Source organism: Amblyomma americanum, unplaced genomic scaffold (assembly GCF_052857255.1).
Source record: "Amblyomma americanum isolate KBUSLIRL-KWMA unplaced genomic scaffold, ASM5285725v1 scaffold_22, whole genome shotgun sequence".
NCBI classification, from domain to species: domain Eukaryota; kingdom Metazoa; phylum Arthropoda; class Arachnida; order Ixodida; family Ixodidae; genus Amblyomma; species Amblyomma americanum.
In genome coordinates this window covers 1,242,927-1,315,015 of record NW_027526494.1, presented here as the reverse complement: position 1 = coordinate 1,315,015, position 72,089 = coordinate 1,242,927, and positions in this window count along the sequence as shown.

Genomic DNA, 72,089 nt, shown 5'->3' with positions numbered 1-72,089 from the left:
CGCTATGCTATATTCGCCACTGATCACGCCTCGTGTTAAGCTGCAACGCACTCTCGCGCAGTGCAATTGCGCATCGTTGTTTTCGTCAGCTTCGATCTGTGGCGCGAACAGATCAGATTGGTACCGAAGCCGCGCCTACGGGGACATATCAGCTTCGCTGGTCACTGCACGACAGCGCTATGCTATATTCGCCACTGATCACGCCTCGTGTTAAACTGCAATGCACTCTCGCGCAGTGCAATTGTGTATCTTTGTTTTCGTCAGCTTCCATCTGTGGCGCGAACAGATCACATTGGTACCGAAGCCGCGTCTACGTGGACATATCGGCTTCGCTGGTCACTGCACGAGAGCGCTATGCTATATTCGCCACAGATCACGCCTCGTGTTAAACTGCAATGCTCCCTCGCGCAGTGCAATTGCGCATCGTTGTTTTCGTCAGCTTCCATCTGTGGCGCGAGCAGATCAGATTGGTACCGAAGCCGCGTCTACGTGGACATATCAGCTTCGCTGGTCACTGCACGAGAGCGCTATGCTATATTTGCCACAGATCACGCCTCGTGTTAAACTGCAATGCTCCCTCGCGCAGTGCAATTGCGCATCGTTGCTTTCGTCAGCTTCCATCTGTGGCGCGAACAGATCACATTAGTACCGAAGCCGCGCCTACGGGGACATATCAGCTTCGCTGGTCACTGCACGACAGCGCTATGCTATATTCGCCACGGATCACGCCTCGTGTTAACCTGCAATGCACTCTCGCGCAGTGCAATTGCGCATCTTTGTTTTCGTCAGCTTCCATCTGTGGCGCGAACAGATCACATTGGTACCGAAGCCGCGCCTACGTGGACATATCAGCTTCGCTGGTCACTGCACGACAGCGCTATTCTATATTCGCCACTGATCACGCCTCGTGTTAAACTGCAACGCACTCTCGCGCAGTGCAATTGCGCATCTTTGTTTTCGTCAGCTTCCATCTGTGACGCGAACAGATCACATTGGTACCGAAGCCGCGCCTACATGGACATATCAGCTTCGCTGGTCACTGCACGAGAGCGCTATGCTATATTCGCCACTGATCACGCCTCGTGTTAAACTGCAATGCACTCTCGCGCGGTGCAATTGCACATCGTTGTTTTCGTCAGCTTCCATCTGTGGCGCGAACAGATCAAATTGGTGCCGAAGCCGCGCCTACGTGGACATATCAGCTTCGCTGGTCACTGCACGAGAGCGCTATGCTATATTCGCCACTGATCACGCCTCGTGTTAAACTGCAATGCTCCCTCGCGCAGTGCAATTGCGCATCGTTGTTTTCGTCAGCTTCCATCTGTGGCGCGAACAGATCAGATTGGTACCGAAGCCGCGGCTACGTGGACATATCAGCTTCGCTGGTTACTGCACGAGAGCGCTATGCTATATTCGCCATTGATCACGCCTCGTTTTAAACTACAATGCTCCCTCTTGCAGTGCAATTGCGCATCGTTGTTTTCGTCAGCTTCCATCTGTGTCGCGAAAAGATCAGATTGGTAGCGAAGCCGAGCCTACGTGGACATATCAGCTTCGCTGGTCACTGCACGAGAGCGCTATGCTATTCGCCACTTATCACGCCTCGTGTTAAACTGCAATGCACTCTCGCGCAGTGCAATTGTGCATCGTTGTTTTCGTCAGTTTCCATCTGTGGCGCGAACAGATCAGATTGGTACCGAAGCCTCGGCTACGTGGACATATCAGCTTCGCTGGTCACTGCACGAGAGCGCTATGCTATATTCGCCACTGATCACGCCTCGTTTTAAACTGCAATGCTCCCTCGCGCAGTGCAATTGCGCTTCGTTGTTTTCGTCAGTTTCCATATGTGGCGCGAACAGATCAGATTGGTACCGAAGCCGCGGCTACGTGGACATATCAGCTTCGCTGGTCACTGCACGAGAGCGGTATGCTATATTCGCCACTGATCGCGCCTCGTTTTAAACTGCAATGCTCCCTCGCGCAGTGCAATTGCGCATCGTTGTTTTCGTCAGCTTCCATCTGTGGCGCGAACAGATCAGATTGGTACCGAAGCCGCGCCTACGTGGACATATCAGGTTCGCTGGTCACTGCACGAGAGCGCTATGCTATATTCGCCACTGATCGCGCCTCGTTTTAAACTGCAATGCACCCTCGCGCAGTGCAATTGCGCATCGTTGTTTTCGTCAGCTTCCATCTGTGGCGCGAACAGATCAGATTGGTACCGAAGCCGCGCCTATGTGGACATATCAGCTTCGCTGGTCACTGCACGAGAGCGCTATGCTATATTCGCCACTTATCACGCCTCGTTTTAAACTGCAATGCTCCCTCGCGCAGTGCAATTGCGCATCGTTGTTTTCGTCAGCTTCCATCTGTGGCACGAACAGATCAGATTGGTACCGAAGCCGCGCCTACGTGGACATATCAGCTTCGCTGGTCACTGCACGAGAGCGCTATGCTATATTCGCCACTGATCACGCCTCGTGTTAAAGTGCAATGCTCCCTCGCGCAGTGCAATTGCGCATCGTTGTTTTCGTCAGCTTCCATCTGTGGCGCGAACAGATCAGATTGGTACCGAAGCCGCGGCTACGTGGACATATCAGCTTCGCTGGTCACTGCACGAGAGCGCTATGCTATATTCGCCACTGATCACGCTTCGTGTTAACCTGCAATGCTCCCTCGCGCAGTGCAATTGCGCATCGTTGTTTTCGTCGGCTTCCATCTGTGGTGCGAACAGATCAGATTGGTACCGGAACCACGGCTACGTGGACATATCAGCTTCGCTGGTCACTGCACGAGAGCGCTATGCTATATTCGCCACTGATAACGCCTCGTTTTAAACTGCAATGCTCCCTCGCGCAGTGCAATTGCGCATCGTTGTTTTCGTCAGCTTCCATATGTGGCGCGAACAGATCAGATTGGTAACGAAGCCGCGGCTACGTGGACCTATCAGCTTCGCTGGTCACTGCACGAGAGCGCTATTCTATATTCGCCACTGATCACGCCTCGTATTAAACTGCAATACACTCTCGCGCAGTGCAATTGCGCATCGTTGTTTTCGTCAGCTTCCATCTGTGGCGCGAACAGATCAGATTGGTACCGAAGCCGCGCCTACGTGGACATATCAGCTTCGCTGGTTACTGCACGAGACCGCTATGCTATATTCGCCACTGATCACGCCTCGTTTTAAACTGCAATGCTCCCTCGCGCAGTGCAATTGCGCATCTTTGTTTTCGTCAGCTTCCATCTGTGGCGCGAACAGATTAGATTGGTACCGAAGCCGCGCCTACGGGGACATATCAGCTTCGCTGGTCACTGCACGACAGCGCTATGCTATATTCGCCACTGATCACGCCTCGTGTTAAACTGCAATGCACTCTCGCGCAGTGCAATTGTGTATCTTTGTTTTCGTCAGCTTCCATCTGTGGCGCGAACAGATCACATTGGTACCGAAGCCGCGTCTACGTGGACATATCGGCTTCGCTGGTCACTGCACGAGAGCGCTATGCTATATTCGCCACAGATCACGCCTCGTGTTAAACTGCAATGCTCCCTCGCGCAGTGCAATTGCGCATCGTTGTTTTCGTCAGCTTCCATCTGTGGCGCGAGCAGATCAGATTGGTACCGAAGCCGCGTCTACGTGGACATATCAGCTTCGCTGGTCACTGCACGAGAGCGCTATGCTATATTTGCCACAGATCACGCCTCGTGTTAAACTGCAATGCTCCCTCGCGCAGTGCAATTGCGCATCGTTGCTTTCGTCAGCTTCCATCTGTGGCGCGAACAGATCACATTAGTACCGAAGCCGCGCCTACGGGGACATATCAGCTTCGCTGGTCACTGCACGACAGCGCTATGCTATATTCGCCACGGATCACGCCTCGTGTTAACCTGCAATGCACTCTCGCGCAGTGCAATTGCGCATCTTTGTTTTCGTCAGCTTCCATCTGTGGCGCGAACAGATCACATTGGTACCGAAGCCGCGCCTACGTGGACATATCAGCTTCGCTGGTCACTGCACGACAGCGCTATTCTATATTCGCCACTGATCACGCCTCGTGTTAAACTGCAACGCACTCTCGCGCAGTGCAATTGCGCATCTTGTTTTCGTCAGCTTCCATCTGTGGCGCGAACAGATCACATTGGTACCGAAGCCGCGCCTACATGGACATATCAGCTTCGCTGGACACTGCACGAGAGCGCTATGCTATATTCGCCACTGATCACGCCTCGTGTTAAACTGCAATGCACTCTCGCGCGGTGCAATTGCACATCGTTGTTTTCGTCAGCTTCCATCTGTGGCGCGAACAGATCAAATTGGTGCCGAAGCCGCGCCTACGTGGACATATCAGCTTCGCAGGTCACTGCACGAGAGCGCTATGCTATATTCGCCACTGATCACGCCTCGTGTTAAACTGCAATGCACTCTCGCGCAGTGCAATTGCGCATTGTTGATTTCGTCTGCTTCCATCTGTGGCGCGAACAGATCAGATTGGTACCGAAGCCGCGCCTACGTGGACATATCAGCTTCGCTGGTCACTGCACGAGAGCGCTATGCTATATTCTCCACAGATCACGCCTTGTGTTAAACTGCAATGCTCCCTCGCGCAGTGCAATTGCGCATCGTTGTTTTCGTCAGCTTCCATCTGTGGCGCGAACAGATCAGATTGGTACCGAAGCCGCGTCTACGTGGACATATCAGCTTCGCTGGTCACTGCACGAGAGCGCTATGCTATATTCGCCGCTGATCACGCCTCGTGTTAAACTGCAATGCACTCTCGCGCAGTGCAATTGCGCATCGTTGTTTTCGTCAGCTTCCATCTGTGGCGCGAACAGATCAGATTGGTACCGGAACCACGGTTGCGCGAACACATCAGCTTCGCTGGTCACTGCACGAGAGCGCTATGCTATATTCGCCACTGATCACGCCTCGTTTTAAACTGCAATGCATTCTCGCGCAGTGCAATTGCGCATCGTTGTTTTCGTCAGCTTCCATCTGTGGCGCGAACAGATCAGATTGTTACCGAAGCCGCGCCTACGTGGACATATCAGCTTCGCTGGTCACTGCACGTGAGCGCTATGCTATATTCGCCACTGATCGCGCCTCGTTTTAAACTGCAATGCTCCCTCGCGCAGTGCAATTCCGCATGTTTGTTTTCGTCAGCTTCCATCTGTGGCGCGAACAGATCAGATTGGTACCGAAGCCGCGGCTACGTGGACATATCAGCTTCGCTGGTCACTGCACGAGAGCGCTATGCTATATTCGCCACTGATAACGCCTCGTTTTAAACTGCAATGCTCCCTCGCGCAGTGCAATTGCGCATCTTTGTTTTCGTCAGCTTCCATCTGTGGCGCGAACAGATCAGATTGGTACCGAAGCCGCGGCTACGTGGACATATCAGCTTCGCTGGTCACTGCAAGAGAGCGCTATGCTATATTCGCCACTGATAACGCCTCGTTTTAAACTGCAATGCTCCCTCGCGCAGTGCAATTGCGCATCTTTGTTTTCGTCAGCTTCCATCTGTGGCGCGAACAGATCAGATTGGTACCGAAGCCGCGGCTACATGGACATATCAGCTTCGCTGGTCACTGCACGAGAGCGCTATGCTATATTCGCCACTGATAACGCCTCGTTTTAAACTGCAATGCTCCCTCGCGCAGTGCAATTGCGCATCGTTGTTTTCGTCAGCTTCCATCTGTGGCGCGAACAGATCACATTGGTACCGAAGCCGCGCCTACGTGGACATATCAGCTTCGCTGGTCACTGCACGAGAGCGCTATGCTATATTCGCCACTGATCACGCCTCGTGTTAAACTGCAATGCACTCTCGCGCAGTGCAATTGCGCATCTTTGTTTTCGTCAGCTTCCATCTGTGGCGCGAACAGATCACATTGGTACCGAAGCCGCGTCTACGTGGACATATCGGCTTCGCTGGTCACAGCACGAGAGCGCTATGCTATATTCGCCACAGATCACGCCTCGTGTTAAACTGCAATGCTCCCTCGCGCAGTGCAATTGCGCATCGTTGTTTTCGTCAGCTTCCATCTGTGGCGCGAACAGATCAGATTGGTACCGAAGCCGCGGCTACGTGGACATATCAGCTTCGCTGGTTACTGCACGAGAGCGCTATGCTATATTCGCCATTGATCACGCCTCGTTTTAAACTACAATGCTCCCTCTTGCAGTGCAATTGCGCATCGTTGTTTTCGTCAGCTTCCATCTGTGTCGCGAAAAGATCAGATTGGTAGCGAAGCCGAGCCTACGTGGACATATCAGCTTCGCTGGTCACTGCACGAGAGCGCTATGCTATTCGCCACTTATCACGCCTCGTGTTAAACTGCAATGCACTCTCGCGCAGTGCAATTGTGCATCGTTGTTTTCGTCAGTTTCCATCTGTGGCGCGAACAGATCAGATTGGTACCGAAGCCTCGGCTACGTGGACATATCAGCTTCGCTGGTCACTGCACGAGAGCGCTATGCTATATTCGCCACTGATCACGCCTCGTTTTAAACTGCAATGCTCCCTCGCGCAGTGCAATTGCGCTTCGTTGTTTTCGTCAGTTTCCATATGTGGCGCGAACAGATCAGATTGGTACCGAAGCCGCGGCTACGTGGACATATCAGCTTCGCTGGTCACTGCACGAGAGCGGTATGCTATATTCGCCACTGATCGCGCCTCGTTTTAAACTGCAATGCTCCCTCGCGCAGTGCAATTGCGCATCGTTGTTTTCGTCAGCTTCCATCTGTGGCGCGAACAGATCAGATTGGTACCGAAGCCGCGCCTACGTGGACATATCAGGTTCGCTGGTCACTGCACGAGAGCGCTATGCTATATTCGCCACTGATCGCGCCTCGTTTTAAACTGCAATGCACCCTCGCGCAGTGCAATTGCGCATCGTTGTTTTCGTCAGCTTCCATCTGTGGCGCGAACAGATCAGATTGGTACCGAAGCCGCGCCTATGTGGACATATCAGCTTCGCTGGTCACTGCACGAGAGCGCTATGCTATATTCGCCACTTATCACGCCTCGTTTTAAACTGCAATGCTCCCTCGCGCAGTGCAATTGCGCATCGTTGTTTTCGTCAGCTTCCATCTGTGGCACGAACAGATCAGATTGGTACCGAAGCCGCGCCTACGTGGACATATCAGCTTCGCTGGTCACTGCACGAGAGCGCTATGCTATATTCGCCACTGATCACGCCTCGTGTTAAAGTGCAATGCTCCCTCGCGCAGTGCAATTGCGCATCGTTGTTTTCGTCAGCTTCCATCTGTGGCGCGAACAGATCAGATTGGTACCGAAGCCGCGGCTACGTGGACATATCAGCTTCGCTGGTCACTGCACGAGAGCGCTATGCTATATTCGCCACTGATCACGCTTCGTGTTAACCTGCAATGCTCCCTCGCGCAGTGCAATTGCGCATCGTTGTTTTCGTCGGCTTCCATCTGTGGTGCGAACAGATCAGATTGGTACCGGAACCACGGCTACGTGGACATATCAGCTTCGCTGGTCACTGCACGAGAGCGCTATGCTATATTCGCCACTGATAACGCCTCGTTTTAAACTGCAATGCTCCCTCGCGCAGTGCAATTGCGCATCGTTGTTTTCGTCAGCTTCCATATGTGGCGCGAACAGATCAGATTGGTAACGAAGCCGCGGCTACGTGGACCTATCAGCTTCGCTGGTCACTGCACGAGAGCGCTATTCTATATTCGCCACTGATCACGCCTCGTATTAAACTGCAATACACTCTCGCGCAGTGCAATTGCGCATCGTTGTTTTCGTCAGCTTCCATCTGTGGCGCGAACAGATCAGATTGGTACCGAAGCCGCGCCTACGTGGACATATCAGCTTCGCTGGTTACTGCACGAGACCGCTATGCTATATTCGCCACTGATCACGCCTCGTTTTAAACTGCAATGCTCCCTCGCGCAGTGCAATTGCGCATCTTTGTTTTCGTCAGCTTCCATCTGTGGCGCGAACAGATTAGATTGGTACCGAAGCCGCGCCTACGGGGACATATCAGCTTCGCTGGTCACTGCACGACAGCGCTATGCTATATTCGCCACTGATCACGCCTCGTGTTAAACTGCAATGCACTCTCGCGCAGTGCAATTGTGTATCTTTGTTTTCGTCAGCTTCCATCTGTGGCGCGAACAGATCACATTGGTACCGAAGCCGCGTCTACGTGGACATATCGGCTTCGCTGGTCACTGCACGAGAGCGCTATGCTATATTCGCCACAGATCACGCCTCGTGTTAAACTGCAATGCTCCCTCGCGCAGTGCAATTGCGCATCGTTGTTTTCGTCAGCTTCCATCTGTGGCGCGAGCAGATCAGATTGGTACCGAAGCCGCGTCTACGTGGACATATCAGCTTCGCTGGTCACTGCACGAGAGCGCTATGCTATATTTGCCACAGATCACGCCTCGTGTTAAACTGCAATGCTCCCTCGCGCAGTGCAATTGCGCATCGTTGCTTTCGTCAGCTTCCATCTGTGGCGCGAACAGATCACATTAGTACCGAAGCCGCGCCTACGGGGACATATCAGCTTCGCTGGTCACTGCACGACAGCGCTATGCTATATTCGCCACGGATCACGCCTCGTGTTAACCTGCAATGCACTCTCGCGCAGTGCAATTGCGCATCTTTGTTTTCGTCAGCTTCCATCTGTGGCGCGAACAGATCACATTGGTACCGAAGCCGCGCCTACGTGGACATATCAGCTTCGCTGGTCACTGCACGACAGCGCTATTCTATATTCGCCACTGATCACGCCTCGTGTTAAACTGCAACGCACTCTCGCGCAGTGCAATTGCGCATCTTGTTTTCGTCAGCTTCCATCTGTGGCGCGAACAGATCACATTGGTACCGAAGCCGCGCCTACATGGACATATCAGCTTCGCTGGACACTGCACGAGAGCGCTATGCTATATTCGCCACTGATCACGCCTCGTGTTAAACTGCAATGCACTCTCGCGCGGTGCAATTGCACATCGTTGTTTTCGTCAGCTTCCATCTGTGGCGCGAACAGATCAAATTGGTGCCGAAGCCGCGCCTACGTGGACATATCAGCTTCGCTGGTCACTGCACGAGAGCGCTATGCTATATTCGCCACTGATCACGCCTCGTGTTAAACTGCAATGCACTCTCGCGCAGTGCAATTGCGCATTGTTGATTTCGTCTGCTTCCATCTGTGGCGCGAACAGATCAGATTGGTACCGAAGCCGCGCCTACGTGGACATATCAGCTTCGCTGGTCACTGCACGAGAGCGCTATGCTATATTCTCCACAGATCACGCCTTGTGTTAAACTGCAATGCTCCCTCGCGCAGTGCAATTGCGCATCGTTGTTTTCGTCAGCTTCCATCTGTGGCGCGAACAGATCAGATTGGTACCGAAGCCGCGTCTACGTGGACATATCAGCTTCGCTGGTCACTGCACGAGAGCGCTATGCTATATTCGCCGCTGATCACGCCTCGTGTTAAACTGCAATGCACTCTCGCGCAGTGCAATTGCGCATCGTTGTTTTCGTCAGCTTCCATCTGTGGCGCGAACAGATCAGATTGGTACCGGAACCACGGTTGCGCGAACACATCAGCTTCGCTGGTCACTGCACGAGAGCGCTATGCTATATTCGCCACTGATCACGCCTCGTTTTAAACTGCAATGCATTCTCGCGCAGTGCAATTGCGCATCGTTGTTTTCGTCAGCTTCCATCTGTGGCGCGAACAGATCAGATTGTTACCGAAGCCGCGCCTACGTGGACATATCAGCTTCGCTGGTCACTGCACGAGAGCGCTATGCTATATTCGCCACTGATCGCGCCTCGTTTTAAACTGCAATGCTCCCTCGCGCAGTGCAATTCCGCATGTTTGTTTTCGTCAGCTTCCATCTGTGGCGCGAACAGATCAGATTGGTACCGAAGCCGCGGCTACGTGGACATATCAGCTTCGCTGGTCACTGCACGAGAGCGCTATGCTATATTCGCCACTGATAACGCCTCGTTTTAAACTGCAATGCTCCCTCGCGCAGTGCAATTGCGCATCTTTGTTTTCGTCAGCTTCCATCTGTGGCGCGAACAGATCAGATTGGTACCGAAGCCGCGGCTACGTGGACATATCAGCTTCGCTGGTCACTGCAAGAGAGCGCTATGCTATATTCGCCACTGATAACGCCTCGTTTTAAACTGCAATGCTCCCTCGCGCAGTGCAATTGCGCATCTTTGTTTTTGTCAGCTTCCATCTGTGGCGCGAACAGATCAGATTGGTACCGAAGCCGCGGCTACATGGACATATCAGCTTCGCTGGTCACTGCACGAGAGCGCTATGCTATATTCGCCACTGATAACGCCTCGTTTTAAACTGCAATGCTCCCTCGCGCAGTGCAATTGCGCATCGTTGTTTTCGTCAGCTTCCATCTGTGGCGCGAACAGATCACATTGGTACCGAAGCCGCGCATACGTGGACATATCAGCTTCGCTGGTCACTGCACGAGAGCGCTATGCTATATTCGCCACTGATCACGCCTCGTGTTAAACTGCAATGCACTCTCGCGCAGTGCAATTGCGCATCTTTTTTTTCGTCAGCTTCCATCTGTGGCGCGAACAGATCACATTGGTACCGAAGCCGCGTCTACGTGGACATATCGGCTTCGCTGGTCACAGCACGAGAGCGCTATGCTATATTCGCCACAGATCACGCCTCGTGTTAAACTGCAATGCTCCCTCGCGCAGTGCAATTGCGCATCGTTGTTTTCGTCAGCTTCCATCTGTGGCGCGAACAGATCAGATTGGTACCGAAGCCGCGTCTACGTGGACATATCAGCTTCGCTGGTCACTGCACGAGAGCGCTATGCTATATTCGCCACAGATCACGCCTCGTGTTAAACTGCAATGCTCCCTCGCGCAGTGCAATTGCGCATCGTTGTTTTCGTCAGCTTCCATCTGTGGCGCGAACAGATCAGATTGGTACCGAAGCCGCTATGCTATATTCGCCACTGATCACGCCTCGTGTTAAGCTGCAACGCACTCTCGCGCAGTGCAATTGCGCATCGTTGTTTTCGTCAGCTTCGATCTGTGGCGCGAACAGATCAGATTGGTACCGAAGCCGCGCCTACGGGGACATATCAGCTTCGCTGGTCACTGCACGACAGCGCTATGCTATATTCGCCACTGATCACGCCTCGTGTTAAACTGCAATGCACTCTCGCGCAGTGCAATTGTGTATCTTTGTTTTCGTCAGCTTCCATCTGTGGCGCGAACAGATCACATTGGTACCGAAGCCGCGTCTACGTGGACATATCGGCTTCGCTGGTCACTGCACGAGAGCGCTATGCTATATTCGCCACAGATCACGCCTCGTGTTAAACTGCAATGCTCCCTCGCGCAGTGCAATTGCGCATCGTTGTTTTCGTCAGCTTCCATCTGTGGCGCGAGCAGATCAGATTGGTACCGAAGCCGCGTCTACGTGGACATATCAGCTTCGCTGGTCACTGCACGAGAGCGCTATGCTATATTTGCCACAGATCACGCCTCGTGTTAAACTGCAATGCTCCCTCGCGCAGTGCAATTGCGCATCGTTGCTTTCGTCAGCTTCCATCTGTGGCGCGAACAGATCACATTAGTACCGAAGCCGCGCCTACGGGGACATATCAGCTTCGCTGGTCACTGCACGAGAGCGCTATGCTATATTCTCCACAGATCACGCCTTGTGTTAAACTGCAATGCTCCCTCGCGCAGTGCAATTGCGCATCGTTGTTTTCGTCAGCTTCCATCTGTGGCGCGAACAGATCAGATTGGTACCGAAGCCGCGTCTACGTGGACATATCAGCTTCGCTGGTCACTGCACGAGAGCGCTATGCTATATTCGCCGCTGATCACGCCTCGTGTTAAACTGCAATGCACTCTCGCGCAGTGCAATTGCGCATTGTTGATTTCGTCTGCTTCCATCTGTGGCGCGAACAGATCAGATTGGTACCGAAGCCGCGCCTACGTGGACATATCAGCTTCGCTGGTCACTGCACGAGAGCGCTATCCTATATTCTCCACAGATCACGCCTTGTGTTAAACTGCAATGCTCCCTCGCGCAGTGCAATTGCGCATCGTTGTTTTCGTCAGCTTCCATCTGTGGCGCGAACAGATCAGATTGGTACCGAAGCCGCGTCTACGTGGACATATCAGCTTCGCTGGTCACTGCACGAGAGCGCTATGCTATATTCGCCGCTGATCACGCCTCGTGTTAAACTGCAATGCACTCTCGCGCAGTGCAATTGCGCATCGTTGTTTTCGTCAGCTTCCATCTGTGGCGCGAACAGATCAGATTGGTACCGGAACCACGGCTGCGCGAACACATCAGCTTCGCTGGTCACTGCACGAGAGCGCTATGCTATATTCGCCACTGATCACGCCTCGTTTTAAACTGCAATGCATTCTCGCGCAGTGCAATTGCGCATCGTTGTTTTCGTCAGCTTCCATCTGTGGCGCGAACAGATCAGATTGTTACCGAAGCCGCGCCTACGTGGACATATCAGCTTCGCTGGTCACTGCAGGAGAGCGCTATGCTATATTCGCCACTGATCACGCCTCGTGTTAAACTGCAATGCTCCCTCGCGCAGTGCAATTGCGCATCGTTGTTTTCGTCAGCTTCCATCTGTGGCGCGAACAGATCAGATTGGTACCGAAGCCGCGGCTACGTGGACATGTCAGCTTCGCTCGTCACTGCACGAGAGTGCTATGCTATATTCGCCACTGATCACGCCTCGTTTTAAACTGCAATGCTCCCTCGCGCAGTGCAATTGCGCATCGTTGTTTTCGTCAGCTTCCATCTGTGGCGCGAAAAGATCAGATTGGTAGCGAAGCCGAGCCTACGTGGACATATCAGCTTCGCTGGTCACTGCACGAGAGCGCTATGCTATATTCGCCACAGATCACGCCTCGTGTTAAACTGCAATGCTCCCTCGCGCAGTGCAATTGCGCATCTTTGTTTTCGTCAGCTTCCATCTGTGGCGCGAACAGATCAGATTGGTACCGAAGCCGCGGCTACGTGGACATATCAGCTTCGCTGGTCACTGCACGAGAGCGCTATGCTATATTCGCCACTGATAACGCCTCGTTTTAAACTGCAATGCTCCCTCGCGCAGTGCAATTGCGCATCGTTGTTTTCGTCAGCTTCCATCTGTGGCGCGAACAGATCACATTGGTACCGAAGCCGCGCCTACGTGGACATATCAGCTTCGCTGGTCACTGCACGAGAGCGCTATGCTATATTCGCCACTGATCACGCCTCGTGTTAAACTGCAATGCACTCTCGCGCAGTGCAATTGCGCATCTTTGTTTTCGTCAGCTTCCATCTGTGGCGCGAACAGATCACATTGGTACCGAAGCCGCGTCTACGTGGACATATCGGCTTCGCTGGTCACAGCACGAGAGCGCTATGCTATATTCGCCACAGATCACGCCTCGTGTTAAACTGCAATGCTCCCTCGTGCAGTGCAATTGCGCATCGTTGTTTTCGTCAGCTTCCATCTGTGGCGCGAACAGATCAGATTGGTACCGAAGCCGCGTCTACGTGGACATATCAGCTTCGCTGGTCACTGCACGAGAGCGCTATGCTATATTCGCCACAGATCACGCCTCGTGTTAAACTGCAATGCTCCCTCGCGCAGTGCAATTGCGCATCGTTGTTTTCGTCAGCTTCCATCTGTGGCGCGAACAGATCAGATTGGTACCGAAGCCGCTATGCTATAGTCGCCACTGATCACGCCTCGTGTTAAGCTGCAACGCACTCTCGCGCAGTGCAATTGCGCATCGTTGTTTTCGTCAGCTTCGATCTGTGGCGCGAACAGATCAGATTGGTACCGAAGCCGCGCCTACGGGGACATATCAGCTTCGCTGGTCACTGCACGACAGCGCTATGCTATATTCGCCACTGATCACGCCTCGTGTTAAACTGCAATGCACTCTCGCGCAGTGCAATTGTGTATCTTTGTTTTCGTCAGCTTCCATCTGTGGCGCGAACAGATCACATTGGTACCGAAGCCGCGTCTACGTGGACATATCGGCTTCGCTGGTCACTGCACGAGAGCGCTATGCTATATTCGCCACAGATCACGCCTCGTGTTAAACTGCAATGCTCCCTCGCGCAGTGCAATTGCGCATCGTTGTTTTCGTCAGCTTCCATCTGTGGCGCGAGCAGATCAGATTGGTACCGAAGCCGCGTCTACGTGGACATATCAGCTTCGCTGGTCACTGCACGAGAGCGCTATGCTATATTTGCCACAGATCACGCCTCGTGTTAAACTGCAATGCTCCCTCGCGCAGTGCAATTGCGCATCGTTGCTTTCGTCAGCTTCCATCTGTGGCGCGAACAGATCACATTAGTACCGAAGCCGCGCCTACGGGGACATATCAGCTTCGCTGGTCACTGCACGACAGCGCTATGCTATATTCGCCACGGATCACGCCTCGTGTTAAACTGCAATGCACTCTCGCGCAGTGCAATTGCGCATTGTTGATTTCGTCTGCTTCCATCTGTGGCGCGAACAGATCAGATTGGTACCGAAGCCGCGCCTACGTGGACATATCAGCTTCGCTGGTCACTGCACGAGAGCGCTATCCTATATTCTCCACAGATCACGCCTTGTGTTAAACTGCAATGCTCCCTCGCGCAGTGCAATTGCGCATCGTTGTTTTCGTCAGCTTCCATCTGTGGCGCGAACAGATCAGATTGGTACCGAAGCCGCGTCTACGTGGACATATCAGCTTCGCTGGTCACTGCACGAGAGCGCTATGCTATATTCGCCGCTGATCACGCCTCGTGTTAAACTGCAATGCACTCTCGCGCAGTGCAATTGCGCATCGTTGTTTTCGTCAGCTTCCATCTGTGGCGCGAACAGATCAGATTGGTACCGGAACCACGGCTGCGCGAACACATCAGCTTCGCTGGTCACTGCACGAGAGCGCTATGCTATATTCGCCACTGATCACGCCTCGTTTTAAACTGCAATGCATTCTCGCGCAGTGCAATTGCGCATCGTTGTTTTCGTCAGCTTCCATCTGTGGCGCGAACAGATCAGATTGTTACCGAAGCCGCGCCTACGTGGACATATCAGCTTCGCTGGTCACTGCAGGAGAGCGCTATGCTATATTCGCCACTGATCACGCCTCGTGTTAAACTGCAATGCTCCCTCGCGCAGTGCAATTGCGCATCGTTGTTTTCGTCAGCTTCCATCTGTGGCGCGAACAGATCAGATTGGTACCGAAGCCGCGGCTACGTGGACATGTCAGCTTCGCTCGTCACTGCACGAGAGTGCTATGCTATATTCGCCACTGATCACGCCTCGTTTTAAACTGCAATGCTCCCTCGCGCAGTGCAATTGCGCATCGTTGTTTTCGTCAGCTTCCATCTGTGGCGCGAAAAGATCAGATTGGTAGCGAAGCCGAGCCTACGTGGACATATCAGCTTCGCTGGTCACTGCACGAGAGCGCTATGCTATATTCGCCACAGATCACGCCTCGTGTTAAACTGCAATGCTCCCTCGCGCAGTGCAATTGCGCATCTTTGTTTTCGTCAGCTTCCATCTGTGGCGCGAACAGATCAGATTGGTACCGAAGCCGCGGCTACGTGGACATATCAGCTTCGCTGGTCACTGCACGAGAGCGCTATGCTATATTCGCCACTGATAACGCCTCGTTTTAAACTGCAATGCTCCCTCGCGCAGTGCAATTGCGCATCGTTGTTTTCGTCAGCTTCCATCTGTGGCGCGAACAGATCACATTGGTACCGAAGCCGCGCCTACGTGGACATATCAGCTTCGCTGGTCACTGCACGAGAGCGCTATGCTATATTCGCCACTGATCACGCCTCGTGTTAAACTGCAATGCACTCTCGCGCAGTGCAATTGCGCATCTTTGTTTTCGTCAGCTTCCATCTGTGGCGCGAACAGATCACATTGGTACCGAAGCCGCGTCTACGTGGACATATCGGCTTCGCTGGTCACAGCACGAGAGCGCTATGCTATATTCGCCACAGATCACGCCTCGTGTTAAACTGCAATGCTCCCTCGTGCAGTGCAATTGCGCATCGTTGTTTTCGTCAGCTTCCATCTGTGGCGCGAACAGATCAGATTGGTACCGAAGCCGCGTCTACGTGGACATATCAGCTTCGCTGGTCACTGCACGAGAGCGCTATGCTATATTCGCCACAGATCACGCCTCGTGTTAAACTGCAATGCTCCCTCGCGCAGTGCAATTGCGCATCGTTGTTTTCGTCAGCTTCCATCTGTGGCGCGAACAGATCAGATTGGTACCGAAGCCGCTATGCTATATTCGCCACTGATCACGCCTCGTGTTAAGCTGCAACGCACTCTCGCGCAGTGCAATTGCGCATCGTTGTTTTCGTCAGCTTCGATCTGTGGCGCGAACAGATCAGATTGGTACCGAAGCCGCGCCTACGGGGACATATCAGCTTCGCTGGTCACTGCACGACAGCGCTATGCTATATTCGCCACTGATCACGCCTCGTGTTAAACTGCAATGCACTCTCGCGCAGTGCAATTGTGTATCTTTGTTTTCGTCAGCTTCCATCTGTGGCGCGAACAGATCACATTGGTACCGAAGCCGCGTCTACGTGGACATATCGGCTTCGCTGGTCACTGCACGAGAGCGCTATGCTATATTCGCCACAGATCACGCCTCGTGTTAAACTGCAATGCTCCCTCGCGCAGTGCAATTGCGCATCGTTGTTTTCGTCAGCTTCCATCTGTGGCGCGAGCAGATCAGATTGGTACCGAAGCCGCGTCTACGTGGACATATCAGCTTCGCTGGTCACTGCACGAGAGCGCTATGCTATATTTGCCACAGATCACGCCTCGTGTTAAACTGCAATGCTCCCTCGCGCAGTGCAATTGCGCATCGTTGCTTTCGTCAGCTTCCATCTGTGGCGCGAACAGATCACATTAGTACCGAAGCCGCGCCTACGGGGACATATCAGCTTCGCTGGTCACTGCACGACAGCGCTATGCTATATTCGCCACGGATCACGCCTCGTGTTAACCTGCAATGCACTCTCGCGCAGTGCAATTGCGCATCTTTGTTTTCGTCAGCTTCCATCTGTGGCGCGAACAGATCACATTGGTACCGAAGCCGCGCCTACGTGGACATATCAGCTTCGCTGGTCACTGCACGACAGCGCTATTCTATATTCGCCACTGATCACGCCTCGTGTTAAACTGCAACGCACTCTCGCGCAGTGCAATTGCGCATCTTTGTTTTCGTCAGCTTCCATCTGTGGCGCGAACAGATCACATTGGTACCGAAGCCGCGCCTACATGGACATATCAGCTTCGCTGGTCACTGCACGAGAGCGCTATGCTATATTCGCCACTGATCACGCCTCGTGTTAAACTGCAATGCACTCTCGCGCGGTGCAATTGCACATCGTTGTTTTCGTCAGCTTCCATCTGTGGCGCGAACAGATCAAATTGGTGCCGAAGCCGCGCCTACGTGGACATATCAGCTTCGCTGGTCACTGCACGAGAGCGCTATGCTATATTCGCCACTGATCACGCCTCGTGTTAAACTGCAATGCTCCCTCGCGCAGTGCAATTGCGCATCGTTGTTTTCGTCAGCTTCCATCTGTGGCGCGAATAGATCAGATTGGTACCGAAGCCGCGGCTACGTGGACATATCAGCTTCGCTGTTTACTGCACGAGAGCGCTATGCTATATTCACCATTGATCACGCCTCGTTTTAAACTACAATGCTCCCTCTTGCAGTGCAATTGCGCATCGTTGTTTTCGTCAGCTTCCATCTGTGTCGCGAAAAGATCAGATTGGTAGCGAAGCCGAGCCTACGTGGACATATCAGCTTCGCTGGTCACTGCACGAGAGCGCTATGCTATTCGCCACTTATCACGCCTCGTGTTAAACTGCAATGCACTCTCGCGCAGTGCAATTGTGCATCGTTGTTTTCGTCAGTTTCCATCTGTGGCGCGAACAGATCAGATTGGTACCGAAGCCTCGGCTACGTGGACATATCAGCTTCGCTGGTCACTGCACGAGAGCGCTATGCTATATTCGCCACTGATCACGCCTCGTTTTAAACTGCAATGCTCCCTCGCGCAGTGCAATTGCGCTTCGTTGTTTTCGTCAGCTTCCATATGTGGCGCGAACAGATGAGATTGGTACCGAAGCCGCGGCTACGTGGACATATCAGCTTCGCTGGTCACTGCACGAGAGCGCTATGCTATATTCGCCACTGATCGCGCCTCGTTTTAAACTGCAATGCTCCCTCGCGCAGTGCAATTGCGCATCGTTGTTTTCGTCAGCTTCCATCTGTGGCGCGAACAGATCAGATTGGTACCGAAGCCGCGCCTACGTGGACATATCAGGTTCGCTGGTCACTGCACGAGAGCGCTATGCTATATTCGCCACTGATCGCGCCTCGTTTTAAACTGCAATGCACCCTCGCGCAGTGCAATTGCGCATCGTTGTTTTCGTCAGCTTCCATCTGTGGCGCGAACAGATCAGATTGGTACCGAAGCCGCGCCTATGTGGACATATCAGCTTCGCTGGTCACTGCACGAGAGCGCTATGCTATATTCGCCACTTATCACGCCTCGTTTTAAACTGCAATGCTCCCTCGCGCAGTGCAATTGCGCATCGTTGTTTTCGTCAGCTTCCATCTGTGGCACGAACAGATCAGATTGGTACCGAAGCCGCGCCTACGTGGACATATCAGCTTCGCTGGTCACTGCACGAGAGCGCTATGCTATATTCTCCACTGATCACGCCTCGTGTTAAAGTGCAATGCTCCCTCGCGCAGTGCAATTGCGCATCGTTGTTTTCGTCAGCTTCCATCTGTGGCGCGAACAGATCAGATTGGTACCGAAGCCGCGGCTACGTGGACATATCAGCTTCGCTGGTCACTGCACGAGAGCGCTATGCTATATTCGCCACTGATCACGCTTCGTGTTAAACTGCAATGCTCCCTCGCGCAGTGCAATTGCGCATCGTTGTTTTCGTCGGCTTCCATCTGTGGTGCGAACAGATCAGATTGGTACCGGAACCACGGCTACGTGGACATATCACCTTCGCTGGTCACTGCACGAGAGCGCTATGCTATATTCGCCACTGATAACGCCTCGTTTTAAACTGCAATGCTCCCTCGCGCAGTGCAATTGCGCATCGTTGTTTTCGTCAGCTTCCATATGTGGCGCGAACAGATCAGATTGGTAACGAAGCCGCGGCTACGTGGACCTATCAGCTTCGCTGGTCACTGCACGAGAGCGCTATTCTATATTCGCCACTGATCACGCCTCGTATTAAACTGCAATACACTCTCGCGCAGTGCAATTGCGCATCGTTGTTTTCGTCAGCTTCCATCTGTGGCGCGAACAGATCAGACTGGTACCGAAGCCGCGCCTACGTGGACATATCAGCTTCGCTGGTTACTGCACGAGACCGCTATGCTATATTCGCCACTGATCACGCCTCGTTTTAAACTGCAATGCTCCCTCGCGCAGTGCAATTGCGCATCTTTGTTTTCGTCAGCTTTCATCTGTGGCGCGAACAGATAAGATTGGTACCGAAGCCGCGGCTACGTGGACATATCAGCTTCGCTGGTCACTGCAAGAGAGCGCTATGCTATATTCGCCACTGATAACGCCTCGTTTTAAACTGCAATGCTCCCTCGCGCAGTGCAATTGCGCATCTTTGTTTTCGTCAGCTTCCATCTGTGGCGCGAACAGATCAGATTGGTACCGAAGCCGCGGCTACGTGGACATATCAGCTTCGCTGGTCACTGCACGAGAGCGCTATGCTATATTCGCCACTGATAACGCCTCGTTTTAAACTACAATGCTCCCTCGCGCAGTGCAATTGCGCATCGTTGTTTTCGTCAGCTTCCATCTGTGGCGCGAACAGATCACATTGGTACCGAAGCCGCGCCTACGTGGACATATCAGCTTCGCTGGTCACTGCACGAGAGCGCTATGCTATATTCGCCACTGATCACGCCTCGTGTTAAACTGCAATGCACTCTCGCGCAGTGCAATTGCGCATCTTTGTTTTCGTCAGCTTCCATCTGTGGCGCGAACAGATCACATTGGTACCGAAGCCGCGTCTACGTGGACATATCGGCTTCGCTGGTCACTGCACGAGAGCGCTATGCTATATTCGCCACAGATCACGCCTCGTGTTAAACTGCAATGCTCCCTCGCGCAGTGCAATTGCGCATCGTTGTTTTCGTCAGCTTCCATCTGTGGCGCGAACAGATCACATTGGTACCGAAGCCGCGTCTACGTGGACATATCGGCTTCGCTGGTCACTGCACGAGAGCGCTATGCTATATTCGCCACAGATCACGCCTCGTGTTAAACTGCAATGCTCCCTCGCGCAGTGCAATTGCGCATCGTTGTTTTCGTCAGCTTCCATCTGTGGCGCGAGCAGATCAGATTGGTACCGAAGCCGCGTCTACGTGGACATATCAGCTTCGCTGGTCACTGCACGAGAGCGCTATGCTATATTTGCCACAGATCACGCCTCGTGTTAAACTGCAATGCTCCCTCGCGCAGTGCAATTGCGCATCGTTGCTTTCGTCAGCTTCCATCTGTGGCGCGAACAGATCACATTAGTACCGAAGCCGCGCCTACGGGGACATATCAGCTTCGCTGGTCACTGCACGACAGCGCTATGCTATATTCGCCACGGATCACGCCTCGTGTTAACCTGCAATGCACTCTCGCGCAGTGCAATTGCGCATCTTTGTTTTCGTCAGCTTCCATCTGTGGCGCGAACAGATCACATTGGTACCGAAGCCGCGCCTACGTGGACATATCAGCTTCGCTGGTCACTGCACGACAGCGCTATTCTATATTCGCCACTGATCACGCCTCGTGTTAAACTGCAACGCACTCTCGCGCAGTGCAATTGCGCATCTTTGTTTTCGTCAGCTTCCATCTGTGGCGCGAACAGATCACATTGGTACCGAAGCCGCGCCTACATGGACATATCAGCTTCGCTGGTCACTGCACGAGAGCGCTATGCTATATTCGCCACTGATCACGCCTCGTGTTAAACTGCAATGCACTCTCGCGCGGTGCAATTGCACATCGTTGTTTTCGTCAGCTTCCATCTGTGGCGCGAACAGATCAAATTGGTGCCGAAGCCGCGCCTACGTGGACATATCAGCTTCGCTGGTCACTGCACGAGAGCGCTATGCTATATTCGCCACTGATCACGCCTCGTGTTAAACTGCAATGCTCCCTCGCGCAGTGCAATTGCGCATCGTTGTTTTCGTCAGCTTCCATCTGTGGCGCGAACAGATCAGATTGGTACCGAAGCCGCGGCTACGTGGACATATCAGCTTCGCTGTTTACTGCACGAGAGCGCTATGCTATATTCACCATTGATCACGCCTCGTTTTAAACTACAATGCTCCCTCTTGCAGTGCAATTGCGCATCGTTGTTTTCGTCAGCTTCCATCTGTGTCGCGAAAAGATCAGATTGGTAGCGAAGCCGAGCCTACGTGGACATATCAGCTTCGCTGGTCACTGCACGAGAGCGCTATGCTATTCGCCACTTATCACGCCTCGTGTTAAACTGCAATGCACTCTCGCGCAGTGCAATTGTGCATCGTTGCTTTCGTCAGTTTCCATCTGTGGCGCGAACAGATCAGATTGGTACCGAAGCCTCGGCTACGTGGACATATCAGCTTCGCTGGTCACTGCACGAGAGCGCTATGCTATATTCGCCACTGATCACGCCTCGTTTTAAACTGCAATGCTCCCTCGCGCAGTGCAATTGCGCTTCGTTGTTTTCGTCAGCTTCCATATGTGGCGCGAACAGATCAGATTGGTACCGAAGCCGCGGCTACGTGGACATATCAGCTTCGCTGGTCACTGCACGAGAGCGCTATGCTATATTCGCCACTGATCGCGCCTCGTTTTAAACTGCAATGCTCCCTCGCGCAGTGCAATTGCGCATCGTTGTTTTCGTCAGCTTCCATCTGTGGCGCGAACAGATCAGATTGGTACCGAAGCCGCGCCTACGTGGACATATCAGGTTCGCTGGTCACTGCACGAGAGCGCTATGCTATATTCGCCACTGATCGCGCCTCGTTTTAAACTGCAATGCACCCTCGCGCAGTGCAATTGCGCATCGTTGTTTTCGTCAGCTTCCATCTGTGGCGCGAACAGATCAGATTGGTACCGAAGCCGCGCCTATGTGGACATATCAGCTTCGCTGGTCACTGCACGAGAGCGCTATGCTATATTCGCCACTTATCACGCCTCGTTTTAAACTGCAATGCTCCCTCGCGCAGTGCAATTGCGCATCGTTGTTTTCGTCAGCTTCCATCTGTGGCACGAACAGATCAGATTGGTACCGAAGCCGCGCCTACGTGGACATATCAGCTTCGCTGGTCACTGCACGAGAGCGCTATGCTATATTCGCCACTGATCACGCCTCGTGTTAAAGTGCAATGCTCCCTCGCGCAGTGCAATTGCGCATCGTTGTTTTCGTCAGCTTCCATCTGTGGCGCGAACAGATCAGATTGGTACCGAAGCCGCGGCTACGTGGACATATCAGCTTCGCTGGTCACTGCACGAGAGCGCTATGCTATATTCGCCACTGATCACGCTTCGTGTTAAACTGCAATGCTCCCTCGCGCAGTGCAATTGCGCATCGTTGTTTTCGTCGGCTTCCATCTGTGGTGCGAACAGATCAGATTGGTACCGGAACCACGGCTACGTGGACATATCACCTTCGCTGGTCACTGCACGAGAGCGCTATGCTATATTCGCCACTGATAACGCCTCGTTTTAAACTGCAATGCTCCCTCGCGCAGTGCAATTGCGCATCGTTGTTTTCGTCAGCTTCCATATGTGGCGCGAACAGATCAGATTGGTAACGAAGCCGCGGCTACGTGGACCTATCAGCTTCGCTGGTCACTGCACGAGAGCGCTATTCTATATTCGCCACTGATCACGCCTCGTATTAAACTGCAATACACTCTCGCGCAGTGCAATTGCGCATCTTTGTTTTCGTCAGCTTCCATCTGTGGCGCGAACAGATAAGATTGGTACCGAAGCCGCGGCTACGTGGACATATCAGCTTCGCTGGTCACTGCAAGAGAGCGCTATGCTATATTCGCCACTGATAACGCCTCGTTTTAAACTGCAATGCTCCCTCGCGCAGTGCAATTGCGCATCTTTGTTTTCGTCAGCTTCCATCTGTGGCGCGAACAGATCAGATTGGTACCGAAGCCGCGGCTACGTGGACATATCAGCTTCGCTGGTCACTGCACGAGAGCGCTATGCTATATTCGCCACTGAAAACGCCTCGTTTTAAACTACAATGCTCCCTCGCGCAGTGCAATTGCGCATCGTTGTTTTCGTCAGCTTCCATCTGTGGCGCGAACAGATCACATTGGTACCGAAGCCGCGCCTACGTGGACATATCAGCTTCGCTGGTCACTGCACGAGAGCGCTATGCTATATTCGCCACTGATCACGCCTCGTGTTAAACTGCAATGCACTCTCGCGCAGTGCAATTGCGCATCTTTGTTTTCGTCAGCTTCCATCTGTGGCGCGCACAGATCACATTGGTACCGAAGCCGCGTCTACGTGGACATATCGGCTTCGCTGGTCACTGCACGAGAGCGCTATGCTATATTCGCCACAGATCACGCCTCGTGTTAAACTGCAATGCTCCCTCGCGCAGTGCAATTGCGCATCGTTGTTTTCATCAGCTTCCATCTGTGGCGCGAACAGATCAGATTGGTACCGAAGCCGCGTCTACGTGGACATATCAGCTTCGCTGGTCACTGCACGAGAGCGCTATGCTATATTCGCCACAGATCACGCCTCGTGTTAAACTGCAATGCTCCCTCGCGCAGTGCAATTGCGCATCGTTGTTTTCGTCAGCTTCCATCTGTGGCGCGAACAGATCAGATTGGTACCGAAGCCGCTATGCTATATTCGCCACTGATCACGCCTCGTGTTAAGCTGCAACGCACTCTCGCGCAGTGCAATTGCGCATCGTTGTTTTCGTCAGCTTCGATCTGTGGCGCGAACTGATTAGATTGGTACCGAAGCCGCGCCTACGGGGACATATCAGCTTCGCTGGTCACTGCACGACAGCGCTATGCTATATTCGCCACTGATCACGCCTCGTGTTAAACTGCAATGCACTCTCGCGCAGTGCAATTGTGTATCTTTGTTTTCGTCAGCTTCCATCTGTGGCGCGAACAGATCACATTGGTACCGAAGCCGCGTCTACGTGGACATATCGGCTTCGCTGGTCACTGCACGAGAGCGCTATGCTATATTCGCCACAGATCACGCCTCGTGTTAAACTGCAATGCTACCTCGCGCAGTGCAATTGCGCATCGTTGTTTTCGTCAGCTTCCATCTGTGGCGCGAGCAGATCAGATTGGTACCGAAGCCGCGTCTACGTGGACATATCAGCTTCGCTGGTCACTGCACGAGAGCGCTATGCTATATTTGCCACAGATCACGCCTCGTGTTAAACTGCAATGCTCCCTCGCGCAGTGCAATTGCGCATCGTTGCTTTCGTCAGCTTCCATCTGTGGCGCGAACAGATCACATTAGTACCGAAGCCGCGCCTACGGGGACATATCAGCTTCGCTGGTCACTGCACGACAGCGCTATGCTATATTCGCCACGGATCACGCCTCGTGTTAACCTGCAATGCACTCTCGCGCAGTGCAATTGCGCATCTTTGTTTTCGTCAGCTTCCATCTGTGGCGCGAACAGATCACATTGGTACCGAAGCCGCGCCTACGTGGACATATCAGCTTCGCTGGTCACTGCACGACAGCGCTATTCTATATTCGCCACTGATCACGCCTCGTGTTAAACTGCAACGCACTCTCGCGCAGTGCAATTGCGCATCTTGTTTTCGTCAGCTTCCATCTGTGGCGCGAACAGATCAAATTGGTGCCGAAGCCGCGCCTACGTGGACATATCAGCTTCGCTGGTCACTGCACGAGAGCGCTATGCTATATTCGCCACTGATCACGCCTCGTGTTAAACTGCAATGCACTCTCGCGCAGTGCAATTGCGCATTGTTGATTTCGTCTGCTTCCATCTGTGGCGCGAACAGATCAGATTGGTACCGAAGCCGCGCCTACGTGGACATATCAGCTTCGCTGGTCACTGCGCGAGAGCGCTATGCTATATTCTCCACAGATCACGCCTTGTGTTAAACTGCAATGCTCCCTCGCGCAGTGCAATTGCGCATCGTTGTTTTCGTCAGCTTCCATCTGTGGCGCGAACAGATCAGATTGGTACCGAAGCCGCGTCTACGTGGACATATCAGCTTCGCTGGTCACTGCACGAGAGCGCTATGCTATATTCGCCGCTGATCACGCCTCGTGTTAAACTGCAATGCACTCTCGCGCAGTGCAATTGCGCATCGTTGTTTTCGTCAGCTTCCATCTGTGGCGCGAACAGATCAGATTGGTACCGGAACCACGGCTGCGCGAACACATCAGCTTCGCTGGTCACTGCACGAGAGCGCTATGCTATATTCGCCACTGATTACGCCTCGTTTTAAACTGCAATGCATTCTCGCGCAGTGCAATTGCGCATCGTTGTTTTCGTCAGCTTCCATCTGTGGCGCGAACAGATCAGATTGTTACCGAAGCCGCGCCTACGTGGACATATCAGCTTCGCTGGTCACTGCAGGAGAGCGCTATGCTATATTCGCCACTGATCACGCCTCGTGTTAAACTGCAATGCTCCCTCGCGCAGTGCAATTGCGCATCGTTGTTTTCGTCAGCTTCCATCTGTGGCGCGAACAGATCAGATTGGTACCGAAGCCGCGCCTATGTGGACATATCAGCTTCGCTGGTCACTGCACGAGAGCGCTATGCTATATTCGCCACTTATCACGCCTCGTTTTAAACTGCAATGCTCCCTCGCGCAGTGCAATTGCGCATCGTTGTTTTCGTCAGCTTCCATCTGTGGCGCGAACAGATCAGATTGGTACCGAAGCCGCGGCTACGTGGACATATCAGCTTCGCTGGTCACTGCACGAGAGCGCTATGCTATATTCGCCACTTATCACGCCTCGTGTTAAACTGCAATGCACTCTCGCGCAGTGCAATTGTGCATCGTTGTTTTCGTCAGTTTCCATCTGTGGCGCGAACAGATCAGATTGGTACCGAAGCCTCGGCTACGTGGACATACCAGCTTCACTGGTCACTGCACGAGAGCGCTATGCTATATTCGCAACTGATCACGCCTCGTTTTAAACTGCAATGCTCCCTCGCGCAGTGCAATTGCGCTTCGTTGTTTTCGTCAGCTTCCATATCTGGCGCGAACAGATCAGATTGGTACCGAAGCCGCGGCTACGTGGACATATCAGCTTCGCTGGTCACTGCACGAGAGCGCTATGCTATATTCGCCACTGATCGCGCCTCGTTTTAAACTGCAATGCTCCCTCGCGCAGTGCAATTCCGCATCTTTGTTTTCGTCAGCTTCCATCTGTGGCGCGAACAGATCAGATTGGTACCGAAGCCGCGGCTACGTGGACATATCAGCTTCGCTGGTCACTGCACGAGAGCGCTATGCTATATTCGCCACTGATCACGCCTCGTTTTAAACTGCAATGCTCCCTCGCGCAGTGCAATTGCGCTTCGTTGTTTTCGTCAGCTTCCATATGTGGCGCGAACAGATCAGATTGGTACCGAAGCCGCGGCTACGTGGACATATCAGCTTCGCTGGTCACTGCACGAGAGCGCTATGCTATATTCGCCACTGATCGCGCCTCGTTTTAAACTGCAATGCTCCCTCGCGCAGTGCAATTGCGCATCGTTGTTTTCGTCAGCTTCCATCTGTGGCGCGAACAGATCAGATTGGTACCGAAGCCGCGCCTACGTGGACATATCAGGTTCGCTGGTCACTGCACGAGAGCGCTATGCTATATTCGCCACTGATCGCGCCTCGTTTTAAACTGCAATGCACCCTCGCGCAGTGCAATTGCGCATCGTTGTTTTCGTCAGCTTCCATCTGTGGCGCGAACAGATCAGATTGGTACCGAAGCCGCGCCTATGTGGACATATCAGCTTCGCTGGTCACTGCACGAGAGCGCTATGCTATATTCGCCACTTATCACGCCTCGTTTTAAACTGCAATGCTCCCTCGCGCAGTGCAATTGCGCATCGTTGTTTTCGTCAGCTTCCATCTGTGGCACGAACAGATCAGATTGGTACCGAAGCCGCGCCTACGTGGACATATCAGCTTCGCTGGTCACTGCACGAGAGCGCTATGCTATATTCGCCACTGATCACGCCTCGTGTTAAAGTGCAATGCTCCCTCGCTCAGTGCAATTGCGCATCGTTGTTTTCGTCAGCTTCCATCTGTGGCGCGAACAGATCAGATTGGTACCGAAGCCGCGGCTACGTGGACATATCAGCTTCGCTGGTCACTGCACGAGAGCGCTATGCTATATTCGCCACTGATCACGCTTCGTGTTAAACTGCAATGCTCCCTCGCGCAGTGCAATTGCGCATCGTTGTTTTCGTCGGCTTCCATCTGTGGTGCGAACAGATCAGATTGGTACCGGAACCACGGCTACGTGGACATATCACCTTCGCTGGTCACTGCACGAGAGCGCTATGCTATATTCGCCACTGATAACGCCTCGTTTTAAACTGCAATGCTCCCTCGCGCAGTGCAATTGCGCATCGTTGTTTTCGTCAGCTTCCATATGTGGCGCGAACAGATCAGATTGGTAACGAAGCCGCGGCTACGTGGACCTATCAGCTTCGCTGGTCACTGCACGAGAGCGCTATTCTATATTCGCCACTGATCACGCCTCGTATTAAACTGCAATACACTCTCGCGCAGTGCAATTGCGCATCGTTGTTTTCGTCAGCTTCCATCTGTGGCGCGAACAGATCAGACTGGTACCGAAGCCGCGCCTACGTGGACATATCAGCTTCGCTGGTTACTGCACGAGACCGCTATGCTATATTCGCCACTGATCACGCCTCGTTTTAAACTGCAATGCTCCCTCGCGCAGTGCAATTGCGCATCTTTGTTTTCGTCAGCTTCCATCTGTGGCGCGAACAGATAAGATTGGTACCGAAGCCGCGGCTACGTGGACATATCAGCTTCGCTGGTCACTGCAAGAGAGCGCTATGCTATATTCGCCACTGATAACGCCTCGTTTTAAACTGCAATGCTCCCTCGCGCAGTGCAATTGCGCATCTTAGTTTTCGTCAGCTTCCATCTGTGGCGCGAACAGATCAGATTGGTACCGAAGCCGCGGCTACGTGGACATATCAGCTTCGCTGGTCACTGCACGAGAGCGCTATGCTATATTCGCCACTGATAACGCCTCGTTTTAAACTACAATGCTCCCTCGCGCAGTGCAATTGCGCATCGTTGTTTTCGTCAGCTTCCATCTGTGGCGCGAACAGATCACATTGGTACCGAAGCCGCGCCTACGTGGACATATCAGCTTCGCTGGTCACTGCACGAGAGCGCTATGCTATATTCGCCACTGATCACGCCTCGTGTTAAACTGCAATGCACTCTCGCGCAGTGCAATTGCGCATCTTTGTTTTCGTCAGCTTCCATCTGTGGCGCGAACAGATCACATTGGTACCGAAGCCGCGTCTACGTGGACATATCGGCTTCGCTGGTCACTGCACGAGAGCGCTATGCTATATTCGCCACAGATCACGCCTCGTGTTAAACTGCAATGCTCCCTCGCGCAGTGCAATTGCGCATCGTTGTTTTCGTCAGCTTCCATCTGTGGCGCGAACAGATCAGATTGGTACCGAAGCCGCGTCTACGTGGACATATCAGCTTCGCTGGTCACTGCACGAGAGCGCTATGCTATATTCGCCACAGATCACGCCTCGTGTTAAACTGCAATGCTCCCTCGCGCAGTGCAATTGCGCATCGTTGTTTTCGTCAGCTTCAATCTGTGGCGCGAACAGATCAGATTGGTACCGAAGCCGCTATGCTATATTCGCCACTGATCACGCCTCGTGTTAAGCTGCAACGCACTCTCGCGCAGTGCAATTGCGCATCGTTGTTTTCGTCAGCTTCGATCTGTGGCGCGAACTGATTAGATTGGTACCGAAGCCGCGCCTACGGGGACATATCAGCTTCGCTGGTCACTGCACGACAGCGCTATGCTATATTCGCCACTGATCACGCCTCGTGTTAAACTGCAATGCACTCTCGCGCAGTGCAATTGTGTATCTTTGTTTTCGTCAGCTTCCATCTGTGGCGCGAACAGATCACATTGGTACCGAAGCCGCGTCTACGTGGACATATCGGCTTCGCTGGTCACTGCACGAGAGCGCTATGCTATATTCTCCACAGATCACGCCTTGTGTTAAACTGCAATGCTCCCTCGCGCAGTGCAATTGCGCATCGTTGTTTTCGTCAGCTTCCATCTGTGGCGCGAACAGATCAGATTGGTACCGAAGCCGCGTCTACGTGGACATATCAGCTTCGCTGGTCACTGCACGAGAGCGCTATGCTATATTCGCCGCTGATCACGCCTCGTGTTAAACTGCAATGCACTCTCGCGCAGTGCAATTGCGCATCGTTGTTTTCGTCAGCTTCCATCTGTGGCGCGAACAGATCAGATTGGTACCGGAACCACGGCTGCGCGAACACATCAGCTTCGCTGGTCACTGCACGAGAGCGCTATGCTATATTCGCCACTGATCACGCCTCGTTTTAAACTGCAATGCATTCTCGCGCAGTGCAATTGCGCATCGTTGTTTTCGTCAGCTTCCATCTGTGGCGCGAACAGATCAGATTGTTACCGAAGCCGCGCCTACGTGGACATATCAGCTTCGCTGGTCACTGCAGGAGAGCGCTATGCTATATTCGCCACTGATCACGCCTCGTGTTAAACTGCAATGCTCCCTCGCGCAGTGCAATTGCGCATCGTTGTTTTCGTCAGCTTCCATCTGTGGCGCGAACAGATCAGATTGGTACCGAAGCCGCGGCTACGTGGACATATCAGCTTCGCTGGTCACTGCACGAGAGCGCTATGCTATATTCGCCACTTATCACGCCTCGTGTTAAACTGCAATGCACTCTCGCGCAGTGCAATTGTGCATCGTTGTTTTCGTCAGTTTCCATCTGTGGCGCGAACAGATCAGATTGGTACCGAAGCCTCGGCTACGTGGACATACCAGCTTCACTGGTCACTGCACGAGAGCGCTATGCTATATTCGCAACTGATCACGCCTCGTTTTAAACTGCAATGCTCCCTCGCGCAGTGCAATTGCGCTTCGTTGTTTTCGTCAGCTTCCATATCTGGCGCGAACAGATCAGATTGGTACCGAAGCCGCGGCTACGTGGACATATCAGCTTCGCTGGTCACTGCACGAGAGCGCTATGCTATATTCGCCACTGATCGCGCCTCGTTTTAAACTGCAATGCTCCCTCGCGCAGTGCAATTCCGCATCTTTGTTTTCGTCAGCTTCCATCTGTGGCGCGAACAGATCAGATTGGTACCGAAGCCGCGGCTACGTGGACATATCAGCTTCGCTGGTCACTGCACGAGAGCGCTATGCTATATTCGCCACTGATCACGCCTCGTTTTAAACTGCAATGCTCCCTCGCGCAGTGCAATTGCGCTTCGTTGTTTTCGTCAGCTTCCATATGTGGCGCGAACAGATCAGATTGGTACCGAAGCCGCGGCTACGTGGACATATCAGCTTCGCTGGTCACTGCACGAGAGCGCTATGCTATATTCGCCACTGATCGCGCCTCGTTTTAAACTGCAATGCTCCCTCGCGCAGTGCAATTGCGCATCGTTGTTTTCGTCAGCTTCCATCTGTGGCGCGAACAGATCAGATTGGTACCGAAGCCGCGCCTACGTGGACATATCAGGTTCGCTGGTCACTGCACGAGAGCGCTATGCTATATTCGCCACTGATCGCGCCTCGTTTTAAACTGCAATGCACCCTCGCGCAGTGCAATTGCGCATCGTTGTTTTCGTCAGCTTCCATCTGTGGCGCGAACAGATCAGATTGGTACCGAAGCCGCGCCTATGTGGACATATCAGCTTCGCTGGTCACTGCACGAGAGCGCTATGCTATATTCGCCACTTATCACGCCTCGTTTTAAACTGCAATGCTCCCTCGCGCAGTGCAATTGCGCATCGTTGTTTTCGTCAGCTTCCATCTGTGGCACGAACAGATCAGATTGGTACCGAAGCCGCGCCTACGTGGACATATCAGCTTCGCTGGTCACTGCACGAGAGCGCTATGCTATATTCGCCACTGATCACGCCTCGTGTTAAAGTGCAATGCTCCCTCGCGCAGTGCAATTGCGCATCGTTGTTTTCGTCAGCTTCCATCTGTGGCGCGAACAGATCAGATTGGTACCGAAGCCGCGGCTACGTGGACATATCAGCTTCGCTGGTCACTGCACGAGAGCGCTATGCTATATTCGCCACTGATCACGCTTCGTGTTAAACTGCAATGCTCCCTCGCGCAGTGCAATTGCGCATCGTTGTTTTCGTCGGCTTCCATCTGTGGTGCGAACAGATCAGATTGGTACCGGAACCACGGCTACGTGGACATATCACCTTCGCTGGTCACTGCACGAGAGCGCTATGCTATATTCGCCACTGATAACGCCTCGTTTTAAACTGCAATGCTCCCTCGCGCAGTGCAATTGCGCATCGTTGTTTTCGTCAGCTTCCATATGTGGCGCGAACAGATCAGATTGGTAACGAAGCCGCGGCTACGTGGACCTATCAGCTTCGCTGGTCACTGCACGAGAGCGCTATTCTATATTCGCCACTGATCACGCCTCGTATTAAACTGCAATACACTCTCGCGCAGTGCAATTGCGCATCGTTGTTTTCGTCAGCTTCCATCTGTGGCGCGAACAGATCAGACTGGTACCGAAGCCGCGCCTACGTGGACATATCAGCTTCGCTGGTTACTGCACGAGACCGCTATGCTATATTCGCCACTGATCACGCCTCGTTTTAAACTGCAATGCTCCCTCGCGCAGTGCAATTGCGCATCGTTGTTTTCGTCAGCTTCCATCTGTGGCGCGAACAGATCACATTGGTACCGAAGCCGCGCCTACGTGGACATATCAGCTTCGCTGGTCACTGCACGAGAGCGCTATGCTATATTCGCCACTGATCACGCCTCGTGTTAAACTGCAATGCACTCTCGCGCAGTGCAATTGCGCATCTTTGTTTTCGTCAGCTTCCATCTGTGGCGCGAACAGATCACATTGGTACCGAAGCCGCGTCTACGTGGACATATCGGCTTCGCTGGTCACTGCACGAGAGCGCTATGCTATATTCGCCACAGATCACGCCTCGTGTTAAACTGCAATGCTCCCTCGCGCAGTGCAATTGCGCATCGTTGTTTTCGTCAGCTTCCATCTGTGGCGCGAACAGATCAGATTGGTACCGAAGCCGCGTCTACGTGGACATATCAGCTTCGCTGGTCACTGCACGAGAGCGCTATGCTATATTCGCCACAGATCACGCCTCGTGTTAAACTGCAATGCTCCCTCGCGCAGTGCAATTGCGCATCGTTGTTTTCGTCAGCTTCCATCTGTGGCGCGAACAGATCAGATTGGTACCGAAGCCGCTATGCTATATTCGCCACTGATCACGCCTCGTGTTAAGCTGCAACGCACTCTCGCGTTGTGCAATTGCGCATCGTTGTTTTCGTCAGCTTCGATCTGTGGCGCGAACTGATTAGATTGGTACCGAAGCCGCGCCTACGGGGACATATCAGCTTCGCTGGTCACTGCACGACAGCGCTATGCTATATTCGCCACTGATCACGCCTCGTGTTAAACTGCAATGCACTCTCGCGCAGTGCAATTGTGTATCTTTGTTTTCGTCAGCTTCCATCTGTGGCGCGAACAGATCACATTGGTACCGAAGCCGCGTCTACGTGGACATATCGGCTTCGCTGGTCACTGCACGAGAGCGCTATGCTATATTCGCCACAGATCACGCCTCGTGTTAAACTGCAATGCTACCTCGCGCAGTGCAATTGCGCATCGTTGTTTTCGTCAGCTTCCATCTGTGGCGCGAACAGATCACATTGGTACCGAAGCCGCGCCTACGTGGACATATCAGCTTCGCTGGTCACTGCACGACAGCGCTATTCTATATTCGCCACTGATCACGCCTCGTGTTAAACTGCAACGCACTCTCGCGCAGTGCAATTGCGCATCTTGTTTTCGTCAGCTTCCATCTGTGGCGCGAACAGATCACATTGGTACCGAAGCCGCGCCTACATGGACATATCAGCTTCGCTGGTCACTGCACGAGAGCGCTATGCTATATTCGCCACTGATCACGCCTCGTGTTAAACTGCAATGCACTCTCGCGCGGTGCAATTGCACATCGTTGTTTTCGTCAGCTTCCATCTGTGGCGCGAACAGATCAAATTGGTGCCGAAGCCGCGCCTACGTGGACATATCAGCTTCGCTGGTCACTGCACGAGAGCGCTATGCTATATTCGCCACTGATCACGCCTCGTGTTAAACTGCAATGCACTCTCGCGCAGTGCAATTGCGCATTGTTGATTTCGTCTGCTTCCATCTGTGGCGCGAACAGATCAGATTGGTACCGAAGCCGCGCCTACGTGGACATATCAGCTTCGCTGGTCACTGCACGAGAGCGCTATGCTATATTCTCCACAGATCACGCCTTGTGTTAAACTGCAATGCTCCCTCGCGCAGTGCAATTGCGCATCGTTGTTTTCGTCAGCTTCCATCTGTGGCGCGAACAGATCAGATTGGTACCGAAGCCGCGTCTACGTGGACATATCAGCTTCGCTGGTCACTGCACGAGAGCGCTATGCTATATTCGCCGCTGATCACGCCTCGTGTTAAACTGCAATGCACTCTCGCGCAGTGCAATTGCGCATCGTTGTTTTCGTCAGCTTCCATCTGTGGCGCGAACAGATCAGATTGGTACCGGAACCACGGCTGCGCGAACACATCAGCTTCGCTGGTCACTGCACGAGAGCGCTATGCTATATTCGCCACTGATCACGCCTCGTTTTAAACTGCAATGCATTCTCGCGCAGTGCAATTGCGCATCGTTGTTTTCGTCAGCTTCCATCTGTGGCGCGAACAGATCAGATTGTTACCGAAGCCGCGCCTACGTGGACATATCAGCTTCGCTGGTCACTGCAGGAGAGCGCTATGCTATATTCGCCACTGATCACGCCTCGTGTTAAACTGCAATGCTCCCTCGCGCAGTGCAATTGCGCATCGTTGTTTTCGTCAGCTTCCATCTGTGGCGCGAACAGATCAGATTGGTACCGAAGCCGCGGCTACGTGGACATATCAGCTTCGCTGGTCACTGCACGAGAGCGCTATGCTATATTCGCCACTTACCACGCCTCGTGTTAAACTGCAATGCACTCTCGCGCAGTGCAATTGTGCATCGTTGTTTTCGTCAGTTTCCATCTGTGGCGCGAACAGATCAGATTGGTACCGAAGCCTCGGCTACGTGGACATACCAGCTTCACTGGTCACTGCACGAGAGCGCTATGCTATATTCGCCACTGATCACGCCTCGTTTTAAACTGCAATGCTCCCTCGCGCCGTGCAATTGCGCATCGTTGTTTTCGTCAGCTTCCATCTGTGGCGCGAACAGATGAGATTGGTACCGAAGCCGCGCCTACGTGGACATATCAGCTTCGCTGGTCACTGCACGAGAGCGCTATGCTATATTCGCCACTGATCGCGCCTCGTTTTAAACTGCAATGCTCCCTCGCGCAGTGCAATTCCGCATCTTTGTTTTCGTCAGCTTCCATCTGTGGCGCGAACAGATCAGATTGGTACCGAAGCCGCGGCTACGTGGACATATCAGCTTCGCTGGTCACTGCACGAGAGCGCTATGCTATATTCGCCACTGATAACGCCTCGTTTTAAACTGCAATGCTCCCTAGCGCAGTGCAATTGCGCATCTTTGTTTTCGTCAGCTTCCATCTGTGGCGCGAACAGATCAGATTGGTACCGAAGCCGCGGCTACGTGTACATATCAGCTTCGCTGGTCACTGCACGAGAGCGCTATGCTATATTCGCCACTGATAACGCCTCGTTTTAAACTGCAATGCTCCCTCGCGCAGTGCAATTGCGCATCGTTGTTTTCGTCAGCTTCCATCTGTGGCGCGAACAGATCACATTGGTACCGAAGCCGCGCCTACGTGGACATATCAGCTTCGCTGGTCACTGCACGAGAGCGCTATGCTATATTCGCCACTGATCACGCCTCGTGTTAAACTGCAATGCTCCCTCGCGCAGTGCAATTGCGCATCGTTGTTTTCGTCAGCTTCCATCTGTGGCGCGAACAGATCAGATTGGTACCGAAGCCGCGCCTACGTGGATATATCAGCTTCGCTGGTCACTGCACGAGAGCGCTATGCTATATTCGCCACTTATCACGCCTCGTTTTAAACTGCAATGCTCCCTCGCGCCGTGCAATTGCGCATCGTTGTTTTCGTCAGCTTCCATCTGTGGCGCGAACAGATCAGATTGGTACCGAAGCCGCGCCTACGTGGACATATCAGCTTCGCTGGTCACTGCACGAGAGCGCTATGCTATATTCGCCACTGATCACGCCTCGTGTTAAAGTGCAATGCTCCCTCGCGCAGTGCAATTGCGCATCGTTGTTTTCGTCAGCTTCCATCTGTGGCGCGAACAGATCAGATTGGTACCGAAGCCGCGGCTACGTGGACATATCAGCTTCGCTGGTCACTGCACGAGAGCGCTATGCTATATTCGCCACTGATCACGCTTCGTGTTAAACTGCAATGCTCCCTCGCGCAGTGCAATTGCGCATCGTTGTTTTCGTCGGCTTCCATCTGTGGTGCAAACAGATCAGATTGGTACCGGAAACACGGCTACGTGGACATATCAACTTCGCTAGTCACTGCACGAGAGCGCTATGCTATATTCGCCACTGATAACGCCTCGTTTTAAACTGCAATGCTCCCTCGCGCAGTGCAATTGCGCATCGTTGTTTTCGTCAGCTTCCATATGTGGCGCGAACAGATCAGATTGGTACCGAAGCCGCGGCTACGTGGACCTATCAGCTTCGCTGGTCACTGCACGAGAGCGCTATTCTATATTCGCCACTGATCACGCCTCGTTTTAAACTGCAATACACTCTCGCGCAGTGCAATAGCGCATCGTTGTTTTCGTCAGCTACCATCTGTGGCGCGAACAGATCAGATTGGTACCGAAGCCGCGCCTACGTGGACATATCAGTTTCGCTGGTTACTGCACGAGACCGCTATGCTATATTCGCCACTGATCACGCCTCGTTTTAAACTGCAATGCTCCCTCGCGCAGTGCAATTCCGCATCTTTGTTTTCGTCAGCTTCCATCTGTGGCGCGAACAGATCAGATTGGTACCGAAGCCGCGGCTACGTGGACATGTCAGCTTCGCTGGTCACTGCACGAGAGCGCTATGCTATATTCGCCACTGATAACGCCTCGTTTTAAACTGCAATGCTCCCTCGCGCAGTGCAATTGCGCATCTTTGTTTTCGTCAGCTTCCATCTGTGGCGCGAACAGATCAGATTGGTACCGAAGCCGCGGCTACGTGGACATATCAGCTTCGCTGGTCACTGCACGAGAGCGCTATGCTATATTCGCCACTGATAACGCCTCGTTTTAAACTGCAATGCTCCCTCGCGCAGTGCAATTACGCATCGTTGTTTTCGTCAGCTTCCATCTGTGGCGCGAACAGATCACATTGGTACCGAAGCCGCGCCTACGTGGACATATCAGCTTCGCTGGTCACTGCACGAGAGCGCTATGCTATATTCGCCACTGATCACGCCTCGTGTTAAACTGCAATGCACTCTCGCGCAGTGCAATTGCGCATCTTTGTTTTCGTCAGCTTCCATCTGTGGCGCGAACAGATCACATTGGTACCGAAGCCGCGTCTACGTGGACATATCGGCTTCGCTGGTCACTGCACGAGAGCGCTATGCTATATTCGCCACAGATCACGCCTCGTGTTAAACTGCAATGCACTCTCGCGCAGTGCAATTGCGCATCGTTGTTTTCGTCAGCTTCCATCTGTGGCGCGAACAGATCAGATTGGTACCGGAACCACGGCTGCGCGAACACATCAGCTTCGCTGGTCACTGCACGAGAGCGCTATGCTATATTCGCCACTGATCACGCCTCGTTTTAAACTGCAATGCATTCTCGCGCAGTGCAATTGCGCATCGTTGTTTTCGTCAGCTTCCATCTGTGGCGCGAACAGATCAGATTGTTACCGAAGCCGCGCCTACGTGGACATATCAGCTTCGCTGGTCACTGCAGGAGAGCGCTATGCTATATTCGCCACTTATCACGCCTCGTGTTAAACTGCAATGCACTCTCGCGCAGTGCAATTGTGCATCGTTGTTTTCGTCAGTTTCCATCTGTGGCGCGAACAGATCAGATTGGTACCGAAGCCTCGGCTACGTGGACATACCAGCTTCACTGGTCACTGCACGAGAGCGCTATGCTATATTCGCCACTGATCACGCCTCGTTTTAAACTGCAATGCTCCCTCGCGCAGTGCAATTGCGCTTCGTTGTTTTCGTCAGCTTCCATATCTGGCGCGAACAGATCAGATTGGTACCGAAGCCGCGGCTACGTGGACATATCAGCTTCGCTGGTCACTGCACGAGAGCGCTATGCTATATTCGCCACTGATCGCGCCTCGTTTTAAACTGCAATGCTCCCTCGCGCAGTGCAATTCCGCATCTTTGTTTTCGTCAGCTTCCATCTGTGGCGCGAACAGATCAGATTGGTACCGAAGCCGCGGCTACGTGGACATATCAGCTTCGCTGGTCACTGCACGAGAGCGCTATGCTATATTCGCCACTGATAACGCCTCGTTTTAAACTGCAATGCTCCCTAGCGCAGTGCAATTGCGCATCTTTGTTTTCGTCAGCTTCCATCTGTGGCGCGAACAGATCAGATTGGTACCGAAGCCGCGGCTACGTGTACATATCAGCTTCGCTGGTCACTGCACGAGAGCGCTATGCTATATTCGCCACTGATAACGCCTCGTTTTAAACTGCAATGCTCCCTCGCGCAGTGCAATTGCGCATCGTTGTTTTCGTCAGCTTCCATCTGTGGCGCGAACAGATCACATTGGTACCGAAGCCGCGCCTACGTGGACATATCAGCTTCGCTGGTCACTGCACGAGAGCGCTATGCTATATTCGCCACTGATCACGCCTCGTGTTAAACTGCAATGCTCCCTCGCGCAGTGCAATTGCGCATCGTTGTTTTCGTCAGCTTCCATCTGTGGCGCGAACAGATCAGATTTGTACCGAAGCCGCGCCTACGTGGATATATCAGCTTCGCTGGTCACTGCACGAGAGCGCTATGCTATATTCGCCACTTATCACGCCTCGTTTTAAACTGCAATGCTCCCTCGCGCCGTGCAATTGCGCATCGTTGTTTTCGTCAGCTTCCATCTGTGGCGCGAACAGATCAGATTGGTACCGAAGCCGCGCCTACGTGGACATATCAGCTTCGCTGGTCACTGCACGAGAGCGCTATGCTATATTCGCCACTGATCACGCCTCGTGTTAAAGTGCAATGCTCCCTCGCGCAGTGCAATTGCGCATCGTTGTTTTCGTCAGCTTCCATCTGTGGCGCGAACAGATCAGATTGGTACCGAAGCCGCGGCTACGTGGACATATCAGCTTCGCTGGTCACTGCACGAGAGCGCTATGCTATATTCGCCACTGATCACGCTTCGTGTTAAACTGCAATGCTCCCTCGCGCAGTGCAATTGCGCATCGTTGTTTTCGTCGGCTTCCATCTGTGGTGCAAACAGATCAGATTGGTACCGGAACCACGGCTACGTGGACATATCAGCTTCGCTGGTCACTGCACGAGAGCGCTATGCTATATTCGCCACTGATAACGCCTCGTTTTAAACTGCAATGCTCCCTCGCGCAGTGCAATTGCGCATCGTTGTTTTCGTCAGCTTCCATATGTGGCGCGAACAGATCAGATTGGTACCGAAGCCGCGGCTACGTGGACCTATCAGCTTCGCTGGTCACTGCACGAGAGCGCTATTCTATATTCGCCACTGATCACGCCTCGTTTTAAACTGCAATACACTCTCGCGCAGTGCAATTGCGCATCGTTGTTTTCGTCAGCTTCCATCTGTGGCGCGAACAGATCAGATTGGTACCGAAGCCGCGCCTACGTGGACATATCAGTTTCGCTGGTTACTGCACGAGACCGCTATGCTATATTCGCCACTGATCACGCCTCGTTTTAAACTGCAATGCTCCCTCGCGCAGTGCAATTCCGCATCTTTGTTTTCGTCAGCTTCCATCTGTGGCGCGAACAGATCAGATTGGTACCGAAGCCGCGGCTACGTGGACATGTCAGCTTCGCTGGTCACTGCACGAGAGCGCTATGCTATATTCGCCACTGATAACGCCTCGTTTTAAACTGCAATGCTCCCTCGCGCAGTGCAATTGCGCATCTTTGTTTTCGTCAGCTTCCATCTGTGGCGCGAACAGATCAGATTGGTACCGAAGCCGCGGCTACGTGGACATATCAGCTTCGCTGGTCACTGCACGAGAGCGCTATGCTATATTCGCCACTGATAACGCCTCGTTTTAAACTGCAATGCTCCCTCGCGCAGTGCAATTGCGCATCGTTGTTTTCGTCAGCTTCCATCTGTGGCGCGAACAGATCACATTGGTACCGAAGCCGCGCCTACGTGGACATATCAGCTTCGCTGGTCACTGCACGAGAGCGCTATGCTATATTCGCCACTGATCACGCCTCGTGTTAAACTGCAATGCACTCTCGCGCAGTGCAATTGCGCATCTTTGTTTTCGTCAGCTTCCATCTGTGGCGCGAACAGATCACATTGGTACCGAAGCCGCGTCTACGTGGACATATCGGCTTCGCTGGTCACTGCACGAGAGCGCTATGCTATATTCGCCACAGATCACGCCTCGTGTTAAACTGCAATGCTCCCTCGCGCAGTGCAATTGCGCATCGTTGTTTTCGTCAGCTTCCATCTGTGGCGCGAACAGATCAGATTGGTAACGAAGCCGCGTCTACGTGGACATATCAGCTTCGCTGGTCACTGCACGAGAGCGCTATGCTATATTCGCCACAGATCACGCCTCGTGTTAAACTGCAATGCTCCCTCGCGCAGTGCAATTGCGCATCGTTGTTTTCGTCAGCTTCCATCTGTGGCGCGAACAGATCACATTAGTACCGAAGCCGCGCCTACGGGGACATATCAGCTTCGCTGGTCACTGCACGACAGCGCTATGCTATATTCGCCACGGATCACGCCTCGTGTTATCCTGCAATGCACTCTCGCGCAGTGCAATTGCGCATCTTTGTTTTCGTCAGCTTCCATCTGTGGCGCGAACAGATCAGATTGGTACCGAAGCCGCGTCTACGTGGACATATCAGCTTCGCTGGTCACTGCACGACAGCGCTATTCTATATTCGCCACTGATCACGCCTCGTGTTAAACTGCAACGCACTCTCGCGCAGTGCAATTGCGCATCTTTGTTTTCGTCAGCTTCCATCTGTGGCGCGAACAGATCACATTGGTACCGAAGCCGCGCCTACATGGACATATCAGCTTCGCTGGTCACTGCACGAGAGCGCTATGCTATATTCGCTACTGATCACGCCTCGTGTTAAACTGCAATGCACTCTCGCGCAGTGCAATTGCACATCGTTGTTTTCGTCAGCTTCCATCTGTGGCGCGAACAGATCAGATTGGTACCGAAGCCGCGCCTACGTGGACATATCAGCTTCGCTGGTCACTGCACGAGAGCGCTATGCTATATACGCCACAGATCACGCCTCGTGTTAAACTGCAATGCTCCCTCGCGCAGTGCAATTGCGCATCGTTGTTTTCGTCAGCTTCCATCTGTGGCGCGAACAGATCAGATTGGTACCGAAGCCGCGTCTACGTGGACATATCAGCTTCGCTGGTCACTGCACGAGAGCGCTATGCTATATTCGCCACTGATCACGCCTCGTTTTAAATTGCAATGCATTCTCGCGCAGTGCAATTGCGCATCGTTGTTTTCGTCAGCTTCCATCTGTGGCGCGAACAGATCAGATTGTTACCGAAGCCGCGCCTACGTGGACATATCAGCTTCGCTGGTCACTGCAGGAGAGCGCTATGCTATATTCGCCACTGATCACGCCTCGTGGTAAACTGCAATGCTCCCTCGCGCAGTGCAATTGCGCATCGTTGTTTTCGTCAGCTTCCATCTGTGGCGCGAACAGATCAGATTGGTACCGAAGCCGCGGCTACGTGGACATATCAGCTTCGCTCGTCACTGCACGAGACTGCTATGCTATATTCGCCACTGATCACGCCTCGTTTTAAACTGCAATGCTCCCTCGCGCAGTGCAATTGCGCATCGTTGTTTTCGTCAGCTTCCATCTGTGGCGCGAACAGATCAGATTGGTACCGAAGCCGCGCCTACGTGGACATATCAGCTTCGCTGGTCATTGCAGGAGAGCGCTATGCTATATTCGCCACTGATCACGCCTCGTTTTAAACTGCAATGCTCCCTCGCACAGTGCAATTGCGCATCGTTGTTTTCGTCAGCTTCCATCTGTGGCGCGAAAAGATCAGATTGGTAGCGAAGCCGAGCCTACGTGGACATATCAGCTTCGCTGGTCACTGCAGGAGAGCGCTATGCTATATTCGCCACTGATCACGCCTCGTGTGAAACTGCAATGCTCCCTCGCGCAGTGCAATTGCGCATCGTTGTTTTCGTCAGCTTCCATCTGTGGCGCGAACAGATCAGATTGTTACCGAAGCCGCGCCTACGTGGACATATCAGCTTCGCTGGTCACTGCAGGAGAGCGCTATGCTATATTCGCCACTGATCACGCCTCGTGTTAAACTGCAATGCTCCCTCGCGCAGTGCAATTGCGCATCGTTGTTTTCGTCAGCTTCCATCTGTGGCGCGAACAGATCAGATTGGTACCGAAGCCGCGCCTACGTGGACATATCAGCTTCGCTCGTCACTGCACGAGAGTGCTATGCTATATTCGCCACTGATCACGCCTCGTTTTAAACTGCAATGCTCCCTCGCGCAGTGCAATTGCGCATCGTTGTTTTCGTCAGCTTCCATCTGTGGCGCGAACAGATCAGATTGGTACCGAAGCCGCGGCTACGTGGACATATCAGCATCGCTGGTTACTGCACGAGAGCGCTATGCTATATTCGCCACTGATCACGCCTCGTTTTAAACTACAATGCTCCCTCGCGCAGTGCAATTGCGCATCGTTGTTTTCGTCAGCTTCCATCTGTGGCGCGAACAGATCAGATTGGTACCGAAGCCGCGCCTACGTGGACATATCAGCTTCGCTGGTCATTGCAGGAGAGCGCTATGCTATATTCGCCACTGATAACGCCTCGTTTTAAACTGCAATGCTCCCTCGCGCAGTGCAATTGCGCATCGTTGTTTTCGTCAGCTTCCATCTGTGGCGCGAACAGATCACATTGGTACCGAAGCCGCGCCTACGTGGACATATCAGCTTCGCTGGTCACTGCACGAGAGCGCTATGCTATATTCGCCACTGATCACGCCTCGTGTTAAACTGCAATGCACTCTCGCGCAGTGCAATTGCGCATCTTTGTTTTCGTCAGCTTCCATCTGTGGCGCGAACAGATCACATTGGTACCGAAGCCGCGTCTACGTGGACATATCGGCTTCGCTGGTCACTGCACGAGAGCGCTATGCTATATTCGCCACAGATCACGCCTCGTTTTAAACTGCAATGCTCCCTCGCGCAGTGCAATTGCGCATCGTTGTTTTCGTCAGCTTCCATCTGTGGCGCGAACAGATCAGATTGGTACCGAAGCCGCGCCTACGTGGACATATCAGCTTCGCTGGTCACTGCACGAGAGCGCTATGCTATATTCGCCACTTATCACGCCTCGTTTTAAACTGCAATGCTCCCTCGCGCAGTGCAATTGCGCATCGTTGTTTTCGTCAGCTTCCATCTGTGGCGCGAACAGATCAGATTGGTACCGAAGCCGCGCCTACGTGGACATATCAGCTTCGCTGGTCACTGCACGAGAGCGCTATGCTATATTCGCCACTGATCACGCCTCGTGTTAAAGTGCAATGCTCCCTCGCGCAGTGCAATTGCGCATCGTTGTTTTCGTCAGCTTCCATCTGTGGCGCGAACAGATCAGATTGGTACCGAAGCCGCGGCTACGTGGACATATCAGCTTCGCTGGTCACTGCACGAGAGCGCTATGCTATATTCGCCACTGATCACGCTTCGTGTTAAACTGCAATGCTCCCTCGCGCAGTGCAATTGCGCATCGTTGTTTTCGTCGGCTTCCATCTGTGGTGCAAACAGATCAGATTGGTACCGGAACCACGGCTACGTGGACATATCAGCTTCGCTGGTCACTGCACGAGAGCGCTATGCTATATTCGCCACTGATAACGCCTCGTTTTAAACTGCAATGCTCCCTCGCGCAGTGCAATTGCGCATCGTTGTTTTCGTCAGCTTCCATATGTGGCGCGAACAGATCCGATTGGTACCGAAGCCGCGGCTACGTGGACCTATTAGCTTCGCTGGTCACTGCACGAGAGCGCTATTCTATATTCGCCACTGATCACGCCTCGTTTTAAACTGCAATACACTCTCGCGCAGTGCAATTGCGCATCGTTGTTTTCGTCAGCTTCCATCTGTGGCGCGAACAGATCAGATTGGTACCGAAGCCGCGCATACGTGGACATATCAGTTTCGCTGGTTACTGCACGAGACCGCTATGCTATATTCGCCACTGATCACGCCTCGTTTTAAACTGCAATGCTCCCTCGCGCAGTGCAATTCCGCATCTTTGTTTTCGTCAGCTTCCATCTGTGGCGCGAACAGATCACATTGGTACCGAAGCCGCGCCTACGTGGACATATCAGCTTCGCTGGTCACTGCACGAGAGCGCTATGCTATATTCGCCACTGATCACGCCTCGTGTTAAACTGCAATGCACTCTCGCGCAGTGCAATTGCGCATCTTTGTTTTCGTCAGCTTCCATCTGTGGCGCGAACAGATCACATTGGTACCGAAGCCGCGTCTACGTGGACATATCGGCTTCGCTGGTCACTGCACGAGAGCGCTATGCTATATTCGCCACAGATCACGCCTCGTGTTAAACTGCAATGCTCCCTCGCGCAGTGCAATTGCGCATCGTTGTTTTCGTCAGCTTCCATCTGTGGCGCGAACAGATCAGATTGGTACCGAAGCCGCCCTACGGGGACATATCAGCTTCGCTGGTCACTGCACGACAGCGCTATGCTATATTCGCCACGGATCACGCCTCGTGTTATCCTGCAATGCACTCTCGCGCAGTGCAATTGCGCATCTTTGTTTTCGTCAGCTTCCATCTGTGGCGCGAACAGATCACATTGGTACCGAAGCCGCGCCTACGTGGACATATCAGCTTCGCTGGTCACTGCACGACAGCGCTATTCTATATTCGCCACTGATCACGCCTCGTGTTAAACTGCAACGCACTCTCGCGCAGTGCAATTGCGCATCTTTGTTTTCGTCAGCTTCCATCTGTGGCGCGAACAGATCACATTGGTACCGAAGCCGCGCCTACATGGACATATCAGCTTCGCTGGTCACTGCACGAGAGCGCTATGCTATATTCGCCACTGATCACGCCTCGTGTTAAACTGCAATGCACTCTCGCGCAGTGCAATTGCGCATTGTTGTTTTCGTCAGCTTCCATCTGTGGCGCGAACAGATCAGATTGGTACCGAAGCCGCGCCTACGTGGACATATCAGCTTCGCTGGTCACTGCACGAGAGCGCTATGCTATATACGCCACAGATCACGCCTCGTGTTAAACTGCAATGCTCCCTCGCGCAGTGCAATTGCGCATCGTTGTTTTCGTCAGCTTCCATCTGTGGCGCGAAAAGATCAGATTGGTAGCGAAGCCGAGCCTACGTGGACATATCAGCTTCGCTGGTCACTGCAGGAGAGCGCTATGCTATATTCGCCACTGATCACGCCTCGTGTTAAACTGCAATGCTCCCTCGCGCAGTGCAATTGCGCATCGTTGTTTTCGTCAGCTTCCATCTGTGGCGCGAACAGATCAGATTGTTACCGAAGCCGCGCCTACGTGGACATATCAGCTTCGCTGGTCACTGCAGGAGAGCGCTATGCTATATTCGCCACTGATCACGCCTCATGTTAAACTGCAATGCTCCCTCGCGCAGTGCAATTTCGCATCGTTGTTTTCGTCAGCTTCCATCTGTGGCGCGAACAGATCAGATTGGTACCGAAGCCGCGCCTACGTGGACATATCAGCTTCGCTCGTCACTGCACGAGAGTGCTATGCTATATTCGCCACTGATCACGCCTCGTTTTAAACTGCAATGCTCCCTCGCGCAGTGCAATTGCGCATCGTTGTTTTCGTCAGCTTCCATCTGTGGCGCGAACAGATCAGATTGGTACCGAAGCCGCGGCTACGTGGACATATCAGCTTCGCTGGTTACTGCACGAGAGCGCTATGCTATATTCGCCACTGATCACGCCTCGTTTTAAACTACAATGCTCCCTCGCGCAGTGCAATTGCGCATCGTTGTTTTCGTCAGCTTCCATCTGTGGCGCGAACAGATCAGATTGGTACCGAAGCCGCGCCTACGTGGACATATCAGCTTCGCTGGTCATTGCAGGAGAGCGCTATGCTATATTCGCCACTGATCACGCCTCGTTTTAAACTGCAATGCTCCCTCGCACAGTGCAATTGCGCATCGTTGTTTTCGTCAGCTTCCATCTGTGGCGCGAAAAGATCAGATTGGTAGCGAAGCCGAGCCTACGTGGACATATCAGCTACGCTGGTCACTGCAGGAGAGCGCTATGCTATATTCGCCACTGATCACGCCTCGTGTTAAACTGCAATGCTCCCTCGCGCAGTGCAATTGCGCATCGTTGTTTTCGTCAGCTTCCATCTGTGGCGCGAACAGATCAGATTGTTACCGAAGCCGCGCCTACGTGGACATATCAGCTTCGCTGGTCACTGCACGAGAGCGCTATTCTATATTCGCCACTGATCACGCCTCGTTTTAAACTGCAATACACTCTCGCGCAGTGCAATTGCGCATCGTTGTTTACGTCAGCTTCCATCTGTGGCGCGAACAGATCAGATTGGTACCGAAGCCGCGCCTACGTGGACATATCAGCTTCGCTGGTTACTGCACGAGACCGCTATGCTATATTCGCCACTGATCACGCCTCGTTTTAAACTGCAATGCTCCCTCGCGCAGTGCAATTGCGCATCTTTGTTTTCGTCAGCTTCCATCTGTGGCGCGAACAGATCAGATTGGTACCGAAGCCGCGGCTACGTGGACATATCAGCTTCGCTGGTCACTGCACGAGAGCGCTATGCTATATTCGCCACTGATAACGCCTCGTTTTAAACTGCAATGCTCCCTCGCGCAGTACAATTGCGCATCTTTGTTTTTGTCAGCTTCCATCTGTGGCGCGAACAGATCAGATTGGTACCGAAGCCGCGGCTACGTGGACATATCAGCTTCGCTGGTCACTGCACGAGAGCGCTATGCTATATTCGCCACTGATAACGCCTCGTTCTAAACTACAATGCTCCCTCGCGCAGTGCAATTGCGCATCGTTGTTTTCGTCAGCTTCCATCTGTAACGCGAACAGATCACATTGGTACCGAAGCCGCGCCTACGTGGACATATCAGCTTCGCAGGTCACTGCACGAGAGCGCTATGCTATATTCGCCACTGATCACGCCTCGTGTTAAACTGCAATGCACTCTCGCGCAGTGCAATTGCGCATCTTTGTTTTCGTCAGCTTCCATCTGTGGCGCGAACTGATCACATTGGTACCGAAGCCGCGTCTACGTGGACATATTGGCTTCGCTGGTCACTGCACGAGAGCGCTATGCTTTATTCGCCACAGATCACGCCTCGTGTTAAACTGCAATGCTCCCTCGCGCAGTGCAATTGCGCATCGTTGTTTTCGTCAGCTTCCATCTGTGGCGCGAACAGATCAGATTGGTACCGAAGCCGCGTCTACGTGGACATATCAGCTTCGCTGGTCACTGCACGAGAGCGCTATTCTATATTCGCCACTGATCACGCCTTGTTTTAAACTGCAATACACTCTCGCGCAGTGCAATTGCGCATCGTTGTTTTCGTCAGCTTCCATCTGTGGCGCGAACAGATCAGATTGGTACCGAAGCCGCGCCTACGTGGACATATCAGTTTCGCTGGTTACTGCACGAGACCGCTATGCTATATTCGCCACTGATCACGCCTCGTTTTAAACTGCAATGCTCCCTCGCGCAGTGCAATTCCGCATCTTTGTTTTCGTCAGCTTCCATCTGTGGCGCGAACAGATCAGATTGGTACCGAAGCCGCGGCTACGTGGACATGTCAGCTTCGCTGGTCACTGCACGAGAGCGCTATGCTATATTCGCCACTGATAACGCCTCGTTTTAAACTGCAATGCTCCCTCGCGCAGTGCAATTGCGCATCTTTGTTTTCGTCAGCTTCCATCTGTGGCGCGAACAGATCAGATTGGTACCGAAGCCGCGGCTACGTGGACATATCAGCTTCGCTGGTCACTGCACGAGAGCGCTATGCTATATTCGCCACTGATAACGCCTCGTTTTAAACTGCAATGCTCCCTCGCGCAGTGCAATTGCGCATCGTTGTTTTCGTCAGCTTCCATCTGTGGCGCGAACAGATCACATTGGTACCGAAGCCGCGCCTACGTGGACATATCAGCTTCGCTGGTCACTGCACGAGAGCGCTATGCTATATTCGCCACTGATCACGCCTCGTGTTAAACTGCAATGCACTCTCGCGCAGTGCAATTGCGCATCTTTGTTTTCGTCAGCTTCCATCTGTGGCGCGAACAGATCACATTGGTACCGAAGCCGCGTCTACGTGGACATATCGGCTTCGCTGGTCACTGCACGAGAGCGCTATGCTATATTCGCCACAGATCACGCCTCGTGTTAAACTGCAATGCTCCCTCGCGCAGTGCAATTGCGCATCGTTGTTTTCGTCAGCTTCCATCTGTGGCGCGAACAGATCAGATTGGTAACGAAGCCGCGTCTACGTGGACATATCAGCTTCGCTGGTCACTGCACGAGAGCGCTATGCTATATTCGCCACAGATCACGCCTCGTGTTAAACTGCAATGCTCCCTCGCGCAGTGCAATTGCGCATCGTTGTTTTCGTCAGCTTCCATCTGTGGCGCGAACAGATCACATTAGTACCGAAGCTGCGCCTACGGGGACATATCAGCTTCGCTGGTCACTGCACGACAGCGCTATGCTATATTCGCCACGGATCACGCCTCGTGTTATCCTGCAATGCACTCTCGCGCAGTGCAATTGCGCATCTTTGTTTTCGTCAGCTTCCATCTGTGGCGCGAACAGATCACATTGGTACCGGAGCCGCGCCTACGTGGACATATCAGCTTCGCTGGTCACTGCACGACAGCGCTATTCTATATTCGCCACTGATCACGCCTCGTGTTAAACTGCAACGCACTCTCGCGCAGTGCAATTGCGCATCTTTGTTTTCGTCAGCTTCCATCTGTGGCGCGAACAGATCACATTGGTACCGAAGCCGCGCCTACATGGACATATCAGCTTCGCTGGTCACTGCACGAGAGCGCTATGCTATATTCGCCACTGATCACGCCTCGTGTTAAACTGCAATGCACTCTCGCGCAGTGCAATTGCACATCGTTGTTTTCGTCAGCTTCCATCTGTGGCGCGAACAGATCAAATTGGTGCCGAAGCCGCGCCTACGTGGACATATCAGCTTCGCTGGTCACTGCACGAGAGCGCTATGCTATATTCGCCACTGATCACGCCTCGTGTTAAACTGCAATGCACTCTCGCGCAGTGCAATTGCGCATTGTTGTTTTCGTCAGCTTCCATCTGTGGCGCGAACAGATCAGATTGGTACCGAAGCCGCGCCTACGTGGACATATCAGCTTCGCTGGTCACTGCACGAGAGCGCTATGCTATATACGCCACAGATCACGCCTCGTGTTAAACTGCAATGCTCCCTCGCGCAGTGCAATTGCGCATCGTTGTTTTCGTCAGCTTCCATCTGTGGCGCGAACAGATCAGATTGGTACCGAAGCCGCGTCTACGTGGACATATCAGCTTCGCTGGTCACTGCACGAGAGCGCTATGCTATATTCGCCGCTGATCACGCCTCGTGTTAAACTGCAATGCACTCTCGCGCAGTGCAATTGCGCATCGTTGTTTTCGTCAGCTTCCATCTGTGGCGCGAACAGATCAGATTGGTACCGGAACCACGGCTGCGCGAACACATCAGCTTCGCTGGTCACTGCACGAGAGCGCTATGCTATATTCGCCACTGATCACGCCTCGTTTTAAATTGCAATGCATTCTCGCGCAGTGCAATTGCGCATCGTTGTTTTCGTCAGCTTCCATCTGTGGCGCGAACAGATCAGATTGTTACCGAAGCCGCGCCTACGTGGACATATCAGCTTCGCTGGTCACTGCAGGAGAGCGCTATGCTATATTCGCCACTGATCACGCCTCGTGGTAAACTGCAATGCTCCCTCGCGCAGTGCAATTGCGCATCGTTGTTTTCGTCAGCTTCCATCTGTGGCGCGAACAGATCAGATTGGTACCGAAGCCGCGGCTACGTGGACATATCAGCTTCGCTCGTCACTGCACGAGAGTGCTATGCTATATTCGCCACTGATCACGCCTCGTTTTAAACTGCAATGCTCCCTCGCGCAGTGCAATTGCGCATCGTTGTTTTCGTCAGCTTCCATCTGTGGCGCGAACAGATCAGATTGGTACCGAAGCCGCGCCTACGTGGACATATCAGCTTCGCTGGTCATTGCAGGAGAGCGCTATGCTATATTCGCCACTGATCACGCCTCGTTTTAAACTGCAATGCTCCCTCGCACAGTGCAATTGCGCATCGTTGTTTTCGTCAGCTTCCATCTGTGGCGCGAACAGATCAGATTTTTACCGAAGCCGCGCCTACGTGGACATATCAGCTTCGCTGGTCACTGCAGGAGAGCGCTATGCTATATTCGCCACTGATCACGCCTCGTGTTAAACTGCAATGCTCCCTCGCGCAGTGCAATTGCGCATCGTTGTTTTCGTCAGCTTCCATCTGTGGCGCGAACAGATCAGATTGGTACCGAAGCCGCGCCTACGTGGACATATCAGCTTCGCTCGTCACTGCACGACAGTGCTATGCTATATTCGCCACTGATCACGCCTCGTTTTAAACTGCAATGCTCCCTCGCGCAGTGCAATTGCGCATCGTTGTTTTCGTCAGCTTCCATCTGTGGCGCGAACAGATCAGATTGGTACCGAAGCCGCGGCTACGTGGACATATCAGCTTCGCTGGTTACTGCACGAGAGCGCTATGCTATATTCGCCACTGATCACGCCTCGTTGTAAACTACAATGCTCCCTCGCGCAGTGCAATTGCGCATCGTTGTTTTCGTCAGCTTCCATCTGTGGCGCGAACAGATCAGATTGGTACCGAAGCCGCGCCTACGTGGACGTATCAGCTTCGCTGGTCATTGCAGGAGAGCGCTATGCTATATTCGCCACTGATAACGCCTCGTTTTAAACTGCAATGCTCCCTCGCGCAGTGCAATTGCGCATCGTTGTTTTCGTCAGCTTCCATCTGTGGCGCGAACAGATCACATTGGTACCGAATCCGCGCCTACGTGGACATATCAGCTTCGCTGGTCACTGCACGAGAGCGCTATGCTATATTCGCCACTGATCACGCCTCGTGTTAAACTGCAATGCACTCTCGCGCAGTGCAATTGCGCATCTTTGTTTTCGTCAGCTTCCATCTGTGGCGCGAACAGATCACATTGGTACCGAAGCCGCGTCTACGTGGACATATCGGCTTCGCTGGTCACTGCACGAGAGCGCTATGCTATATTCGCCACTGATCACGCCTCGTGTTAAACTGCAATGCACTCTCGCGCAGTGCAATTGCACATCGTTGTTTTCGTCAGCTTCCATCTGTGGCGCGAACAGATCAAATTGGTGCCGAAGCCGCGCCTACGTGGACATATCAGCTTCGCTGGTCACTGCACGAGAGCGCTATGCTATATTCGCCACTGATCACGCCTCGTGTTAAACTGCAATGCACTCTCGCGCAGTGCAATTGCGCATTGTTGTTTTCGTCAGCTTCCATCTGTGGCGCGAACAGATCAGATTGGTACCGAAGCCGCGCCTACGTGGACATATCAGCTTCGCTGGTCACTGCACGAGAGCGCTATGCTATATACGCCACAGATCACGCCTCGTGTTAAACTGCAATGCTCCCTCGCGCAGTGCAATTGCGCATCGTTGTTTTCGTCAGCTTCCATCTGTGGCGCGAACAGATCAGATTGGTACCGAAGCCGCGTCTACGTGGACATATCAGCTTCGCTGGTCACTGCACGAGAGCGCTATGCTATATTCGCCGCTGATCACGCCTCGTGTTAAACTGCAATGCACTCTCGCGCAGTGCAATTGCGCATCGTTGTTTTCGTCAGCTTCCATCTGTGGCGCGAACAGATCAGATTGGTACCGGAACCACGGCTGCGCGAACACATCAGCTTCGCTGGTCACTGCACGAGAGCGCTATGCTATATTCGCCACTGATCACGCCTCGTTTTAAATTGCAATGCATTCTCGCGCAGTGCAATTGCGCATCGTTGTTTTCGTCAGCTTCCATCTGTGGCGCGAACAGATCAGATTGTTACCGAAGCCGCGCCTACGTGGACATATCAGCTTCGCTGGTCACTGCAGGAGAGCGCTATGCTATATTCGCCACTGATCACGCCTCGTGGTAAACTGCAATGCTCCCTCGCGCAGTGCAATTGCGCATCGTTGTTTTCGTCAGCTTCCATCTGTGGCGCGAACAGATCAGATTGGTACCGAAGCCGCGGCTACGTGGACATATCAGCTTCGCTCGTCACTGCACGAGAGTGCTATGCTATATTCGCCACTGATCACGCCTCGTTTTAAACTGCAATGCTCCCTCGCGCAGTGCAATTGCGCATCGTTGTTTTCGTCAGCTTCCATCTGTGGCGCGAACAGATCAGATTGGTACCGAAGCCGCGCCTACGTGGACATATCAGCTTCGCTGGTCATTGCAGGAGAGCGCTATGCTATATTCGCCACTGATCACGCCTCGTTTTAAACTGCAATGCTCCCTCGCACAGTGCAATTGCGCATCGTTGTTTTCGTCAGCTTCCATCTGTGGCGCGAACAGATCAGATTTTTACCGAAGCCGCGCCTACGTGGACATATCAGCTTCGCTGGTCACTGCAGGAGAGCGCTATGCTATATTCGCCACTGATCACGCCTCGTGTTAAACTGCAATGCTCCCTCGCGCAGTGCAATTGCGCATCGTTGTTTTCTTCAGCTTCCATCTGTGGCGCGAACAGATCAGATTGGTACCGAAGCCGCGCCTACGTGGACATATCAGCTTCGCTCGTCACTGCACGACAGTGCTATGCTATATTCGCCACTGATCACGCCTCGTTTTAAACTGCAATGCTCCCTCGCGCAGTGCAATTGCGCATCGTTGTTTTCGTCAGCTTCCATCTGTGGCGCGAACAGATCAGATTGGTACCGAAGCCGCGGCTACGTGGACATATCAGCTTCGCTGGTTACTGCACGAGAGCGCTATGCTATATTCGCCACTGATCACGCCTCGTTGTAAACTACAATGCTCCCTCGCGCAGTGCAATTGCGCATCGTTGTTTTCGTCAGCTTCCATCTGTGGCGCGAACAGATCAGATTGGTACCGAAGCCGCGCCTACGTGGACGTATCAGCTTCGCTGGTCATTGCAGGAGAGCGCTATGCTATATTCGCCACTGATAACGCCTCGTTTTAAACTGCAATGCTCCCTCGCGCAGTGCAATTGCGCATCGTTGTTTTCGTCAGCTTCCATCTGTGGCGCGAACAGATCACATTGGTACCGAATCCGCGCCTACGTGGACATATCAGCTTCGCTGGTCACTGCACGAGAGCGCTATGCTATATTCGCCACTGATCACGCCTCGTGTTAAACTGCAATGCACTCTCGCGCAGTGCAATTGCGCATCTTTGTTTTCGTCAGCTTCCATCTGTGGCGCGAACAGATCACATTGGTACCGAAGCCGCGTCTACGTGGACATATCGGCTTCGCTGGTCACTGCACGAGAGCGCTATGCTATATTCGCCACAGATCACGCCTCGTTTTAAACTGCAATGCTCCCTCGCGCAGTGCAATTGCGCATCGTTGTTTTCGTCAGTTTCCATCTGTGGCGCGAACAGATCAGATTGGTACCGAAGCCGCGCCTACGTGGACATATCAGCTTCGCTGGTCACTGCACGAGAGCGCTATGCTATATTCGCCACTTATCACGCCTCGTTTTAAACTGCAATGCTCCCTCGCGCAGTGCAATTGCGCATCGTTGTTTTCGTCAGCTTCCATCTGTGGCGCGAACAGATCAGATTGGTACCGAAGCCGCGCCTACGTGGACATATCAGCTTCGCTGGTCACTGCACGGGAGCGCTATGCTATATTCGCCACTGATCACGCCTCGTGTTAAAGTGCAATGCTCCCTCGCGCAGTGCAATTGCGCATCGTTGTTTTCGTCAGCTTCCATCTGTGGCGCGAACAGATCAGATTGGTACCGAAGCCGCGGCTACGTGGACATATCAGCTTCGCTGGTCACTGCACGAGAGCGCTATGCTATATTCGCCACTGATCACGCTTCGTGTTAAACTGCAATGCTCCCTCGCGCAGTGCAATTGCGCATCGTTGTTTTCGTCGGCTTCCATCTGTGGTGCAAACAGATCAGATTGGTACCGGAACCACGGCTACGTGGACATATCAGCTTCGCTGGTCACTGCACGAGAGCGCTATGCTATATTCGCCACTGATCACGCCTCGTGTTAAACTGCAATGCACTCTCGCGCAGTGCAATTGCACATCGTTGTTTTCGTCAGCTTCCATCTGTGGCGCGAACAGATCAAATTGGTGCCGAAGCCGCGCCTACGTGGACATATCAGCTTCGCTGGTCACTGCACGAGAGCGCTATGCTATATTCGCCACTGATCACGCCTCGTGTTAAACTGCAATGCACTCTCGCGCAGTGCAATTGCGCATTGTTGTTTTCGTCAGCTTCCATCTGTGGCGCGAACAGATCAGATTGGTACCGAAGCCGCGCCTACGTGGACATATCAGCTTCGCTGGTCACTGCACGAGAGCGCTATGCTATATACGCCACAGATCACGCCTCGTGTTAAACTGCAATGCTCCCTCGCGCAGTGCAATTGCGCATCGTTGTTTTCGTCAGCTTCCATCTGTGGCGCAAACAGATCAGATTGGTACCGAAGCCGCGTCTACGTGGACATATCAGCTTCGCTGGTCACTGCACGAGAGCGCTATGCTATATTCGCCGCTGATCACGCCTCGTATTAAACTGCAATGCACTCTCGCGCAGTGCAATTGCGCATCGTTGTTTTCGTCAGCTTCCATCTGTGGCGCGAACAGATCAGATTGGTACCGGAACCACGGCTGCGCGAACACATCAGCTTCGCTGGTCACTGCACGAGAGCGCTATGCTATATTCGCCACTGATCACGCCTCGTTTTAAATTGCAATGCATTCTCGCGCAGTGCAATTGCGCATCGTTGTTTTCGTCAGCTTCCATCTGTGGCGCGAACAGATCAGATTGTTACCGAAGCCGCGCCTACGTGGACATATCAGCTTCGCTGGTCACTGCAGGAGAGCGCTATGCTATAATCGCCACTGATCACGCCTCGTGGTAAACTGCAATGCTCCCTCGCGCAGTGCAATTGCGCATCGTTGTTTTCGTCAGCTTCCATCTGTGGCGCGAACAGATCAGATTGGTACCGAAGCCGCGGCTACGTGGACATATCAGCTTCGCTCGTCACTGCACGAGAGTGCTATGCTATATTCGCCACTGATCACGCCTCGTTTTAAACTGCAATGCTCCCTCGCGCAGTGCAATTGCGCATCGTTGTTTTCGTCAGCTTCCATCTGTGGCGCGAACAGATCAGATTGGTACCGAAGCCGCGCCTACGTGGACATATCAGCTTCGCTGGTCATTGCAGGAGAGCGCTATGCTATATTCGCCACTGATCACGCCTCGTTTTAAACTGCAATGCTCCCTCGCACAGTGCAATTGCGCATCGTTGTTTTCGTCAGCTTCCATCTGTGGCGCGAAAAGATCAGATTGGTAGCGAAGCCGAGCCTACGTGGACATATCAGCTTCGCTGGTCACTGCAGGAGAGCGCTATGCTATATTCGCCACTGATCACGCCTCGTGTTAAACTGCAATGCTCCCTCGCGCAGTGCAATTGCGCATCGTTGTTTTCGTCAGCTTCCATCTGTGGCGCGAACAGATCAGATTGTTACCGAAGCCGCGCCTACGTGGACATATCAGCTTCGCTGGTCACTGCAGGAGAGCGCTATGCTATATTCGCCACTGATCACGCCTCGTGTTAAACTGCAATGCTCCCTCGCGCAGTGCAATTGCGCATCGTTGTTTTCGTCAGCTTCCATCTGTGGCGCGAACAGATCAGATTGGTACCGAAGCCGCGCCTACGTGGACATATCAGCTTCGCTCGTCACTGCACGACAGTGCTATGCTATATTCGCCACTGATCACGCCTCGTTTTAAACTGCAATGCTCCCTCGCGCAGTGCAATTGCGCATCGTTGTTTTCGTCAGCTTCCATCTGTGGCGCGAACAGATCAGATTGGTACGGAAGCCGCGGCTACGTGGACATATCAGCTTCGCTGGTTACTGCACGAGAGCGCTATGCTATATTCGCCACTGATCACGCCTCGTTTTAAACTACAATGCTCCCTCGCGCAGTGCAATTGCGCATCGTTGTTTTCGTCAGCTTCCATCTGTGGCGCGAACAGATCAGATTGGTACCGAAGCCGCGCCTACGTGGACATATCAGCTTCGCTGGTCATTGCAGGAGAGCGCTATGCTATATTCGCCACTGATAACGCCTCGTTTTAAACTGCAATGCTCCCTCGCGCAGTGCAATTGCGCATCGTTGTTTTCGTCAGCTTCCATCTGTGGCGCGAACAGATCACATTGGTACCGAAGCCGCGCCTACGTGGACATATCAGCTTCGCTGGTCACTGCACGAGAGCGCTATGCTATATTCGCCACTGATCACGCCTCGTGTTAAACTGCAATGCACTCTCGCGCAGTGCAATTGCGCATCTTTGTTTTCGTCAGCTTCCATCTGTGGCGCGAACAGATCACATTGGTACCGAAGCCGCGTCTACGTGGACATATCGGCTTCGCTGGTCACTGCACGAGAGCGCTATGCTATATTCGCCACAGATCACGCCTCGTTTTAAACTGCAATGCTCCCTCGCGCAGTGCAATTGCGCATCGTTGTTTTCGTCAGCTTCCATCTGTGGCGCGAACAGATCAGATTGGTACCGAAGCCGCGCCTACGTGGACATATCAGCTTCGCTGGTCACTGCACGAGAGCGCTATGCTATATTCGCCACTTATCACGCCTCGTTTTAAACTGCAATGCTCCCTCGCGCAGTGCAATTGCGCATCGTTGTTTTCGTCAGCTTCCATCTGTGGCGCGAACAGATCAGATTGGTACCGAAGCCGCGCCTACGTGGACATATCAGCTTCGCTGGTCACTGCACGGGAGCGCTATGCTATATTCGCCACTGATCACGCCTCGTGTTAAAGTGCAATGCTCCCTCGCGCAGTGCAATTGCGCATCGTTGTTTTCGTCAGCTTCCATCTGTGGCGCGAACAGATCAGATTGGTACCGAAGCCGCGGCTACGTGGACATATCAGCTTCGCTGGTCACTGCACGAGAGCGCTATGCTATATTCGCCACTGATCACGCTTCGTGTTAAACTGCAATGCTCCCTCGCGCAGTGCAATTGCGCATCGTTGTTTTCGTCGGCTTCCATCTGTGGTGCAAACAGATCAGATTGGTACCGGAACCACGGCTACGTGGACATATCAGCTTCGCTGGTCACTGCACGAGAGCGCTATGCTATATTCGCCACTGATAACGCCTCGTTTTAAACTGCAATGCTCCCTCGCGCAGTGCAATTGCGCATCGTTGTTTTCGTCAGCTTCCATATGTGGCGCGAACAGATCAGATTGGTACCGAAGCCGCGGCTACGTGGACCTATCAGCTTCGCTGGTCACTGCACGAGAGCGCTATTCTATATTCGCCACTGATCACGCCTCGTTTTAAACTGCAATACACTCTCGCGCAGTGCAATTGCGCATCGTTGTTTTCGTCAGCTTCCATCTGTGGCGCGAACAGATCAGATTGGTACCGAAGCCGCGCCTACGTGGACATATCAGTTTCGCTGGTTACTGCACGAGACCGCTATGCTATATTCGCCACTGATCACGCCTCGTTTTAAACTGCAATGCTCCCTCGCGCAGTGCAATTCCGCATCTTTGTTTTCGTCAGCTTCCATCTGTGGCGCGAACAGATCAGATTGGTACCGAAGCCGCGGCTACGTGGACATATCAGCTTCGCTGGTCACTGCACGAGAGCGCTATGCTATATTCGCCACTGATAACGCCTCGTTTTAAACTGCAATGCTCCCTCGCGCAGTGCAATTGCGCATCGTTGTTTTCGTCAGCTTCCATCTGTGGCGCGAACAGATCACATTGGTACCGAAGCCGCGCCTACGTGGACATATCAGCTTCGCTGGTCACTGCACGAGAGCGCTATGCTATATTCGCCACTGATCACGCCTCGTGTTAAACTGCAATGCACTCTCGGGCAGTGCAATTGCGCATCTTTGTTTTCGTCAGCTTCCATCTGTGGCGCGAACAGATCACATTGGTACCGAAGCCGCGTCTACGTGGACATATCGGCTTCGCTGGTCACTGCACGAGAGCGCTATGCTATATTCGCCACAGATCACGCCTCGTGTTAAACTGCAATGCTCCCTCGCGCAGTGCAATTGCGCATCGTTGTTTTCGTCAGCTTCCATCTGTGGCGCGAACAGATCAGATTGGTACCGAAGCCGCGCCTACGGGGACATATCAGCTTCGCTGGTCACTGCACGACAGCGCTATGCTATATTCGCCACGGATCACGCCTCGTGTTATCCTGCAATGCACTCTCGCGCAGTGCAATTGCGCATCTTTGTTTTCGTCAGCTTCCATCTGTGGCGCGAACAGATCACATTGGTACCGAAGCCGCGCCTACGTGGACATATCAGCTTCGCTGGTCACTGCACGACAGCGCTATTCTATATTCGCCACTGATCACGCCTCGTGTTAAACTGCAACGCACTCTCGCGCAGTGCAATTGCGCATCTTTGTTTTCGTCAGCTTCCATCTGTGGCGCGAACAGATCAGATTGGTACCGAAGCCGCGCCTACGTGGACATATCAGCTTCGCTGGTCATTGCAGGAGAGCGCTATGCTATATTCGCCACTGATAACGCCTCGTTTTAAACTGCAATGCTCCCTCGCGCAGTGCAATTGCGCATCGTTGTTTTCGTCAGCTTCCATCTGTGGCGCGAACAGATCACATTGGTACCGAAGCCGCGCCTACGTGGACATATCAGCTTCGCTGGTCACTGCACGAGAGCGCTATGCTATATTCGCCACTGATCACGCCTCGTGTTAAACTGCAATGCACTCTCGCGCAGTGCAATTGCGCATCTTTGTTTTCGTCAGCTTCCATCTGTGGCGCGAACAGATCACATTGGTACCGAAGCCGCGTCTACGTGGACATATCGGCTTCGCTGGTCACTGCACGAGAGCGCTATGCTATATTCGCCACAGATCACGCCTCGTTTTAAACTGCAATGCTCCCTCGCGCAGTGCAATTGCGCATCGTTGTTTTCGTCAGCTTCCATCTGTGGCGCGAACAGATCAGATTGGTACCGAAGCCGCGCCTACGTGGACATATCAGCTTCGCTGGTCACTGCACGAGAGCGCTATGCTATATTCGCCACTTATCACGCCTCGTTTTAAACTGCAATGCTCCCTCGCGCAGTGCAATTGCGCATCGTTGTTTTCGTCAGCTTCCATCTGTGGCGCGAACAGATCAGATTGGTACCGAAGCCGCGCCTACGTGGACATATCAGCTTCGCTGGTCACTGCACGAGAGCGCTATGCTATATTCGCCACTGATCACGCCTCGTGTTAAAGTGCAATGCTCCCTCGCGCAGTGCAATTGCGCATCGTTGTTTTCGTCAGCTTCCATCTGTGGCGCGAACAGATCAGATTGGTACCGAAGCCGCGGCTACGTGGACATATCAGCTTCGCTGGTCACTGCACGAGAGCGCTATGCTATATTCGCCACTGATCACGCTTCGTGTTAAACTGCAATGCTCCCTCGCGCAGTGCAATTGCGCATCGTTGTTTTCGTCGGCTTCCATCTGTGGTGCAAACAGATCAGATTGGTACCGGAAGCACGGCTACGTGGACATATCAGCTTCGCTGGTCACTGCACGAGAGCGCTATGCTATATTCGCCACTTATCACGCCTCGTTTTAAACTGCAATGCTCCCTCGCGCAGTGCAATTGCGCATCGTTGTTTTCGTCAGCTTCCATCTGTGGCGCGAACAGATCAGATTGGTACCGAAGCCGCGGCTACGTGGACATATCAGCTTCGCTGGTTACTGCACGAGAGCGCTATGCTATATTCGCCACTGATCACGCCTCGTTTTAAACTACAATGCTCCCTCGCGCAGTGCAATTGCGCATCGTTGTTTTCGTCAGCTTCCATCTGTGGCGCGAACAGATCACATTGGTACCGAAGCCGCGCCTACGTGGACATATCAGCTTCGCTGGTCACTGCACGAGAGCGCTATGCTATATTCGCCACTGATCACGCCTCGTGTTAAACTGCAATGCACTCTCGGGCAGTGCAATTGCGCATCTTTGTTTTCGTCAGCTTCCATCTGTGGCGCGAACAGATCACATTGGTACCGAAGCCGCGTCTACGTGGACATATCGGCTTCGCTGGTCACTGCACGAGAGCGCTATGCTATATTCGCCACAGATCACGCCTCGTGTTAAACTGCAATGCTCCCTCGCGCAGTGCAATTGCGCATCGTTGTTTTCGTCAGCTTCCATCTGTGGCGCGAACAGATCAGATTGGTACCGAAGCCGCGCCTACGGGGACATATCAGCTTCGCTGGTCACTGCACGACAGCGCTATGCTATATTCGCCACGGATCACGCCTCGTGTTATCCTGCAATGCACTCTCGCGCAGTGCAATTGCGCATCTTTGTTTTCGTCAGCTTCCATCTGTGGCGCGAACAGATCACATTGGTACCGAAGCCGCGCCTACGTGGACATATCAGCTTCGCTGGTCACTGCACGACAGCGCTATTCTATATTCGCCACTGATCACGCCTCGTGTTAAACTGCAACGCACTCTCGCGCAGTGCAATTGCGCATCTTTGTTTTCGTCAGCTTCCATCTGTGGCGCGAACAGATCAGATTGGTACCGAAGCCGCGCCTACGTGGACATATCAGCTTCGCTGGTCATTGCAGGAGAGCGCTATGCTATATTCGCCACTGATCACGCCTCGTGTTAAACTGCAATGCACTCTCGGGCAGTGCAATTGCGCATCTTTGTTTTCGTCAGCTTCCATCTGTGGCGCGAACAGATCACATTGGTACCGAAGCCGCGTCTACGTGGACATATCGGCTTCGCTGGTCACTGCACGAGAGCGCTATGCTATATTCGCCACAGATCACGCCTCGTGTTAAACTGCAATGCTCCCTCGCGCAGTGCAATTGCGCATCGTTGTTTTCGTCAGCTTCCATCTGTGGCGCGAACAGATCAGATTGGTACCGAAGCCGCGCCTACGGGGACATATCAGCTTCGCTGGTCACTGCACGACAGCGCTATGCTATATTCGCCACGGATCACGCCTCGTGTTATCCTGCAATGCACTCTCGCGCAGTGCAATTGCGCATCTTTGTTTTCGTCAGCTTCCATCTGTGGCGCGAACAGATCACATTGGTACCGAAGCCGCGCCTACGTGGACATATCAGCTTCGCTGGTCACTGCACGACAGCGCTATTCTATATTCGCCACTGATCACGCCTCGTGTTAAACTGCAACGCACTCTCGCGCAGTGCAATTGCGCATCTTTGTTTTCGTCAGCTTCCATCTGTGGCGCGAACAGATCAGATTGGTACCGAAGCCGCGCCTACGTGGACATATCAGCTTCGCTGGTCATTGCAGGAGAGCGCTATGCTATATTCGCCACTGATAACGCCTCGTTTTAAACTGCAATGCTCCCTCGCGCAGTGCAATTGCGCATCGTTGTTTTCGTCAGCTTCCATCTGTGGCGCGAACAGATCACATTGGTACCGAAGCCGCGCCTACGTGGACATATCAGCTTCGCTGGTCACTGCACGAGAGCGCTATGCTATATTCGCCACTGATCACGCCTCGTGTTAAACTGCAATGCACTCTCGCGCAGTGCAATTGCGCATCTTTGTTTTCGTCAGCTTCCATCTGTGGCGCGAACAGATCACATTGGTACCGAAGCCGCGTCTACGTGGACATATCGGCTTCGCTGGTCACTGCACGAGAGCGCTATGCTATATTCGCCACAGATCACGCCTCGTTTTAAACTGCAATGCTCCCTCGCGCAGTGCAATTGCGCATCGTTGTTTTCGTCAGCTTCCATCTGTGGCGCGAACAGATCAGATTGGTACCGAAGCCGCGCCTACGTGGACATATCAGCTTCGCTGGTCACTGCACGAGAGCGCTATGCTATATTCGCCACTTATCACGCCTCGTTTTAAACTGCAATGCTCCCTCGCGCAGTGCAATTGCGCATCGTTGTTTTCGTCAGCTTCCATCTGTGGCGCGAACAGATCAGATTGGTACCGAAGCCGCGCCTACGTGGACATATCAGCTTCGCTGGTCACTGCACGAGAGCGCTATGCTATATTCGCCACTGATCACGCCTCGTGTTAAAGTGCAATGCTCCCTCGCGCAGTGCAATTGCGCATCGTTGTTTTCGTCAGCTTCCATCTGTGGCGCGAACAGATCAGATTGGTACCGAAGCCGCGGCTACGTGGACATATCAGCTTCGCTGGTCACTGCACGAGAGCGCTATGCTATATTCGCCACTGATCACGCTTCGTGTTAAACTGCAATGCTCCCTCGCGCAGTGCAATTGCGCATCGTTGTTTTCGTCGGCTTCCATCTGTGGTGCAAACAGATCAGATTGGTACCGGAAGCACGGCTACGTGGACATATCAGCTTCGCTGGTCACTGCACGAGAGCGCTATGCTATATTCGCCACTTATCACGCCTCGTTTTAAACTGCAATGCTCCCTCGCGCAGTGCAATTGCGCATCGTTGTTTTCGTCAGCTTCCATCTGTGGCGCGAACAGATCAGATTGGTACCGAAGCCGCGGCTACGTGGACATATCAGCTTCGCTGGTTACTGCACGAGAGCGCTATGCTATATTCGCCACTGATCACGCCTCGTTTTAAACTACAATGCTCCCTCGCGCAGTGCAATTGCGCATCGTTGTTTTCGTCAGCTTCCATCTGTGGCGCGAACAGATCACATTGGTACCGAAGCCGCGCCTACGTGGACATATCAGCTTCGCTGGTCACTGCACGAGAGCGCTATGCTATATTCGCCACTGATCACGCCTCGTGTTAAACTGCAATGCACTCTCGGGCAGTGCAATTGCGCATCTTTGTTTTCGTCAGCTTCCATCTGTGGCGCGAACAGATCACATTGGTACCGAAGCCGCGTCTACGTGGACATATCGGCTTCGCTGGTCACTGCACGAGAGCGCTATGCTATATTCGCCACAGATCACGCCTCGTGTTAAACTGCAATGCTCCCTCGCGCAGTGCAATTGCGCATCGTTGTTTTCGTCAGCTTCCATCTGTGGCGCGAACAGATCAGATTGGTACCGAAGCCGCGCCTACGGGGACATATCAGCTTCGCTGGTCACTGCACGACAGCGCTATGCTATATTCGCCACGGATCACGCCTCGTGTTATCCTGCAATGCACTCTCGCGCAGTGCAATTGCGCATCTTTGTTTTCGTCAGCTTCCATCTGTGGCGCGAACAGATCACATTGGTACCGAAGCCGCGCCTACGTGGACATATCAGCTTCGCTGGTCACTGCACGACAGCGCTATTCTATATTCGCCACTGATCACGCCTCGTGTTAAACTGCAACGCACTCTCGCGCAGTGCAATTGCGCATCTTTGTTTTCGTCAGCTTCCATCTGTGGCGCGAACAGATCAGATTGGTACCGAAGCCGCGCCTACGTGGACATATCAGCTTCGCTGGTCATTGCAGGAGAGCGCTATGCTATATTCGCCACTGATAACGCCTCGTTTTAAACTGCAATGCTCCCTCGCGCAGTGCAATTGCGCATCGTTGTTTTCGTCAGCTTCCATCTGTGGCGCGAACAGATCACATTGGTACCGAAGCCGCGCCTACGTGGACATATCAGCTTCGCTGGTCACTGCACGAGAGCGCTATGCTATATTCGCCACTGATCACGCCTCGTGTTAAACTGCAATGCACTCTCGCGCAGTGCAATTGCGCATCTTTGTTTTCGTCAGCTTCCATCTGTGGCGCGAACAGATCACATTGGTACCGAAGCCGCGTCTACGTGGACATATCGGCTTCGCTGGTCACTGCACGAGAGCGCTATGCTATATTCGCCACAGATCACGCCTCGTTTTAAACTGCAATGCTCCCTCGCGCAGTGCAATTGCGCATCGTTGTTTTCGTCAGCTTCCATCTGTGGCGCGAACAGATCAGATTGGTACCGAAGCCGCGCCTACGTGGACATATCAGCTTCGCTGGTCACTGCACGAGAGCGCTATGCTATATTCGCCACTGATCACGCCTCGTGTTAAAGTGCAATGCTCCCTCGCGCAGTGCAATTGCGCATCGTTGTTTTCGTCAGCTTCCATCTGTGGCGCGAACAGATCAGATTGGTACCGAAGCCGCGGCTACGTGGACATACAGCTTCGCTGGTCACTGCACGAGAGCGCTATGCTATATTCGCCACTGATCACGCTTCGTGTTAAACTGCAATGCTCCCTCGCGCAGTGCAATTGCGCATCGTTGTTTTCGTCGGCTTCCATCTGTGGTGCAAACAGATCAGATTGGTACCGGAAGCACGGCTACGTGGACATATCAGCTTCGCTGGTCAGTGCACGAGAGCGCTATGCTATATTCGCCACTTATCACGCCTCGTTTTAAACTGCAATGCTCCCTCGCGCAGTGCAATTGCGCATCGTTGTTTTCGTCAGCTTCCATCTGTGGCGCGAACAGATCAGATTGGTACCGAAGCCGCGGCTACGTGGACATATCAGCTTCGCTGGTTACTGCACGAGAGCGCTATGCTATATTCGCCACTGATCACGCCTCGTTTTAAACTACAATGCTCCCTCGCACAGTGCAATTGCGCATCGTTGTTTTCGTCAGCTTCCATCTGTGGCGCGAACAGATCAGATTGGTACCGAAGCCGCGCCTACGTGGACATATCAGCTTCGCTGGTCATTGCAGGAGAGCGCTATGCTATATTCGCCACTGATAACGCCTCGTTTTAAACTGCAATGCTCCCTCGCGCAGTGCAATTGCGCATCGTTGTTTTCGTCAGCTTCCATCTGTGGCGCGAACAGATCAGATTGGTACCGAAGCCGCGCCTACGTGGACATATCAGCTTCGCTGGTCACTGCACGAGAGCGCTATGCTATATTCGCCACTGATCACGCCTCGTGTTAAAGTGCAATGCTCCCTCGCGCAGTGCAATTGCGCATCGTTGTTTTCGTCAGCTTCCATCTGTGGCGCGAACAGATCAGATTGGTACCGAAGCCGCGGCTACGTGGACATATCAGCTTCGCTGGTCACTGCACGAGAGCGCTATGCTATATTCGCCACTGATCACGCTTCGTGTTAAACTGCAATGCTCCCTCGCGCAGTGCAATTGCGCATCGTTGTTTTCGTCGGCTTCCATCTGTGGTGCAAACAGATCAGATTGGTACCGGAACCACGGCTACGTGGACATATCAGCTTCGCTGGTCACTGCACGAGAGCGCTATGCTATATTCGCCACTTATCACGCCTCGTTTTAAACTGCAATGCTCCCTCGCGCAGTGCAATTGCGCATCGTTGTTTTCGTCAGCTTCCATCTGTGGCGCGAACAGATCACATTGGTACCGAAGCCGCGTCTACGTGGACATATCGGCTTCGCTGGTCACTGCACGAGAGCGCTATGCTATATTCGCCACAGATCACGCCTCGTTTTAAACTGCAATGCTCCCTCGCGCAGTGCAATTGCGCATCGTTGTTTTCGTCAGCTTCCATCTGTGGCGCGAACAGATCAGATTGGTACCGAAGCCGCGCCTACGTGGACATATCAGCTTCGCTGGTCACTGCACGAGAGCGCTATGCTATATTCGCCACTTATCACGCCTCGTTTTAAACTGCAATGCTCCCTCGCGCAGTGCAATTGCGCATCGTTGTTTTCGTCAGCTTCCATCTGTGGCGCGAACAGATCAGATTGGTACCGAAGCCGCGCCTACGTGGACATATCAGCTTCGCTGGTCACTGCACGGGAGCGCTATGCTATATTCGCCACTGATCACGCCTCGTGTTAAAGTGCAATGCTCCCTCGCGCAGTGCAATTGCGCATCGTTGTTTTCGTCAGCTTCCATCTGTGGCGCGAACAGATCAGATTGGTACCGAAGCCGCGGCTACGTGGACATATCAGCTTCGCTGGTCACTGCACGAGAGCGCTATGCTATATTCGCCACTGATCACGCTTCGTGTTAAACTGCAATGCTCCCTCGCGCAGTGCAATTGCGCATCGTTGTTTTCGTCGGCTTCCATCTGTGGTGCAAACAGATCAGATTGGTACCGGAACCACGGCTACGTGGACATATCAGCTTCGCTGGTCACTGCACGAGAGCGCTATGCTATATTCGCCACTGATAACGCCTCGTTTTAAACTGCAATGCTCCCTCGCGCAGTGCAATTGCGCATCGTTGTTTTCGTCAGCTTCCATATGTGGCGCGAACAGATCAGATTGGTACCGAAGCCGCGGCTACGTGGACCTATCAGCTTCGCTGGTCACTGCACGAGAGCGCTATTCTATATTCGCCACTGATCACGCCTCGTTTTAAACTGCAATACACTCTCGCGCAGTGCAATTGCGCATCGTTGATTTCGTCAGCTTCCATCTGTGGCGCGAACAGATCACATTGGTACCGAAGCCGCGCCTACGTGGACATATCAGCTTCGCTGGTCACTGCACGACAGCGCTATTCTATATTCGCCACTGATCACGCCTCGTGTTAAACTGCAACGCACTCTCGCGCAGTGCAATTGCGCATCTTTGTTTTCGTCAGCTTCCATCTGTGGCGCGAACAGATCAGATTGGTACCGAAGCCGCGCCTACGTGGACATATCAGCTTCGCTGGTCATTGCAGGAGAGCGCTATGCTATATTCGCCACTGATAACGCCTCGTTTTAAACTGCAATGCTCCCTCGCGCAGTGCAATTGCGCATCGTTGTTTTCGTCAGCTTCCATCTGTGGCGCGAACAGATCACATTGGTACCGAAGCCGCGCCTACGTGGACATATCAGCTTCGCTGGTCACTGCACGAGAGCGCTATGCTATATTCGCCACTGATCACGCCTCGTGTTAAACTGCAATGCACTCTCGCGCAGTGCAATTGCGCATCTTTGTTTTCGTCAGCTTCCATCTGTGGCGCGAACAGATCACATTGGTACCGAAGCCGCGTCTACGTGGACATATCGGCTTCGCTGGTCACTGCACGAGAGCGCTATGCTATATTCGCCACAGATCACGCCTCGTTTTAAACTGCAATGCTCCCTCGCGCAGTGCAATTGCGCATCGTTGTTTTCGTCAGCTTCCATCTGTGGCGCGAACAGATCAGATTGGTACCGAAGCCGCGCCTACGTGGACATATCAGCTTCGCTGGTCACTGCACGAGAGCGCTATGCTATATTCGCCACTTATCACGCCTCGTTTTAAACTGCAATGCTCCCTCGCGCAGTGCAATTGCGCATCGTTGTTTTCGTCAGCTTCCATCTGTGGCGCGAACAGATCAGATTGGTACCGAAGCCGCGCCTACGTGGACATATCAGCTTCGCTGGTCACTGCACGAGAGCGCTATGCTATATTCGCCACTGATCACGCCTCGTGTTAAAGTGCAATGCTCCCTCGCGCAGTGCAATTGCGCATCGTTGTTTTCGTCAGCTTCCATCTGTGGCGCGAACAGATCAGATTGGTACCGAAGCCGCGGCTACGTGGACATATCAGCTTCGCTGGTCACTGCACGAGAGCGCTATGCTATATTCGCCACTGATCACGCTTCGTGTTAAACTGCAATGCTCCCTCGCGCAGTGCAATTGCGCATCGTTGTTTTCGTCGGCTTCCATCTGTGGTGCAAACAGATCAGATTGGTACCGGAAGCACGGCTACGTGGACATATCAGCTTCGCTGGTCACTGCACGAGAGCGCTATGCTATATTCGCCACTTATCACGCCTCGTTTTAAACTGCAATGCTCCCTCGCGCAGTGCAATTGCGCATCGTTGTTTTCGTCAGCTTCCATCTGTGGCGCGAACAGATCAGATTGGTACCGAAGCCGCGGCTACGTGGACATATCAGCTTCGCTGGTTACTGCACGAGAGCGCTATGCTATATTCGCCACTGATCACGCCTCGTTTTAAACTACAATGCTCCCTCGCACAGTGCAATTGCGCATCGTTGTTTTCGTCAGCTTCCATCTGTGGCGCGAACAGATCAGATTGGTACCGAAGCCGCGCCTACGTGGACATATCAGCTTCGCTGGTCATTGCAGGAGAGCGCTATGCTATATTCGCCACTGATAACGCCTCGTTTTAAACTGCAATGCTCCCTCGCGCAGTGCAATTGCGCATCGTTGTTTTCGTCAGCTTCCATCTGTGGCGCGAACAGATCACATTGGTACCGAAGCCGCGCCTACGTGGACATATCAGCTTCGCTGGTCACTGCACGAGAGCGCTATGCTATATTCGCCACTGATCACGCCTCGTGTTAAACTGCAATGCACTCTCGCGCAGTGCAATTGCGCATCTTTGTTTTCTTCAGCTTCCATCTGTGGCGCGAACAGATCACATTGGTACCGAAGCCGCGTCTACGTGGACATATCGGCTTCGCTGGTCACTGCACGAGAGCGCTATGCTATATTCGCCACAGATCACGCCTCGTTTTAAACTGCAATGCTCCCTCGCGCAGTGCAATTGCGCATCGTTGTTTTCGTCAGCTTCCATCTGTGGCGCGAACAGATCAGATTGGTACCGAAGCCGCGCCTACGTGGACATATCAGCTTCGCTGGTCACTGCACGAGAGCGCTATGCTATATTCGCCACTTATCACGCCTCGTTTTAAACTGCAATGCTCCCTCGCGCAGTGCAATTGCGCATCGTTGTTTTCGTCAGCTTCCATCTGTGGCGCGAACAGATCAGATTGGTACCGAAGCCGCGCCTACGTGGACATATCAGCTTCGCTGGTCACTGCACGAGAGCGCTATGCTATATTCGCCACTGATCACGCCTCGTGTTAAAGTGCAATGCTCCCTCGCGCAGTGCAATTGCGCATCGTTGTTTTCGTCAGCTTCCATCTGTGGCGCGAACAGATCAGATTGGTAGCGAAGCCGCGGCTACGTGGACATATCAGCTTCGCTGGTCACTGCACGAGAGCGCTATGCTATATTCGCCACTGATCACGCTTCGTGTTAAACTGCAATGCTCCCTCGCGCAGTGCAATTGCGCATCGTTGTTTTCGTCGGCTTCCATCTGTGGTGCAAACAGATCAGATTGGTACCGGAACCACGGCTACGTGGACATATCAGCTTCGCTGGTCACTGCACCAGAGCGCTATGCTATATTCGCCACTGATAACGCCTCGTTTTAAACTGCAATGCTCCCTCGCGCAGTGCAATTCCGCATCGTTGTTTTCGTCAGCTTCCATATGTGGCGCGAACAGATCAGATTGGTACCGAAGCCGCGGCTACGTGGACCTATCAGCTTCGCTGGTCACTGCACGAGAGCGCTATTCTATATTCGCCACTGATCACGCCTCGTTTTAAACTGCAATACACTCTCGCGCAGTGCAATTGCGCATCGTTGTTTTCGTCAGCTTCCATCTGTGGCGCGAACAGATCAGATTGGTACCGAAGCCGCGCCTACGTGGACATATCAGTTTCGCTGGTTACTGCACGAGACCGCTATGCTATATTCGCCACTGATCACGCCTCGTTTTAAACTGCAATGCTCCCTCGCGCAGTGCAATTCCGCATCTTTGTTTTCGTCAGCTTCCATCTGTGGCGCGAACAGATCAGATTGGTACCGAAGCCGCGGCTACGTGGACATATCAGCTTCGCTGGTCACTGCACGAGAGCGCTATGCTATATTCGCCACTGATAACGCCTCGTTTTAAACTGCAATGCTCCCTCGCGCAGTGAAATTGCGCATCGTTGTTTTCGTCAGCTTCCATCTGTGGCGCGAACAGATCACATTGGTACCGAAGCCGCGCCTACGTGGACATATCAGCTTCGCTGGTCACTGCACGAGAGCGCTATGCTATATTCGCCACTGATCACGCCTCGTGTTAAACTGCAATGCACTCTCGCGCAGTGCAATTGCGCATCTTTGTTTTCGTCAGCTTCCATCTGTGGCGCGAACAGATCACATTGGTACCGAAGCCGCGTCTACGTGGACATATCGGCTTCGCTGGTCACTGCACGAGAGCGCTATGCTATATTCGCCACAGATCACGCCTCGTGTTAAACTGCAATGCTCCCTCGCGCAGTGCAATTGCGCATCGTTGTTTTCGTCAGCTTCCATCTGTGGCGCGAACAGATCAGATTGGTACCGAAGCCGCGCCTACGGGGACATATCAGCTTCGCTGGTCACTGCACGACAGCGCTATGCTATATTCGCCACGGATCACGCCTCGTGTTATCCTGCAATGCACTCTCGCGCAGTGCAATTGCGCATCTTTGTTTTCGTCAGCTTCCATCTGTGGCGCGAACAGATCACATTGGTACCGAAGCCGCGCCTACGTGGACATATCAGCTTCGCTGGTCACTGCACGACAGCGCTATTCTATATTCGCCACTGATCACGCCTCGTGTTAAACTGCAACGCACTCTCGCGCAGTGCAATTGCGCATCTTTGTTTTCGTCAGCTTCCATCTGTGGCGCGAACAGATCAGATTGGTACCGAAGCCGCGCCTACGTGGACATATCAGCTTCGCTGGTCATTGCAGGAGAGCGCTATGCTATATTCGCCACTGATAACGCCTCGTTTTAAACTGCAATGCTCCCTCGCGCAGTGCAATTGCGCATCGTTGTTTTCGTCAGCTTCCATCTGTGGCGCGAACAGATCACATTGGTACCGAAGCCGCGTCTACGTGGACATATCGGCTTCGCTGGTCACTGCACGAGAGCGCTATGCTATATTCGCCACAGATCACGCCTCGTTTTAAACTGCAATGCTCCCTCGCGCAGTGCAATTGCGCATCGTTGTTTTCGTCAGCTTCCATCTGTGGCGCGAACAGATCAGATTGGTACCGAAGCCGCGCCTACGTGGACATATCAGCTTCGCTGGTCACTGCACGAGAGCGCTATGCTATATTCGCCACTTATCACGCCTCGTTTTAAACTGCAATGCTCCCTCGCGCAGTGCAATTGCGCATCGTTGTTTTCGTCAGCTTCCATCTGTGGCGCGAACAGATCAGATTGGTACCGAAGCCGCGCCTACGTGGACATATCAGCTTCGCTGGTCACTGCACGAGAGCGCTATGCTATATTCGCCACTGATCACGCCTCGTGTTAAAGTGCAATGCTCCCTCGCGCAGTGCAATTGCGCATCGTTGTTTTCGTCAGCTTCCATCTGTGGCGCGAACAGATCAGATTGGTACCGAAGCCGCGGCTACGTGGACATATCAGCTTCGCTGGTCACTGCACGAGAGCGCTATGCTATATTCGCCACAGATCACGCCTCGTTTTAAACTGCAATGCTCCCTCGCGCAGTGCAATTGCGCATCGTTGTTTTCGTCAGCTTCCATCTGTGGCGCGAACAGATCAGATTGGTACCGAAGCCGCGCCTACGTGGACATATCAGCTTCGCTGGTCACTGCACGAGAGCGCTATGCTATATTCGCCACTTATCACGCCTCGTTTTAAACTGCAATGCTCCCTCGCGCAGTGCAATTGCGCATCGTTGTTTTCGTCAGCTTCCATCTGTGGCGCGAACAGATCAGATTGGTACCGAAGCCGCGCCTACGTGGACATATCAGCTTCGCTGGTCACTGCACGAGAGCGCTATGCTATATTCGCCACTGATCACGCCTCGTGTTAAAGTGCAATGCTCCCTCGCGCAGTGCAATTGCGCATCGTTGTTTTCGTCAGCTTCCATCTGTGGCGCGAACAGATCAGATTGGTACCGAAGCCGCGGCTACGTGGACATATCAGCTTCGCTGGTCACTGCACGAGAGCGCTATGCTATATTCGCCACTGATCACGCTTCGTGTTAAACTGCAATGCTCCCTCGCGCAGTGCAATTGCGCATCGTTGTTTTCGTCGGCTTCCATCTGTGGTGCAAACAGATCAGATTGGTACCGGAACCACGGCTACGTGGACATATCAGCTTCGCTGGTCACTGCACGAGAGCGCTATGCTATATTCGCCACTGATAACGCCTCGTTTTAAACTGCAATGCTCCCTCGCGCAGTGCAATTGCGCATCGTTGTTTTCGTCAGCTTCCATATGTGGCGCGAACAGATCAGATTGGTACCGAAGCCGCGGCTACGTGGACCTATCAGCTTCGCTGGTCACTGCACGAGAGCGCTATTCTATATTCGCCACTGATCACGCCTCGTTTTAAACTGCAATACACTCTCGCGCAGTGCAATTGCGCATCGTTGTTTTCGTCAGCTTCCATCT